We start from the raw sequence: 72,089 nt of genomic DNA on the forward strand, positions 1-72,089 counted from the left end.
CATAGACTGTAAGAAAGATGGAAAATCGATGTCGCTTCCTTCCATTGTAATGAACTAAACATAAAATATGCGACGATGGGCGCTGACATATTATGCAAAAACGTCAATTTGGAGCCAGGTTATGCGCGGAAGGCATCGTTTAAGAAGCCTGTAGACGGAGCCGCAGTATGAAAAATAATAGTTAGTTATATCTTCATTTTTTTTTCCTAAAGCTCCGACAGTCCAGCTCAAAGAAGCTGAGGACCAAAACCATCTTTCTGAAAATTGTATTGGAAGTTTAATTTAATTTTTTATTTTGACCCAAAGTCCCGGTCGTTTGCATGAAGAGGGTGGGGTTTATGACTTTTATGACTTTATGACTGCATCCAGCCACCAGTGGGCGATCAAAAAACCAGCAGCTTCACTTTTCAGGATGTATGAGGCACACCCGGTTCAAATTCATGATCTTTCTAATAATGCAATGCTCTACCACTGTGCTATCCAGGAGCACATTTGGTATTGTGAAGTACGAATGTTTGACAAATCTGAGCATAGTTTGAGGCATTGCTGAGTTTTCTCTACAAAAAATAAATTATATATATTAGGGATGCACCGATAGGATTTTTTTGGGCCAATACAGATACAGATTTAAACAGACAACTTCTGTCCGATACTGATATTAAACACTTGTATACAATACTATACAGTTGGTCTATTAGCTAGTTTATTTCTGCATCAAATTATTTTACTGAACATGGATTTTATCTAATTAACATTCAACTGACCAACCTAATAAGAGAGGCACAAAATAAGCTAAAACAAATATAACAAGACAGCATGACAACCTTCAAAGGTGGTTTTTGCTATTCAGCATTTATTTTATTAACAATATTAACTCTTTTTTTTTGTTTTTACATATAATGGCTTTCTTTATGCAGTTAATTAATAAACAATCGGTATCGGCCTTTCTCGTGCTATTGCCGATATGCCGATGGTTTAAAATTCATCAAAAATTGGCAGATACATTGGTGCATCACTAATATATATGATTACTATGATATACTCAATACTAAATACTCAGATGAGACTTCTAAGTGAGTTAAAACTTTTTATCCATTGCGGTCTAAAAGTAACAATTAACAAGATCTGATTTGCAAATTTTCTTGTGGATGGTAATGACAGACCCCTGTAGAGTGTCTGAAGAGAGTTCAGCTGCACCCTCATCTCTTATGTCTTTATCTCACCTCACTCCTGGTGTTGATTTACTTATAATAGGCTCTTTCCCTTCATGCCACTGTCATTGCAAGCAGATAATATTAGGTGTTATATCAAGAAGTCTGGTCTTGTGGGGGCTATTGCTATCAATTGAACATGTCTGTTTTTCCGTATTTTTCTACAACCTTTTGTCCTTGTCATTAATAGTTCATTTATTTCTGTATATTCATGGGCCACTCACAAAACTGTATGTGCAACATTTTTATTTCATTGTGCTGTCAGAAAAAAATGGTCCCAAGATGTCACTAGGGTAGTACCCTGAATGGTTGCTAATATGTACCATTTAGGTACAGATATATATATACATTTGGTACCAATGTGTACCTTTGAGGTACTAATATGCACTCTTTGGTACCAATATTGTATGTACTTCTGAGTAGAGCTCTCCAGGGGTCGCTTACTTTAGATCCAAAAATCAGAGGTCACACCCAAAACCCAAAGGTGTTTGTGTCTAAAGGTTTTGCGCATGCCTCGGAGACGGGTTGGGTATGGCACTTTTCCATTGCATAGCACCCCACAGTTTGGTTTAGTTTGGGTCGGGTCAGCTTACTTATGGGAGCTTTTCCATTGGGTGCAGTATGTAGTACCCAATACTTTTTTTAGTACCATCTCAGTTGGGTTTCCAAGCGATCTGAGCTGATACCAAACGTGACGTGAAACCACAGTAGATCACTGATTGGTCTGAGAGAATCGTCACTACCAGCGTCTTCGCTGTAATGTAAAGATTAGCTTTACCTTCATGCTAGCTTGCGCTGTCTTGAGCAAAAATGTTGTCATCTGTGCTCTGCTATAAGTTCCCAAACTCCCTTGTAGTGATGCAAAACATCCACAGGTTGAGAACCAGGAACACCATACCAGTTTTTTTCCGGACTTGCAGTTTGTAGTGGCACATTTGCAACGCACATGCGCATAATATGTGTATATGCAACTTAAATGAGGCTAAGCCGAGTGTGTCGGCTGACGCCACCGGCTTTTGTACAGAAACTGTCATGTGACACAGAGGTAGTGTTAAACACAATGCGCAAACATCTTTCTGGTGGTCAATTTTGGACTGAGAAATAAATGAATGTATGGAGATGTTTAGCATTCTAAAACACTCTCACTTGTATGATACAGCAGCAGGCAGAGCAAATATAACGACACGCCTATAATCCCTCCCACTGCTAAGTGTTACTAAACTCGATGGAAAAGCTAACCAAGCCAAAGTGAGGTGAGCTGACCCAAACCAAACCGTGGGGTTCTATGCAATGGTAAAGCACCATTAGTGGCCTCAGGTCTCTGGTACTTAAAAATTAATGTGTTTTGTTGAAAGGACCCGAGAAGACCCAAACTATCTAACTCCTTTTCCAACCCCTCTGTTTGCCCAAAGCGCTTGCAACATCACCTGGCAAGTACATTTCCGTTACATTTTAGTGGTTACCTTGGGTCTTTCTTAAAAAAAATAAAGATTTATGCACATCGGGTTTGGGTAAAAAGTGATTTGGGTAATTTCGGATCATGTATATTTCTTTGAACCCAAGAAGACCTCTACTTCTGAGGAACTATTATAAAACCCTTTTAGGTGTACGTTTGGAAAGGGAAAGGTTTCATCGCCCCAGTGACAGCTAGGGACAATTTTTTGTTAATTTTTTCTGACAGTGTGTCTTTAAGTCTATGGCTTTTATTAAGTAAACCCATGTGGTAAATACATTGGTCCTGTTAGGTAAACTTTGAGTAGATGTGTTCTTTAGCTCAACTGGTAGAGCATTGTGTTAGCAACCCAAAGGTCAATGGTGTTTATTCCCAGGGAACATACAGTATATACTGATAAAGACATGATGTATTATAGATTGCATGCACTGTTTGGATCAAAGCTGAATTGTTTATATTAATACTGAGTTGAGTTTATTAATCCCTGTAGGGATAAGCCAAAGGGTCATGGGATGGCAGATGTATATTTCTTCTCACTGTATCTTGTTCATATATAACATTTTAGTTGGCAAATCACTAAGGGCCATTGCATCTTTCCTAGAAGAGCTGTTTATCTGACACACTAAATCAGCTCAGTTTTATTTGTATAGCGCTTTTCAAAACAAATATAGTTTCAAAGCAGCTTTACAGAAAATAGCACCTTAATATCTCCCGTAGGAAAACGTGTGTAGAAAAACCTCCACATGAGAGAGAATGTGAAATAAATTGGGATGAGATTGACTGGGGAAGATTTTTCTCCTCTACAATAAATCTATATGCCAATATTGTCTACTTGCATAGTATTTGTCATAAAGGTCATGTTCATTGAATTAATGACTTGACTCAACTGACCCACTGATTCCAAAGTACATTTTGAATTGCCAGAGCATTTTTGCCCTATGACAGCATTGGTTTGCTGGCCTTTGTGATCAGTTCCTGGAGACTTTTTCCATGTTCCCATGGGCCATACGCCATAAGTTAAGTGTGACTCAGCATCTGCAAACAGATTATTTCTAGATGAATCAATACAGCTGCATGTTTGTGCCAAACCACTGTTCTAGTGAAGATAGGAGCGGTCCAGTCACGACATACACAATTAATGATTTTGTGGTGAATCATCGCTTGATGCAGATGATGTACTCAGTGCCTGTCCTGCTATTGTCTCAAGTTATTTTCTCTTTTACTGTACATACTGCAGTCCTATTCAAACCCTTGTCTTTCTCCCTACCCCAAGTTCACTTCTAGTGGCAGTCAGAAAGAAAAAGAGAATATGGATGTGGATGGATGTGGATGTGAGTCCTTTTTATGTCTTTGTTGGCTGTTTGGCTCTGTCTCTCTCTCCTTTCCACAAGTTTTGTTGAAAACTCGCAGTCCTAGAGGTGACAGAGTATGTGAAACTGTTTTACTAAGAAACAGCATTGAAACAGAAATTACCTTAAGTTAACGTTAGGTGAGCTAAATCATTGCATTTATTTTATTAATCTTTATTAATCTTTTATTAATCTTGCTCACAGGCAACAGAAAGAAGTTTCCAACAAATGTACAAACTCTGTTCTGCCCATGCTAAATATCGAGATTATCAATGTTGAGAAAATAAATCATGTTACACCAGAAGAAATATTTTATTAAATTTGCCAGAGATGCTTTTGAAGAAATTGATTTGGTTGTGCTTTACCGATGGGAGTGAGAACGCACAACATGCATTTGACAAATGAGTTCCCTTTGCTTTAGTCTCAAGAGGAAGATCTTAGAAACACTAGCGTGATTTCACAATATTGTTGATACTGAGCTGTGCAGTTTTCTATACAAAAAACTCAGCAATAATAATTGACCGCAATCCTTTACATCTTGTATCAAAAAGGTTCTGGGCTCTATCTTACACCCACACAATGCCCGACGCAAGTGTCTCTTGCTAGTTTCCACCCTGCGCAATTATCATTTTCACGTTTAGCGCCACGTTGTTTAAATAGCAAATGCATTTGAGCCCCCTTTTGCGCCCATGGGCGTTTTGACGCATTGCTATTTTGAGGCAACTAAAATAGACTACGCCATTGACCAACAAAAACGCAATATTTTTTTGTTATTTAAAGAGTGCATTAGTAATATGTGCCTATAAACGGGACGACAACGCGGCACATTACATGATTGCGCAGCAGCACAAAAAAAAAACGCTTTTATATATGAAAGATTAAAGGATTGAATGTAAAAGATTATTATTGAGTCTCTTGGACATAAATGAGGTCTAATTATGAAACGTTAGAAGGGGCAAAGCAACCCAGTCTCACCCCATGTCGTCAATATTTGACGACACTTGACCATTCGTCAATATGTGACGTGGAGGGTATACCTTTCGCGTCATTTTTTGACGAACTGGGGACTTCAATACTATTACGTCCGTTGCATTCTCTTCTCCTATTTTCTTACCAATTTCGCGTCGGTTTAGGGTTAGATTTACATAATGACATCCCTACCCAAACCTAACTCTAACCCCAACGCCAGGTGACAACTGTTTCTAACCCCAACGCCAGGTGACAACTGTTTAATTTCGCGTACACTGTTTAATTTCGCGTACACTGTTTAATTTTGCGTAATCTAACCCTAAACCGACGCGAAAATGGTAAGAAAATAGGAGAAGAGAATGCAACGGACGTAATAGTATTGAAGTCCCCAGTTCGTCAAAAATTGACGCGAAAGGTATACCCTCCGCGTCACATATTGACGAATGGTCAAGTGTCGTCAAATATTGACGACATGGGGTGAGACTGTGTTAGGCAAAGAGCTGCTTCACCTGCAGCCTGGTAAGTAAATAAATGCTTTGCTTTAAAGAAATGCATCTGTTTTTAAATGTTTTTTTTTATGCTACCTCATGGATTTATTGTATATGATGACTCTGTGGATATGGTAAGATGAGAAACATTTTTAAGTAATGCTTAAAAGAACTGACGCTGTCCAAGTGCTGAAACGTGCGGATAGCCGTTTGTAAATTCTTTATCTCCTGTTTGTTACAAATAAAGTATTTTTACAGTACAAACCTTTTCTTACATACTTGTAAATTATTTTTTGATGATATTGGATAGCCATACATTTAAAGCAATTAAAAGCCTGCTTTTTTACTTCCATGACTAAAAGAAAACGGGTTTTAAAGGTTTTAATAAAAAAATAACAATTTCAATACAAGTGAAACACAACACAATTATTAAACATTAATCTTAATCGGGGATCTTCTTCCTCAGCTTAGTTTTTCAGTTTACAAAGTCTGTCATCTAAATAGGGATTAGACATAACGCCAGCGCAACTGGCTTTTAAAGGGGATTAGAGCTGAGACTCTCATTGGTTTATTGCACGTTACGCACAAAATACTCCCATTAATCATTAAAAAAAGGATCAACCCTTTTCGACCATGCGCTCGGCGCACAAACCATTTTTTCCGTTGTTAAATTAGCAAAACTGGATTCAGACACGCCCATTTAGGCTGTGAGCTTTAGACAATTCGCTTAGATTGTTAAAATAGGGCCCTCTGTCTTGAGGTTGTATTATGTAACAGATAATGATACTAACATTTCATATATATTTTGTGCTTGGATTTGACAAAACACCTGCCATCAAAGTCAGAGAGTCACAATAGCAATTATACTTGGTTTGACCTTTACAGTTACTTATGTTGTTGTAACGCAGATGTTCTTAAACTTTTTTGTCAGTCGTCCCCCTTGAGATTTTAGGTAAATATTTCAATAATGAATTAGCACATTTGCATGTTTAACTTAAAAAAAAAAAAATAAAAAAAAAAATATATATATAGGGTTTTGCTTCTGAGCTCTTCAATTATCTATTTACATTTGTTTGCTGCTTTACTTCACCAACTACTTAATCAATTTCGACCTCTTCTCTGCTTTTTTTACCACTTTTTCTTTTTAAAGGGGACATATCATGAAAATCTGCCTTTTCCATGTTTAAGTGCTATAGTTGGGTCCCCAATGCTTCTATCAACCTAGACAATGTGAAAAAGATCAACCCAGTAATTTAGTTTTGGTAAACCATTCTCTGCAAGCATGTGAAAAATAGGTCATTGAAATTTGGCTCCCCTCGTGATGTCAGAAGGGGATCATACCGAACCTAATCTGCACTATCCAACCACGGCACTGCCATTTAGTGCAGAGATCAGCTCATTTGCATGTTAAAGGACACACCCCAAAACCTCAAATTTTTGCTCACCCCTACAAAGCAGCAATTTTAACATGCTATAATAAATTTTCTATATGGTATCTTGAGCTAAAACTTAACATACATACTTTGGAAACACCAAAGATTTATTTTACATCTTAAAAAAGTCTTGTGAAATGTCCCCCTTTAATATTATTCATATTTATCATTCGTTTTACTTGTGTGTTAATAAAGTCGCACGTCTGTAGTTTGTAATACCATGCAGTTTTTGCTATATTCTAAGACAATTCTCAATTACACTTAACATGGTGCCTGCAGAGTTGAGAAGCTTGGGAAAGAAGAAGAGGGAGGAAAAGAGAGAGTAAATCTAGTTTTGTACATTACAAGACTGCATAGTGTTGGGCTACCACAGAGAAACTAAAAGTACAGCAGAAATATCAGTTGGAAGCTAAAAGAGCCACACATTTTTCTCGCTGTATTGTCTTTGATTGCTGTGAATCTCTTCTTGCTTCAGACTTCATTATCTCAGCTCTGACTGATGCAATGAGCTTCTGCTGGAGCGTCACTGCCACAAAGCATTGAATGACTCTGTAACCACTTACCCATAATGCACTTCACAGCACTGTCATTGTACTGAAAAGGGTCTTGTTTTGTTGGAAGATAGGTTGGAAGGGAGTGAAAATTAAACAACCTGTTGTTCATTACTAATTAGAATTCAGACAATCGAAAAATTTTGACTTGTTGTTGAACTGAGGATCCAGAATTTACTCTTTATTTGCTTTCTTCTATTTTTTTTATACTGTAAGTAAAGGGAATACATTTAAAGCACTTATTTAAATATAATATAAAAAACTATAGTAGTCTCAATTAAGGTGGTTCTTCGGGGAGCATCTAATACCGCCTTATCTACACTCCAAAAAAAAAAAAAAATTTCAAGAAAATAAATTATTAGTATTTTGTCTTGTTTTCAGTAAACATATCCAAAAATTAAGATGGTTTTTCTTGATGAGCAAAACGGCCCAAGAAAATAAGTCTAGTTTTTAGACCAAAATTTTGTGCATAAAAAAGCAAAAAAATCTGCCAATGGGGTAAGCAAAAAAATCTAGAATTTTTTTCTTAAACAATAAATTCAAGAAAAATGCAAGAAAAATGTGCTTACCCTATTGGCAGATTTTTTGCTTGTTTTATGCACAAAATCACTTTAATTTGATATTTTTGGTCTAAAAACTAGACTTATTTTCTTGGGTCGTTTTGCTCATCAAGAAAAAGCATCTTAATGTAAGATTTTTTTAGATGCTTTTACTTAAAACAAGGCAAAAATACTAAGAATTTATTTTCTTGAAAATAATTTTTTGCAGTGTGTACACTGCCAAAATAATAATAATAATAATATCTTTCTTACTTAGTATTTTTGCCTTGTTTTCAGTATAAATATCTAAAACATGTTAAATCTAAATTTATTTTCTTTATGAGCAAATGACCTAAGAAAATAGGTCTAGTTTTCAGACAAGGTTACACTTTATTTTGATAGTCCACTTTAGACATTCTACTAACTATAAACAACTTTGCAACTACATGTAAGCTAACTTTCAATAATTTGCAACTATACGTCAACTAACCGTCATTAGTGCATTAGACTGTGAGGGTTGGGATTAGGGAAGAGGTTTGGGTTAGTTGAATAAGTTGACATGCACCTGCAAAGATACTTAAAGACAGTTGAATGTCTGTTGAGATATCATCACAATAAAGTGTTAGTAGATATTAAGCAGACAGTCTACTAATTCTCTAAAGATTGGTAGTTGATAAGTAGTTGCAAAGTTACTTATAATTAGTAAAATGTCTAAAGTGGACTATCTAAATAAAGTGTTACCTCAGACAAAACATGTCTTAAAACAAGCAAAATATCTGCCAAGGGAATAAGACATTTTTTGCTGAATTTTTCTTATATTAAGTAAATTCAAGAAAACATTTCTTATTCCATTGGCAAATTTATTTGCTTGTTTTAAGCAAAAATTTCACTTAAATTTGATATGTTTTGTCATAAAAGCTAGACTTATTTTCATTGCTCATTTGCTTATCAAGAAAATACATCTTGATAAGGCATGCACAGATAGGATTTTTTGGGGGCGATACCGATATTAAACACTTCTATACAATACTATACAGTTGGTCTATTAGCTTGTTTATTTCTGCATCAAATAATTTTTACTGAACATGGATTTTATCTGATTAACATTCAACTGACCAACATAATAAGAGAGGCACAAAATAAGCTAAAACAAATATAATAAGACAGCATGACAACCTTCAAAGGTGGTTTTTGCTATTCAGCAATTATTTTATTAACAATATTAACTCATTTTTTTTTACATATAATGGATTTCTTTATGCAGTTAATTAATAAATAATCGGTATCAGCCTTTCTCCTGCTATTGGCAATATGCCGATGGTTTCAAATTCATCAAAAATCGGAAGATAAATATCGGCGGGCGATAAATATCGGCGGACGATGAATATCGGCGCACGATAAATATCGGTGGCCGATACATCGGTGCATCACTAATCTTGATTTAAGAATTTTTAGATATTTCTACTGAAAACAACACAAAAATACTAAGTAAGAAAGTCATTTTTTTGTAGTAAAATCCATGGATTCTTTTAAATTATTGCGGTCACAAAATATGTTTTTTTTTTAAATGATAAATAAGATATTAACACCAAAGCTAACACTAAGCATGTGTGCTAGCCATAAAGCCACGTGTATATGTCAAGAAATTTTATTTTATTACTATCTTTTGCATTTAAAGACAAAAATGGCTTTATCGAAGCCTTTAAAAAGCTACAAAAAGAACGCAGCAGCTCAGCTCATTTTCCAGAAGCCCAAAAGACCTCATGTGGTGCCGCTCTTCATCACTCTCCACTGGCTACAGATTAAAGCCTGTGTCAGGTATAAGTCACTTCTTGTTACTTACAGGACTATCACTGAAACTGCACCGGATACTTTCACAACTTCTTACATTAATACATCCCGTCCAGAACCTTGGATTCAACAAATGAGCAGTGCTTTGTGATAACTTCACACAAGGGCACTAAATCTCTTTCCTGTTCATTCTCCTTTACTATTCCCTGCTGGTGGAATGGTTTCCAAATGCAATCCGGTTAGCCACATTTCTTGCTACTTTCAAAAAATTATTAAAAACTCATATTTTTCCAAGGATACTTGACAAGTAGATCTTCAATTAAAAATACTGAACTTTCTCTAAGCAGGTATTGTTTCGAAATTGTGAAAACTAACTTGGTATAAGCACTTCTTGAATTGTTGTCTCCATATGGCAAATCATTTTATTGTAGGAGAGTTTTTGTTAAGTTACAGATTGAGCCACACAATACATTAAGATGAGACTTTTCTCAGAAGACTTGACTCGAGGTGATGTGTGGTTGTTGTAGTTTGAGTGGCAGGGCTGCTCACGGCTTATCCCTTACTTTGAACTCTTGCTTATTTATTCCGAAACATAAGCATCAACTTGGTGAGTCATTGCTTTGCTTTCGTATGCGGAAAAACAATGGTAATTGGTCGTTACCACGCGTGCATCCGACACTCACTGACAGTTTTAGCATCAGTTTCCTAGGAGTAAAATGCTTCTTGCAGTCTTCTAAAATGCACAATGACCTTTCCAAAGACTGTCAATTACAGGAAACCAATTAACATATTGTACTCAGTCCAGTTATTTTCTCCTCACTTTCTCTCTTTCTTCCGTTTTTGTCTCTCGGGTAACTGCTAGGGAGACTTGAGCTTCACAAATTAGTGGTGTGAGCTAGAGGACTCAATTACCTGGAAAAGGTCTTATCCATGACACCACTGTTCACAGCCTGCAGAGGAACGGAGAGCACGGTTTGGGACCGATCCTGGGAGGGAATAATAGTAAGCTAAAGAGATAGAAAGGAAATGGACAGATAAAGGGTAAGAGAGGAAAGAGAGATGGAAAAGGTGATTTTATCTGGAGTGGTTTGCTTTTCAGATCTGCCAAAAAATAAGTGGAACTTATTGGTCGCTGTCCATGGTGCTGAACTGCTTAACAAACAACTGGCTGCTGTCCATGGTGCTGAAACCCTTGTGTCTAGCATTTGCCAATGTCTGCAATGATTAAAGGGCCATCTGCTCAGGCCTGGATGAATTATGACTGAAGGGAAAGTCTCCTATATAATGTTTGATGTGCATAATTGGTTGCGCTGTAGCTCATCTCTGCATTTTGAATGTTGATTGCAGTGGATTTTGGGAGTCACTTAGGCTTCCGTGAACGTATGAGTTCATTGGTGATGTTTATCTTTGATCACTAATCTCTCTTTCATGCACGCATTTTATTTATTGCCATCCATTATTCCGTTGCGGTGTCCTGCTCTTCTGTACTGTCTAGTGTTTTGCTCTGTCTCACCGGACCTATTCAGAAGTGTCATCCTGTATTATTGAAATAATTGTTTTAGCCCTGAGTGCACCCAGTGCAATAACAATGTTAATGACCTTTTCAGTACGAGCTGATCCTGTGTGTGCACGTGCTGAGATTATGGGGCAGAATGTTTTATGTGTGGAAATAAATAGGTCTCATTGTTAAAGAGATCTCTATTCACGTGAACGTGTATACTGTATTAATCAATGTCAGCTGCATAACCTTACAGTACATGATTATTATGACAGCGATAATAGATGGAAACGGCTAGTCATTTGAGAACATAAACTACTGCTATAATCAGTAGGCAGCCTTTTCAAATGAGTTGCCAATATAGACTGTAAACAGCACAAACATCGACCCTAACCCTTAACACACTACAGTAACTCTCCAGTAGATTCATCATATCAGAAGGGCAAAAAATGGACAACCAAACCACATTTCAAATCCAGTTACTAAATGACGTCCTGTGTTTTAGTAGGCCAGTTCCCTGCAGATTGGTGTAGAGTCTGTCCGCCCTCTTCATGCACTCTTCTTCTAAGTGCTTTCCATTCTATGACACTGATCGATGAAGAAGAGTCGTAAACTCTCCCGCTGGAGTTCTTCACTCATAATGGGAGACACCAGAACACAGTTTTCCTGTCATTTTGTCAAACATAAATCTTGTGTTTGTAGATCAGTAATGTGGCATGTCACAGCTGATGGAAAAATAGTGGATGAGGTCAAACATTGTCCTTGCTATTTTAATTAATTATCGCCAAGCTGCTGGCAGGTGGACAGACCCGATGAAAAACTGAGACCTGTTTAGGTTCTGTTCTTTAATCTCCAGTTTACCTAACCTGCCTGCCCTGTGGACTGTGTGAGTACCCCATAGTAAACCCACTCATGCAAACATGCAAAGCACTCCTGACCCAGCCAAAGCTTGAATCTGGGATCTTCTTGCTGTAAAGGAGTGTTTTTCAAAGTGTGGGGCGGGCCTAACTCGTGGGAAATATGAACATAACAAGTGGGGCGTGACAAAATGGAGGAAATTTGGTAATTGTTTTGCTCCCTATTAAAGGGACATTCCACTTAAAAAAAAAAAAAATAGGCTCATTTTCCAGCTCCCCTAGAGTTAAACATTTGAATCTTACCGTTTTAGAATCCATTCAGCTGATCTCCGGGACTTGCACTAGCACTTTTAGCATAGCTTTGCACAATCCATTGAATCTGATTAGACCATTAGCATTGCGCTAACAAATAACCAAAGAGTTTTGATAGTTTTTCTATTTAAAACTTGACTCTTCTGTAGTTACATCGTGTACTAATGCTGCGTTCCAGAGCCCATCCAAACCAGTGGGACGTGGGACTTATCCTTCCTGAAGTGTCCTAGCTCTTACTTCAAAGCGTTCCAGGCATTTGAAGTGGAACGTAAACAGAAAACATGGACGATCGACTGGTCTTCTTAAGGCTCGTACAGACTACATGACTTTTAAATGTCGGTCCGAACTGTGCAGTTCACACTACACTAAAACATCAAGTTAAACATCTTTACAAAGTGTTCTGGAGCAATTATATAAAAGCGCTGCATGTCGCTTAAGTAACTTGGTATACTTTTACCGTATCTTCATGCTAACAGATAATAACGACATAATTTCACGCCATAATATAAAAAAGTTGTGTTAACATTACAGTAAAACAACCCTACAAGCAGAGAAGTACAATTTATAGTCTATTACTTGAAGTTTTCCTCTCACGACGCGAGACTCTATGGGCGCCGCCACAGCATTAGACTGACATAAAATTAAAAGGTGTGATTTTCTAGGCAGATATGCTAGGAACTATACTCTCTATTTTTAGCGCAATGCTAATGGTCTAATCAGATTCAATGGATTTCGCTAAGCTATGCTAAAAGAGCTGGACATCAGCTGAATGGATTCCAAAACGGTAAGATTCAAATGTTTAACTCTAGGAGAACTGGAAAATGAGCATATTTTCAAAAAAAAAAGTGAAGTGTCCCTTTAATTCCTTTATTTATTGACCATACACTTAAAACGACACATTTAAATATAAGCTTAACTTAAAACAACGTCAGACTGAAGAAAATGTCATTTGGAACCGTAGTCTGCAAGAATGAATTGATGTCGAAATGTTAATTGAAGCGAAACAAAACTTTAATGTGGAGAGGCTATATACTGTAAACAATGAAAGTGGCATCTACTTAAAAATTACTTCAATTGATAACACTTTTATTAACATACATTTTCTTTAAGTGAAAATGTTAAGGTTACTTTTTATTACTTCAATTGGTAACACCCAAAATATTTAAGCTTTATTAACTTATAAAGTGTGAAAATTTAAGTTAAAAAAAATCAATTTTTAGGTGTTACCATTAAAGTATTTTTTTTAAGTTAATCCACCTTTCACTTTTTACAGTGTAGCAGGTATAAAAGTTATCATGGATAAGTTTGAGACACAGAATGAAAATAACTGGAGATTCGGCAGCAGCAAAAAAAACCAAGACAACAGTGAACCCAATCTGATGTATGATGACTTTTGTCAGAGACAAAATGTAAACAAAGTTGCATTATTATTATTCACTTTTGAACAAAGTCTTATTTTATGCAAAGTGATAGTACATTTGCATGTTTATTTTCTGTATTGAAAGTGTTTAAAGGATTAGTCAATTTTCTAAAAAAAAAAAAAATCCAGATAATTTACTCACCACCATGTCATCCAAAATGTTGATGTCTTTCTTTGTTCAGTCAAGAAATTTTTTTTATTTATTTATTTTTTTTTTTTGAGGAAAACATTCCAGGATTTTTCTCGTTTTAATGGAATTCAATAGAGCTCAATACATAGCAGTTTTAATGCAGTTTGAAATTGTAGTTTCAAAGGACTTTAAACGGTTTCAAACGAGGCATAAGGGTCTTCTCTAGCGAAGCGATTGTCATTTTTGGCAAGAAAAATAAAAAATGCACTTTTAAACCACAACTTCTCATCTTCCTCTGGTCATGTGACGCACCAGCGCAACCTTACGTAATACGTCATCACGCCAAGAGGTCACGGATGACATATCGAAACTACGCCCCAGTGTTTACAAGTGTTGAGAAGGAGGACCGTTCCGACGTTGTTGTATGTCCAATGATACTAATTAATGTATTTGTGTCAGTTTATTGTTTAAAATGGTCCACAAATGTGCGTTTCATTTATGTAACACGTTACCTTTCCACATCATTACGCAATTATGTGAGGTCGAGCTGGCTCGTCACACAGCCAGAGGAAGAAGAGAAGTTGTCGGTTAAAAGTGCATATTTTTTATTTTTCCTGCCAAAAATGACAATCGGTTTCACTAGATAAGACCCTTAGCTCGTTTGGGACCGTTTAGAGCCCTTTGAAGCTGCGTTGAAAGTGCAATTTTAAACTGCAACGTATTGGGGTCCATTAAAGTCCATTAAAATTAGAAAAATCCTGGAATGTTTTCCTTATAAACCATAATTTCTTCTCGACTGCACAAAGAAAGACATCAACATTTTGGATGACATGGTGGTGAGTAAATTATTTGGATTTTTTTTTTTTTTTTTAAGAAAATGGACTGATCCTTTAATGTTGTTATGTGATTAAATAAATTTTAACAGTTATACTTAAAGCCTAATTGATTACCATTTTGGGTTACACTTTATTTTGATAGTCCACTTTAGACATTCTACTAACTATAAACAACTTTGCTACTACATGTCAACTAACTTTCAATAATTTGCAACTATTCATCAACTAACTGTCATTAGTGTATTAGTAGACTGTAACGGTTGGGGTTAGGGAAGAGGTTTGGGTTAGTGGAATAAGTTGACATGCTCCTGCAAAGATACTTATAGTCAGTTGAATGTCTGTTGACATATCATCACAATAAAGTGTTAGTAGATATTAAGCAGACAGTCTACAAATTCTCTAAAGATTGGTAGTTGATAATTAGTTGCAAAGTTACTTATAATTAGTAAAATGTCTAAAGTGGACTATCGAAATAAAGTGTTACCCCATTTTATTGGGGCGATTGGGGACAGGTGGGGCTCGGAACCCTTCCCTACTTCTAAAGTGGGAAATGGCAGAAAATGTTGTAAAGCAACAGTGCTATCCACTGAGCCACTGTTCCACCCCACCTTTCATTCAAAGGTCTTCGAAAGAACCATTTCTTTGTTACCTTTTAAAAGCCATTTTCACTTCAAAGAACCTTTAATGCCACAGAAAGAATCTGTGAATGTTAAAGGTTCAACAACAAATTAAACAACACAACAACAAATCTTTCAGACCCATTTTTTTTAAATAGTGTGCTAAGGGAAGTTAATGATCAGAGTGAAGTGAAGAAAGTTTAAAAAACATTTAATGAACAAGTTACAAGGGAAGGTCTTTGGGGACTTAGTTTAGCGCTAAAACAAACATCAGTATTATCCCCCAAAGTCTCCAAATATTAACCAAACATTTACTAATGACACTAAAAATCACACACTAGGTCATCCAAGGTCATTTAAAACCATATTTTTTTGCAATTAACAGTGGCAAACTCTTAGCTCCTCTCAAAATAAATAAAAATAGACCAAGGGCCCTTGAAACCCCCAAAGCAAGTCCCAGGGGAAATTTTGTGTACGAGTTACCCAATGTGCTCAAATCTCAGGACAGCCAGTGCATCCAGCAGTAATTAACTCTGAAGCAGTTCGTGAGTACAGCCTTGTATTTCCACCCTCCTTATTTCTCCTGCTAGAATCCTGCTGATGGGTGATTATAACTCTAAAGATCTGCAGGAGGTCTCACTCTCCCATTTACTCAGCCTGCCGCAGAGAGCAAAACACTCTCTAATCACAGCTCAAGTGTGGAGAGCTTTATCAATGTGTGTGTGACTTTGTGTATTTCTACATTCATGCGCACTCAAATTCTTACTTTTTGGTTTTAAAAGTCAGGTCAGCTGGAGGATAGTTGATATTTGTATTGGGGTGAAGCACGAGCAACGGAAAGAACAGATAGTTTTGCTTTGTATTCTCTGAGTTCTTTCCGATCCTTATATGGGTCACCTGACAGAGGAAGGGAACAGTTCGTCTTGACTCATCACTTTTCAGGTTAAACACTTTAGTTTTTCTGTAAGAGTATAATGCTGAAGAAAGAAAGTTTGAAATTGGTTGCAGAGGAAAGGTGAAAAGTTCTCTCTACTTTTTTGTATTTTGGGTAACACTTTATTTCAATGGTCCACTTTAGACATTATGGGGCAGTTTCCCAGACAAGGTTTTTCCTAGGCCCAAACTAAAAGGCATGTTTGATCTTGCCCTGCCTTATCTTAAAGGGGGACAACTAAGATGTCAAATACATTTTTGGTGTCCCCAGAGCACATATGTAAAGTTTTTGCTCAAAATACTATATTGATAATTTATTATAGCATGTTAAATTTGCCACTTTGAAGGTGTGTGTAAAAGTATTCCATTTTGGGTGTGTCCTTTAAAATGCAAATGAGCGGATGAAGCGCAAACACTGATCGCAATGATGGTGGTTTGATGCAATTCAAACTCAATAGTGTTATGAATTATTCTCTCTCTCTCTCTCTCTCTCTCTCTCTCTCTCTCTCTCTCTCTCTCTGCACTAAATGGCAGTGCTTTGGTTGGATAGTGCAGATTAAGGGGTGGTATTATTATAATAAGAGCTCCTTATGACATCATAAGGAGAGACAAATTTCAATTACCTATTTTTTCATGTGCTTGTAGAGAATGGTTTACCTAAAGTTACTGGGTTGATCTTTTTCACATTTTCTAGGTTGATAGAAGCACTGGGAACCCAATTATAGCACTTAACTCTTTAAACATACAATATATGAAATAAAACAACAGACCCTCTGCTTTCAAACAAAAAAAAAAACAACATCCTTTCAACATCCTACCTTCATGTGTTCTGTTTTTATCACCTCTCAAATATGTGTAGGTTTCATCAAAAACACCAAGTTTTGAGCAAAAAGCTGAGACAATTTCATTTTTGTGAAGGACTTTTGATAGAGATCAGATGCAGAGCAATCTTTAAAACATTCACAGATATACAGCTGTTTGCCCTAGGGCAATACTTCCGGAAGTTGCGGAAGAGCGATAATAGCGGTATTGCAGATTGACGAGATATCTCGTCAATGGCGGGGAAAGAGTTAAACATTGAAAAAGTCAGTTTTTTTTTTTCAACTAAGGCCTAGTCCTGGATTAACTTAAATCCTGTCCGGGAAACTGCCCCTTACTAACTATAAGTAATTTTGCAACTTCATGTCAAAAATCGGTCATTAAAGCAATAGATGACTGCTTTATATATCTGCAACACTTTATTGTGATAATCCCTCAACAGACATTCAACTGACTGAAAGTATATTTGCAACCTCATGTCAGCTTATTCTACTAACCTTACACTTAACAGTCTACTAATACAGTATGTACTTTTAATGAAAGTTTATTAAATAAAACATTTTATTTACAATGACTTGAAATCAATTACTTTTGAATAATAAAGAAACAGCAGCCACAGAACCCAAAAAAGAAGAAAGCACTGTTTATAAAATCAGTAAGCTGGTAATAAGTAATAATAAGTATCGTATTTTCCGATCTATAAGTCGCTCCGGAGTATAAGTCGCATCAGTCAAAAATGCATTTTGAAGAGGAAAAAAATTATAAGTTGTACTGGACTATACGTAGAAAATTATTTTACAAAATTCAAGCCAAAGAACAGACATTTAATCTTGAAAGGCAAGTTATTCAACTAAACAATAGCACAGAACAGCAGGCTGAATAGGTGTCTGACATGTAAAAGTAACATTAACAATAGCATATAACAGATAACTAGGAGGCTAAATAGGCTAAATTAACACGACAACCCAAATTAAGTTAAAAAAGGTCCCGAAGTCATTCCGCATCACTGAATCCATTGAATTACATAAATACAAGAGCAGGATAGAGCGGACTGTAGACAGTAATGGTTTCTCTTGGTTCATATGAAATAATTTTGACATATAAGTCGCACCTGACTATAAGTTCCAGGACCCACCAAACTATGAAAAAAGTGTGACTTATAGTCCAGAAAATACGGTACATTTCTTCCCATTTTAGGCAAAGGGTAACTACACTGAATATGTGTAAATAAAAGTTTGGATTTATTTTGGAGTGTTTTTAGTCACAACATAAAAGTCTCTCTCTTTTTTTTGAAAACCTAAACATTTTAATTTCCTTAAATTCTTATAATGATTTATTGTAAATCACAGTATTTCAAATGTGGCTTACAATCACTAGACTGATCTGGGCCACATACATCTCACTCACAACTGGCCCAAATGTTGTCTGCCATCATAGATCCAGTGCCATTATTGCCACACCTGGCCCATACTTGGCTTACATGTTGCATGCCAGTGCCGGCAACACGCCAGCAGTGCCATCATAAGGCTACATTCGACCCAAGTCTGTTTGCTATATGGGATGTTGTACATTCATATATGCACTCTTGGGTACCAGGATGTACCTCTGAGGTACTATGAACTCTTTAGGTACAAATGGTACTTTTTGAAAGGGTACTGCCACAGTGACAACTAAGGACCATTTTTGACCATTTTCGAACTTCTGCTTCTAGTTTATTGCCAACTAAAACATAAAGCTCTTCAACAGCAGATACGTTTGGCAGCATTTGGGTTGAATTCTCAAAGCCCCACAGTTGCTTCTGCTTTGATCAACCAACCAAGAGAAACAACAGCACTCTTCAACGGAGCAGAACGTCTGCACAAAACAACAAATTAAAACATTAACAGCTAAAAGCTAATGAGTGTTACTAAGTTTAAACTAAAAATACATCCCAGTGCATTCTCTCTCATTCTTCTTCAGATACAACTGATTAAACATAGAAAAGTATTAATTAAAAATAATAATTATACAAATCAGATTTCGTGAAGTGTGGACAGATTGAAGATAATGGAAACATAAGAGACTAATTTCTGTATGACAAAATTTAATTGGCTTTCGTATGAGTGTATCGATTGCAAAGGCATCAGTGATTATCAGCCACACCGGTGAAATGACATCCTTGGCATCTACATAGTGATGGATGGGACTTCTGCCCAAGCAGCAATATTTGATGGCTTGGGACTAAAAATGGTTTGCATTTTCAATATTTGATTCAATTTTATTTAAAATAGGCTACTCTGTGGTGATGTGTCTGTCAGGGGTTGGTTGAATGTAATAATGCAAACGCACCCAAAGCCATATAGCTCATTAAATATTCTTAATCATTATAAGATGGCACTCCAGATGGTCTGTGATGCAGTTCATTTTCCCAGGTCATTCTTACAGATGTGCTCGCACGTTAAATCATTCATGTCACGGAGACTGAACCCTCCTCCCAAAAAATACATTTTTGCTAAACATTTCGGTTTCATTACACGCTTGAAGCTAAGAGCCGAGGTGCGTCTCTAGGTGTGGGGATATAAATACAAAAGTACAAACTTTCACAGTTACCAGCTTAAAAATATAACACAAAGCTAGATGGAACAGATTTCCTTTTCCGAAAAGCCCTTCTGGGCTTTTAGATGGTTTTCATCACAGCAGCAGAAGAGAAAAGATATGTCAGATATCTCAATCTGAGACAAAGTTAAGAGAGACATGTGGCATAGCTTAGAGTAAGAGAACAGGTGAAACAGTGTAAGAACGAAGAAAAAAGGAGTTTGAAGTCGTTGACGTATATTTCTCTCCCTTGTGTGTCCATATGATATGTGTTTCACCCGTTCATTAATCACCCGCACAGATAAACTCTTCCTCCCTCTTGTCTTTCACTTGCTCACAAATGACTGTTTGTAGTTCCACCGCATGGCCTCTGTGAGATGAGTCGGGGGAGTCATGTATCACGTTGGCTAACATACTCAAGGCTGTTTCACAAGACAAACAAGGATGATGGGTAAACGCCACAGAGACTTTCACATGATGCACGACTCCATCACTCCACTTTGCTATGATATATTAGCTACGTTCAAACAGACAGTGTCAGTATTCAAGGAATGTGAAAATTTGATGTTAATACTTTGTCCTATGCCATATTAAAGTTGCAATCCATAACTTTGGCCTCTCTATCGCCATCTCTGTCTGAAACGTAAAATTGCAGGTTACATATTTATGTAACAACTGACAAAAACGATCCAAAAACTAAACTTAAAAATCATTAGTAAAGGGTTACTCTTGTGAATCGTGGTAAGGTGAAGAGACAGTTTTGAATGTTTATGTATTTGGTCAATAACTGATTTATGTTCATTTAAAACTAAATAAAAGTTATGAATCGTAGCTTTAAAGGCAGAATGTCTGATTTGATCCAGAAACATTTTTAGTTATGCTGGTTGAAAGGCTCCTCACATCCTGAAAGCAATTAAGTTGTCTAAATGTATTTGTATAAATATATGTCATCTGTGAAAGGCGTAGGACCAAAAAATATTTAACAAATCAATGAACTTGGACTGAATGAAATAATTGGCCGCATGTCATTTTTGCTTCTCTTCTGAGAGCGTGTTTTGGTCTGTGCATGTCCATAGGTTTGGAGGAGCCGTGACTTTGGATGGTCATTTCGATCGGGATTTCGGTGCTAGTAGGCTAAAGTTAGCATTTTTTAAAAGTCTTTAGGTGTGAAGGTAATAATAAGTAAACCATTTATAGGTCAACTTCTCTAAACATGCTCCATTGATTGTAGACATATGACTCTTAAAAATGATACATTTGTAAAAAAATACTGATTTACAATTTTTTTTTATTAATAAATTGTAATTTTATGTAAACAATCCTTTAAAGGCACACCGCGGAACTTTTTGGCCACTAGGGGGTGCTAGACATTTATTTTTTCACGTCTAGCGCCCCTAGAGGCCACAAGCAAAGAAAAAGAAGACAAATCTTTAGGTCACAAAGTGCCTTCCAGCATGTCATATGAATATAATTTCATGGGTTTTATTTTTTTTTAAACACCAAAAGATTGTGTAGCTCACGTTCACAAGCCAGTTGTAACGGTGGTCGCTTGGTTAAAGTTTATATAAAAAAAAAATTGCCTTGAAGGGGAATCAAACCCAGATCGCCCATGTCATAACGTACTGACTGAAACTGAACATAGTCACGTAGAATTACACACTTTATGCATGCTCGCCTGAATGGAAACAGAAAGTCAGAAAGGAGATGCCAGGCCAGTGATTGACATTTTTGTGATGGTAATATGCAATTTCTGAATGCAGAACTTCTCAGTCATTAAAAACACCTGCAAGGTCTGAAAGAGATCAAGCCTTAGCGCCAAGTACAGTAAAACTAATGCAAAAGTAACTAAGCAATGCAATTAGTTAGTTTTTTGGAAAGTAACTTAATATTGTAATGCATTACTTTTAAAAGAAACTTTCTCCAACACTGGTCATACACTGTATTGTTTCAACCCAAAGTTGGGTAAAATATCGACAAACCCAACTGCTAGTTTGAAATAACCTAGAAAATATCCATATTTTACCCACAACAATGGGTTGAAACAACCCATCATACACTTTAAAAAAGTTAGGTTATTTTCAACAAAGGATTGTGTAAAAAAGGGACAAACCCAGCCTTTGGGTTAATTATAAAAAATGCAGCATTATGCGTTAAGACAACCAAGCTTAGGTTCAGTTATTACCCAACGGATTGGGTTTGTCTCTTTCTGACCCAATGCTGGGTTTAAATTAACCTATGATTCTTTAGTGTGCACCTTATGTTATTTTTAACCCAACAGTTAAGTTTGCACATATTTTACCTGACCATGGGTTGAAACGACCAAACGTTTTTGTTTAATTTAACTAATTAATTTAACTGTTGTCACATTAGGTACATTTTTAGGTTTCCTGACAACACATGTTTACATCTCATCATATGGATTAATGCAGTTTTTGGTCAGACCTGCAGTATCTTAACTTTTAAAGTGACTGAATACCCTTGAGTGTTGAAATGTGTTATTTGAGCAGGCTAATGAGAGATTTCCATTGCCGCGATGGTGTTGGATAATTCCAAATCAAAATACTCTATTTGAATGTCAAATGCATTAATTAAGACGTGGCTCTATAATGAATCACTTTACATGCAGTTTTATCCTGTTGACTACACAGCTGCCATAGATTCTTATCAGCCGTGAGAGTCTGTTAATTAATATACTGTACGCTTACATAATCACTCACCAATCAAATCTGATATAAAAACAGTTTTTCTTCAAAGTTATGCTTCCAGCACCTGTACCAGACCTTTATATTACTTCAATAAATTTGAGCTCAGGGGTCTTAAACTGCCGGTCCGCGGGCTATTTGCGGCCCACCCTCCCACTCTATGTGGCACGCATCTACTGTCAAAAATATAAGATAATACGGCTTGCAGAAATATTATTATTTACTTGGTTTCATATTTGTTTCAGAATTTATTTAAACTTTTACGGGGCCGGTCACATGTCGCATCTAAAACACGCCAGGACTGGAATGTTTGTCCGAAAAAGAGCTGTCACTCAGAATAACGAAAAGTAGGGGTTGGGTCAGATCTTGGTGACACCTAATAGAGGGAGATAACACTACCTGGTGACAAAAATGTATAATAGTTCATAAACGTATTCATTAATTTAACTCTTTCCCCGCCATTGACGAGTTATGTCGTCAATTAGAAAAATTTGCATAAAAACAAACGTGTTGCTAATAAGGTTTTAAGTTAATCTGTAATACCGCAAATATTTACTAGATGGCACACTTACCCAATTTATACAAAACTGAAGCAAAAAAATTATTTACTAATTTTAAACACTGTGTATGTTTTGATAATTGTTCTGAATCTGATCTCATCTAACAAAATTCCTGCACAAAAATGCAATTATTTTTTTTCTGAAAAATGTATATTTTTTAAAGAAAAATACCCATATTTAGGAGTTTATAAACAGAGAAAAAAATATAGATAGAATGAAAGTTTGTTTCCCCCATTTTATTTCTTTGTTTGAAAGCAAAGGGTCTGTTCTTTAATTTGATACTTATTTATGCTTATTTATTTTTAGAAGAAAAAATTTGTGAAAAATACAAAAAATGCTGGCGGGCAACTTTTAAAAAAATTGCTAGCGGGGAATGAGTTAATGTGTTAGTTTAGGTTTTAATAAGTTATTTAGGATAATTTTAAAGGCACACCATGGAACTTTTTGGCCACTAGGGGGTGCTAGACATGTATTTTTCACGTCTAGCGCCCCTAGAGGCCACAAGTGCCGCAGCACTGTCGCAAAGGAAAAGAAGACTCTTTAGGTCACAAAGCATGCCTTCCAGCATGTCATGTGTCATATAATATAATTTCATAGGTTTTATTTTCATTAAACGCCAAAAAAGTTGCTTAGCTCATGTTTACAAGTTGTAACGGTGGTCTTCTTTTTATTCTGTCACTCTCCCCTTTTCTCTTTCTGGTCTCCTCCAACAAAACCTTGGGTTTCTTTTTCTTAGTTGCTGCTTCGGCTATGACAAAAACATCAGGAAAACAGATAGTTGCGCTCTCACGTCCGAATTTGAGGAAGTGACGTATGCCGTAAAGCAAATTTTCGAAACAGACCCCGTCAGGCTATGGTGGACATGTCATTCAACCTATTTTAAGTCGATGTACCATCACAAGGGTCTTGAAAATATATAATGAAGGTTGAAAAACTACAAAGTGTCACTTTAAGAAAATATAAAAAAATTATAAATTCTAAAATAATGTTTTTATTTTTAAGTGTTATTATATGATAAAAACAATTATATGAATAGCATATTTGCAGAAATGTTGTGCCTTTTGAATTATAAATTAGCTCTGCAGACCTGTTATACAGTAATATGGGGCATTTCACAATGTCAGAAATAGCCCAATGCCAATTTGAGTTTGAGACCCCTGCTGTAAATCAAATGGTAGAGCATTAACAGCACAAAAGGTCATGGGTTTGATCTCCAGTGAACAAACATACCACTACTGACAAAATGTATAGACTAAATGCACTGTAAGTCACTTTGGATAAAAGCGTATGGCAAATGTGTAAATGTTAGAGTCAGTAACCAATTTACACTAAGTAATTATAATTAAACCGTATCCATTATGTGAAGTGAATGAGCTCGTTTCTTCATAGTGTACTTCATCAGATTTTACCTCTAGTTGGACAGAAACACCTGCATATACCAGCTGAATATACAGAGCAGGTTCTCTCCATCAGCCTAGTTAATTGAAATCATCAAATTATAAATCAAGGGCCTGCTCGGTAATGAATCGATTTCTATGCAGTTTTATTCCTCTGCCATTTAGGTTGTGAAAATGTCTAATTAAGTTTATTATGGTAAGTTAATAAATTGTTTTCCGTTCAACTAAAGGTAATCTCTGAGCAATCAGTCCAGGGGTCAGGCTCACGCGACATGGGTGAATTTATTCAGCAGAATTGGAGATTATGATTCAGAGAATCTATGACAAACCTTTCCGCCGGTGATTTTATTCCTTGACATTTAGTAATTCAAATTAACCAAAGTGACTGACCTGTTGAGGCCAAAATGATTTTGAATACAACCTCACCTCCCAAAAAACCCTTTTGGTTGGTAGACCATTGCATTAGCAGAGCCAAAGTTGGTGGGTTCGACCCCAAAGAGACGGCGATCAAATCATGACCTAGTTTATAACAAATATAACTATTTACAATGAATAAAGGTCAGGATTTAAACTGCAGTTTCTTTGCTTGCTAAACAAAAACTGAACCACTACAAAAACAAATGGAAAAATTAAATCAACACATTTTTATGTTTATTTTTTGTGTGTGTTTTCTGTTTTCTTTTGTAGTCAAGTCTTATCACGTCTACGGCAGGAAAAGAATTGGATGACAGGCATATAAATTAACTATTGTAACAGAACACATATTATTTTCTCACTCACAAAATTAACAGTACAACAGTCCAATTTTGTCACAACATCCAAAGTCACACCTGGGTTGGATTTTACACAGCCGAAAAAAAAAATGGGTATTGGACACAATTCATTTGAATGACCTTAATGCTTTGATGAACACTGCTGTTTGCTGGCTGCGAGAAGCGTTTGCTTCCTGTATTCAGGTTTAATTATATTCAGCAAAACAAGCAGTAACATTCATTATCATACACACTTTTTTCCTGAACTTGTGAAGAGATAAATCAGATGGGGAGAGCATTGCACCTTGGGTACCACGTCTATTTGATGTACATGATAGGTTTTGTAACAAAACATTATGTTGACGAGAGCGTTCAAACTTTTTCTCCAATTAGCAATTCATCAAGAAACTTGAGTAATAGTTGAGTCATAGTTAATATCCGTACGTTCAACTTCTCTGTAATGTTGACGTTCTCTCGAACACCATTGTGACATTCTGAGTCATAGCTAATTTCTTGGATGGTCTTATAAATAGACTATGAGAAATGTTTTTGCAGGACAACAACATCTACTGTGAGAAGGTTTGTGCTGTTAATAATAACAATAATGTGACTTTTTCAACATGATTTCATTACTGTTTGTAATTAAAGTGTGCACTGTGAAAATCTGTGAAATGAAGAACTAAAAGACGCTAAACGCCACTTCTGTAAAAATGAGACAATGCTATTGACCAAGTATATTTTTCTTCAAATCTGCTTAATCCCAGCCTCAGGCCATTCAGAAATACCTCTTCGTTACCTCTATTAAACGCTACAAGGATTTTTCAGTAAAGTCCTTTAAGTGCACAGGAGAAGATTTGATTGAGCGACAACAGACATAGGATTTCAAGTATTTTTTATCTGGTTAAAGGAGTTTTACTGAATATATTAGGACATTAGCTGAATTTTTGAGCCCTTTCCGTCATTCAGAAAGGACGGTGAAGAGTAACTTATTTGAAAAGTAGAGATTTTTCCATGTATTTAGAGGGTTTTGCAACAAAAGACAATCAAATTTGTTAGGGGTGTGTTGATACCACTTTTTCCATACTGATCCAATTTCGAAATTCTGAGTATCGACCGATACCAATCTTCATTCCGATCCTAGTATTTATCTTGATTCATTTTGAATTTAGAAGACTTTGAATATAATGTATAAAAACGTATATAATAGTCTGACTTTTCTATAGCCTGACAGTAACAGTACATTCATGAGACAGAAGCGTTAACGCTTGACGGAAGGCTTGTCTGAAGCGTGGCCAACAATCAATCACAGTGGCAAGTGCTCCGGTCTTCCATAAATGTAATTGGCTGGGTCTGAATAGGTTATTTGCATAAGGCAATCAGATTGGCTGACGCACACATTGCCGTTTTAAAAGTTGAGAAATGTTCAACTACTGCAACAAGCAACGGCAGTGACGTGGCGCCGATGGATCCACAATTCACTTCAGTAATGCATGACGTCACCCATTAAAAGTGAATGGGAAGTGTCAACGCTTACGTCCCGTGTGAATGTACCATAACAACCACGAGTAACGCACAGTATCATATTTAACTCTTTCGCCACCAGCGTTTTTTTTTTAAAGTTGCCAGCCAACGCCAGCGTTTTATATGAATTTCACAAAAGTTTAATGCCTTGTAGAAAATGTTCTTCTTTAAATATATAAACATACAATATACCAAATGAAAGAACAGACCCTCTGCTTTCAAAAAAAAAAAAAAAAAAACCGTTTCATCCTACCTTCAGTAGTTCTTTTGTAATCAGCTTTTAAATATTGGGTTTCTGCAAAGGTTTCTGCAAAAACACCACATTTTGAACAAAAAGCAGAGATAATTCCATTTTTGTGACGAACTTTTCATAGAGATCCCATTCAGAGCGATCTTTAAAACAAACACGGACATGCAGCCGCTTGCCATAGGGCAATACTTCCGGGTTTAAAAAATTGCAGAAGGGCGCCACCTGGTGGATAATAGCGGTGTTGCGGAAAGACGGAAATACTCGTCATTGGCAGGGAAGCGTTTTCTCTTGATTGAGGACATATCTCATCATTGGCGGCGGAAGAGTTAAATCAGAGTTCATCCGATACCCGATCCAGAAAAAAGGTTTGGATCAGCTCGATACCATTCCCAATTATTGGATCGGCCCACCCCTAATACCAATGAAATGAGTAAAGTGAATAGTTATTTTTATTTGTAAATATATGGCATTTCAATAACCTTTTCATTCCCATTAAAGTGAAATTACTGAATCGAAACATAAGAGCCTAATAAAAAAAAAAGGTAATTTACAAGAATTACAATTTTGCATCTGAGCTCATCAAATGTAAAATGTGTGGTACAATATTTGCAAACAACTTAAAAAAAAAAAATCCTTTGTGTTTTAGTAAAATATTTCCTTATTTTAACTGTTTAATAAATACGATTATTGTGACGTAATTACACATTTAACATGGGTAACACATTTCTCAAATCTGATATTATTAATGTTGTTTCACTTATTTTTCATACTGTTGACATTTGATGATAATTAAATTCAGCCATGCAAAGATTACAAATGACTTTACTTGTATTAGTCCCATCTGGATTTCATTTATAAATGAATTAAAAATGTATTTCTCTGAGATTATCCACATCATTTACTGATAAATGAGAGTCCTTCTATGGGATTGTCTAAATATTGAACTGCTACATTACTGCATGGATGTCTTCAAATAATTAGTAAAGACATTAAGGAAAGATACCATCAATACATTTACATTGATTTTTTTTACCTTTTATTGTCTATGAGTATTTATTATTCAAAGCTTTAAATCAAAAGCTGATGACAAGCAGACTCAGGTTTGTGTATTTCAGCTGGTAGCAACTCTTGAAAATTGATCAAATACCTTATATATCTTTAATGCTCTATATATTGCTTTGGATTAAAGTGTCTGTAAAATGAAAAGGTATAAAAGCACCTGAAGTCTCCAGCTTACCTGCTGACTTTAAGTTTTAAAAGCATATGAATTAGTCTGCTTTCCCCTTTGTCTTGTTGCCTCACAGTCATGTAGACGGGTAAATGTCTTTGAGAGGAGAGGGCAGTGAGATGAACTGGCTTGTGAACGGTGGCAGTCGTCTGCGTCCAGGGGGTCACGCTGAAAAACAGAGGAGGAAGAGCTATTATTTTCTGCCTCATTTCTGCTGATGGACAACAAGAAAAATGTGCCAAAACAGAGGAACTCAGGAAGTCATTTTAAACTCGATTTGCTAACGCTTCCTCTCGTAGGTCATTCAGCGGTGAGAGATCGAGGGAGAGGGGTTTCATTAGTAGATGACAGAATGTTCGGGGGGTTAAAGCCTGTATCGAGCAGAATTACACATCCTTACTGTCTTCTTAGTTCTGCTTAGCTCTTCCTCTCTTCAAGTTCAGCTCGGTCATGCTCTTGGGAATGGAATAAAAATGAGTGCGACAGATATTATCCTTTAAATTAGAAAGTTTTCAGTTTTCTGTGTTTGAATATCACCACAGAAAGTAAACTGCAAAAAAATGATTTTCAAGAAAATCTTTTCCTAGGATTTTTGTCTTATTTTCAGTAAAAATATCTAAAAATGCTTAAATTAAGATGCTTTTTCTTCATGAGCAAAACGACCCAAGAAAATAAGTCTAGTTTTTAGACCAAAAATATCAAATTTAAGTGATTTTGTGCATTTAACAAGCAAGCAAGCATTTAATTGCTTACCCTATTGGCAGTTTTTTTTTTTTTTTTTTTGCTTTTTTTTATGCACAAAATCACTTAAATTTGATATTTTTGGTCTAAAAACTAGACTTATTTTCTTGGGCAATTTTTGCTCATCCAGAAAAAGCATTTTAATTTAAGAATTTTTAGATATTTTTACTGAAAACAAGACAAAAATACTAAGATTTTTTTTTCTTGAAAATATTTTTCTGCAATATTTTCTTACTTAGTATTTTGGTCTTGTTTTCAGTAGAAATATAAAAAAAATCTTAAATTAAGATGTATTTTCTTGATGAGCAAAATGACCTAAGAAAATAATTTTTAAATAAATTATTTTAAATAAGTCTAGTTTTTAGACAAAAAATATATATATATATATATATATATATATATATATATATATATATATATATATACACAATTTAAGTGAATTTGTGCTTAAAACATGCAAATTATCTGCCAATGGGGTGAGAAAATGTTACAAATTGTAAGCAAAAATTCACTTAAATTGTATATTTTTGTTTGTAAATCAATTGTATTTATTTGTCTAAAAAATAGACTTATTTTCTTAGTGTTTAAGAAAAAAGAAAACTTTTTAAAGATTTTTTTTTTCCTCACCACATTGGCATAATTTTGTTTGTATAAAAATAGACTTATTTTCTTAGATCATTTTGTTCATGAAGAAAAAGCATCTTAATTTAAGAATTTTTAGATATTTATACTGAAAACAAGACAAAAATACTAAGTTAGAAAGTCATTTTTTGCAGTGTATGATACATGTGACACTTATAGATAATAAATGGATGTCCCGCATTAACTTAAAATAGCAAATCAGAACATAAATGCATAGTTTCACAACTACCTAGTGTTATAAACACATCTCAACACATCGTTTTGGCAATTTATGTCTTTCCAAATCAGGTAGAATCCAAAGTGAATTACAATGCATTCAAATACATTTTATCAGCATGCATTACATGGGATTGAACCCACAACCTTTTTAATGCTATTGCAATGCTCTGAGTACACTATGGACATGAACAAATACATATTAACTGTTTTCAGGAGAAATATAATATTGTTTTCAGCAAATGAAGAGCTGCATCTTACATGTTTTCTTGTAAATTAGCATTGTTTTATAGATTCTGCCAAAAAAAACATGTAGTAGAGGAAGTTGAGGCCATGTGTTAAGAAGATTTGAAGCAAAAGTATGTGATGAACACTTAATTTTTGCCGAGAGCTATCGGTTAATATCATAATCTCAATGGTTGCATTTAGCGTGTTTTGAAACTGAGCTCTTCAATGACACCCCCCCCCCCCCTCCAATATTTATACAATGATTCATGAAAACATATAAACAACCCCCATTGTTCAAACCAAATCTACGCCCTTGCTTATGTGTCTAGCTTACTTGGGCACCCACTGAATGGACAACCCTTTGATCACATGCAATATTTTGTTTTCCTAAATGGATTGTTATACAACCTGTCCTTGTACTTAAACCATGAAAACTGCCAGGATTAATAGGGGGAAGCCAACAGATTTTTGTCATATGTATAGCTGTCAATGCCACAGATTGTTTCTCGTTTTTGAATGCAAATGCCCAATGGAACCGATTAATGTTAATGATGTATAGCCCACCAACACAAAAGATTTAATGTTGTAAAACTGGGTAATGACTAATTTCACACACCCCCTATGGACATGAATTTCATGAAACATATACAACCAAGGCATGTATAATTTAATACGTCTCATAAGGCCGAATTATGAAAGGCATAATGTAACCTACATGGCTCAAACTTGAAATGCATAGATGACATGAAGCACTTTAGCGCTATGGTCTGTCATATTACTTTGGTGATGTAGTGGGCAAGATATTTGGTAAGCTGTATGCAACTTTGAAAGGAACAGTGGGGATAAACAAACCTTCTTATTGAAAACTCAAAATTGGTCATCATATATACATTATTATGTTATAGCAAGACATATTTATTTACATAAGCTATGTTTGAATGACTGTACTCGTAAGTTCACTGGTTTGGGAAGGAGTGAATGAAATAAGAATATGCGAATTTGGACACAAATGTAATTACCATGCAGCAGAAGCGTCAAGTGATCTTAATATGACAAAGTGTTTTGATATAATCAAAGTGTTTTGATGAATGCCATTAATGTTTATTTTTTAATCAGTGTATACCAGTAGTCAACTTAATGATTTTAACATGGCAAAGATGAATGCACATTTATTGATTCAATAGATTTATAGCATTTAAATAAAAACTTTTGTATTCATGTGGAAAAAAATCAGTTCTTATAATAAATCTTTGAAAATCAAATTATGGATTTGAAATTTTAATGTTATTATAACCTAAATATGCTATGTGACAGTTTGTAACAGAACATAAGGGTTTTAATTTTGTCACTTTCTTGGTATAGAAAACACATTTTTACCCAAATGGATTTATTGCGTTTTGGAACCAAAATCTTCAAATATAGGGAATTAATAATTCACTCAGAATTCGGACAACACAATGCCCAACACTCTGTACTGTTCACTATAAATGAGATAGGTGAATAATTCAGACACCGCTATAGTCCCACATAAGCTTTTATTACCTTTCTAATCCTAAAGTAGTTTATAAGTGTATAATTGTAGTGTTTTAAAACGAGTATTGTATTCATATTGACACTACAATCTTGGTACAAATGATTCTCCATTGTGATTGGAGCAATTATTGTTGGGCCATTCTGCACATCCTTTATAACAAATCTATTCCTGGCCAAATATGGAATACAATTATGTTTTCTATCCTTGGTCTTTGGCGTTTCTGGGAGACTTTCATAAGCATTTTAAAATGTATTAAATTTGAGATTAAATTATCTAAGTCATATTTTAGAGATTGCATGCAATGACCTAATGGATCCGTACAGTTTCACAGTGCACATCAACACACAGGTATTTACGAAAGGGTTCCCAGTTGCTCTATTTAGCCAAGACTACATAAAATGTAACCTGTATGTGAATCTAATGACGTGATTGGGAGCATCAAATTTTGATTCAATCTTTGACATGGCAGTACTCAGTCAATGTTGAAGATATCAAGGTTATATTTTCACAGAATGTTCTTTACATTATATAGGATTATTTTATGTAGAAAACAGTAAATCACACTTTAGCTGGGTTTTCGCAGACGAGGTAAGACTTACTACATGATTTGACACGTGTTTAAAGTTGCTCTGCCAACAAGTAATCAATTAAACCGAAAGAGTTATTATTTGTTGTTTTATTTAGCAGGATATTCATTTCCTCTGCATTTTGCCAGCTTTCTCTGACAGGCCAAGAAGGATTATGGATGTGATCATAGTTTGGAGCGTTTCACAAACATTTGTCATTCAGTTATCAAACTGCAATTCTCTTCTTCGGGAGGTGGAGAGGTGGTGATAGTGGGTTTGAAATGAGCGTGAGCCAGCAGAGAGATTTACACTAATCCAAATCTTTGATTGATGTTTAGAATATCAAGACTGTGTGCATGCATGCACACGTGTGTATGTGTGTATCTTGCAATCTCACAGTACAAAATCACCCATTAATTGCCAGAAAATACCACCGGCGAGCTGCACAGTTCATCTGTCACTTTCCCTTGGGTGTCTTTTTGGAAGTGTCAGGTTTTATATTTTAAACACCTAATCTCATTCCCTTGCATTATTCTTGTAAGCGTATACAAGGCAATGAAATGACTGCTTGGTGATTATTAGAATAAAGCATAGGTAGTCGCACGTTTACAGTAGAGGACCGTTGAAGGCAAGAAACTCCATTTGGAATGCATCATGCTTTCTGCCTCTCAGTATTAATCTCAATGACAATTTATTGATGAAATCTAAGGAGCTTTGACATCACATATTAATCATTGTTTGTGCAAGCAGTGCTAGTTCATCTCTGCGGGTTTGAAATGCAAAAGGCTCCACATTAAGACATGAAACAGACCAAGACCAGCTGAAGTTGCAGCTGGCCCTGCTAATTAATAATGGTTTAAATCCGTACCATGAGATTTTGTTTGGAAGAGGCACAACCAGAGCGACAAACAATGGGGGGGTTTGAAATGCATATTTTGTTGAACTTCACAGCTAAAGGCGAACGCTTTGGTGGATAATAAAAGTCTTTGACGTTAACTGTTTTAGTCTTTTTCAATGCACACACACATGGATCTCCCACGTTGCACCTGGTAATAACAAGATAAAATTTAGAGACAACAAACGGTTTCTGGTGGCTCATTGCCTGTGATGTTTATATTCTTCTAAGCGTTGTTTCAGATCTGCGCTCCGAGAATTACGGACCATTATGTGCTTTCCAAAAACAAACACACTGTTTTAATCTGCTCTACTGTATTGTGTATTAGCATGGCTTTGAATTCTTTTCCCTTCATTTAGTCCCTTTGAAGGTCATTGGAAGGCTCTTTGATGCACATCTCCCCCATTCTTTGTAATGTGATGTAAAACAAGATTTAGTCCTCCTCATTATTTTTAATAAAAGGCAAAACAAACCAGAAGAAAATAATGCGCGGAGGTGCACAAACAAAGCCGCGGTAATTAAAAAAAGAAAAAAAAACTTTCAACAGAAAAGGCATTGAAAAAGTTTGTGCAAACAGTTACTGAACTTCACAACTGTATATACACAGATCATTAACATGCGCGTTTTTTGCCAGTATACGCGTCATTTGTATAATTTGTCAAGAGTAACTAAAAATAAACCCATTAGTTAAAGCATTTATCTTGTTGGACGTCATACAGTCATATGTACCATGACGTTTTGTGCATGCACGTTAAAGAGATGAAGACACATCTGTTATTTACTGTAATCATTTACTACTTTAATCATTCGCACGTATGTGTTTAAAAGCATATGGTTCCTATGTAATTGTCTTTCAATCATCCAAGAAGGCTGGAATTCCTTATAAAGGTTTAAGAAATACATGTGCACACGAATATTTCGAAACTTAACGTAACTCTCCTATCTTAATTCAGGAGAAGGATGGGGAATAAAATCTTGTCCTGACAGCCTGATCCAGATATAACGTAAAATCTCTCTCATTCCGGACTCTTACAGCGGCAGACACACACACACACAGGTGTCCCTGCTGCATAATTCATGTGACTTTCACTCTCACACTGGCCTGGTTTCCTGTGAAGACCGAGTCGATGAAATTACTCCAGTGTTTCTGATTGGTGGAAGTGCAGACAGAAGGTCCAGGGTTCATGTGTGTCTGTGGGAGACTAGACGAAAGAGCGGCATTTATTTTCCCTTTCTCCTTTTCTCTTTAGCAGCCTGGCATTTAATGTCATTTCTGCAGCAAAGTTTTGAAGAAAAAGTACCGGCGTAATAGTGTTTTGAATGTATAAAGACTGCCAAAGTGTTATATAACAGCTTAATATGGAAAAAATAACTCATTTCTCTTGTGAACAGAGGCACAACACCTAACCTCAATCCATCATTTTGCTAAAGTTCAGGTTCCTCTAATGCAGGTAAACATTCTTCTGTTTTTGGAAAGTTTTGCTTTTATATGCAATAAATCCACTTGGAGATCTATCTATTTACCTTTCTATCTATTTATATTTCAATGTATGCATTTGGCAGACACATTGTTTCTTATAATCCATTACAAGGTATACACTTTATCACACTGGGATTGAACCTTTAACCTTACGAAATGCTCCATAACTGAGCTACAAGAGCTACAGCTATCTATCTGTCTGTCTGTCTGTCTGTCTGTCTGTCTGTCCGCCCGTCCATCTGTACGTCCATAGGTACATCCTTAGGTACAACCATCCATCCATAGGTACATCCATCCATCCATGGGTACATCCATCCATTCATAGGTACATCCATTCATCCATAGGTACATCCATCCATCCATCCACCCATAGGTACATCCATCCATCCGTAGGTACATCCATCCATCCATAGGAACATCCATCCATCCATCCATAGGTACATCAATTAATCCATCCATAGGTACAATCATCCATCTGTAGGTACATTCATCCATCTATAGGTACATCCATGCATAGGTATATCCATCTATAGGTAAATCCATCCATGCATAGGTACATTCATCCATCCATAGGTACATCCATCCATAGGTACAAACATCCACCCATAGGTACATCCATCCATCCGTAGGTACATCCATCCATAGGTATATCCATCCATCCACCCATAGGTACATCCATTCATCCATAGGTACATCCATCCATCCGTAGGTACATCCATCCATCCGTAGGTACATCCATCCATAGGTATATCCATCCATCCATCCACCCATAGGTACATCCATTCATCCATAGGTATATCCATCCATCCACCCATAGGTACATCCATTCATCCATAGGTACATCCATCCATCCGTAGGTACATTCATCCATCCATAGGTACATACATCCACCCATAGGTACATCCATCCATCCGTAGGTACATCCATCCATATGTATATCCATCCATCCACCCATAGGTACATCCATTCATCCATAGGTACATCCATCCATCCGTAGGTACATCCATCCATCCATCCATAGGTACATCAATTAATCCATCCATCCATCCATCCATCCATATGTACTTCAATCAATCAATCCATCCATCCATGCATAAGTACATCCACCCATAGGTACATCCATCCATACATCCATCCATAGGTATATCCATCCATCCATCCATAGGTACATCCATCAATCCATAGGAACATCCATCCATGGGTACATCAATCAATCCATCCATCCATCCATAGGTACATCCATCCACCCATAGGTACATCCATCCATCCAGAGGAATATCCATCCATCAATTAATCCATCCATAGATCCATAGGTACATCAATCAATCAATCCATCCATCCATCCATGCATAGGTACATCCATCCATAGGCACATTCATCCATCCATCCATGGGTAAATCCATCCATCCATAGGTATATCCATCCATAGGTACATCCATCCATCTATAGGTACATCCATTCATCCATCAATCCATAGGTACATCCATCCATCCATAGGTACATCCATTCATCTATAGGTACATCCATCCATCCACCTACCTACCTACCTATATATAGGTTAGGGTTACATTAGGCTTCAGTTTATATTTCCTTTAAAGGCCTTGATCTTGTTCAAGCAGATTAATCCTTGGCATTATAACCAAACACAATGCACCCAAATATGGTTTTAATTGTTGCAAATCATTTGAGACAGACCATCTACTGTTTGTCAGTGCTGTAAGTTTTGCCCTGCACAAAATGAGTTAGTCTCTGACCTTTGCTGACACAGGCTTCTTCAAACCGGTCTCTGCATTTCCAGCCAATTGTTTATGACAGTATATCATAACTTCAGATGCATTCAGTAATTCCAGTAATAGTGTCGCATCAGTGAGTTTGCTGATGGTCTTTTGATCATCAGACAGAGAGCCTCTGAAGAGCATTAATGAGGTTCTGTGTCGGGCGGGTTGGAGTTTCCCCATTAGATTCGGTGCTTATTATTCTATCTATTGCATTATATTTACACAATAGCCTTCACAAAACACCTGATGCAGTGATGTTTTATATTTATTAGTTCAGATAAAAAGACTTCCTTTAGGAATTAAGCTGGAATAGATGCTCCTTGCTCTCATTTCCATAATCTAATAGTGTGTTTATGAAGCACAGTGTTTATGTTGCAGGCTGAATAGAAATTATGCCAGCATACAACAAATGTTTGGGGAGAGAGAGAGAGAGAGTAAGAGTGAGTTAGTGTCTTGCCAGATGCTGAAACATACACATGCTTAAACCCAGGCAAACACTGCCATGTATCAATAATTTAGTGGCAATGTCTCACTGGGGTTCCCATATGAAATATTATTTCCTTCATTAATAGAGTTTATAAGAGGACAGAGTGCAGCTGCTTCCCTGTAATTGTGTATCTCTCATCTGAACTCCAAATCACAACTCCGGTTAAACAAGAATAGTCCACGTAATGAAATATTCATTAAAACAATTGAGAGCAGTAATTGTATTGACAGTGGGTAAGCTGTGTGCGCGCGTTCGTGTGTGCGCGTGCGTGCGTGTGTGTGTGTGTTGCTTCGGGGTATGTATGTGTATGTGCATTTGTTAGTGCATATGCAGGAATTGCCTCTAGCTGTTTGACAATAATAGATTAAGATAGTCTGGGTAAACAAAAAGTACATTCATAGTCATTCTGAATAATTTTTTGTGAACTTAGTATAACAAACTTACAGAACCATGATAGACTGGAGTCCAGATATCGACCAGAACAAACCTTAATTACTGGCAATGATTTTCAGAATGTGTAAATAATGTTTCTTGGCCTTTGTGGTTTTTCTAAATATTTATGAATAATTTTTTGTACAATGAGGTCTTGGAAAAGCCGACAGCACCAGTTGATCCACAGTCAGTCTTTACGAAACACTATTATGTCTTTATTATACATTAAGTTGTAAAAGCTTGCTATTGCCTTTGAATCAAGCACAGAGATTTGATAAGTGACGCAACAGGGGATGACTTCTGCAATGCTAGAATTCATCATCAAACCTGAAGATGTAGTGAGCTAATCGATGAAACAAATGAGGAGGGTGGCTACTTAAAAAGTTGTGTCACCTCTAAACCAAAGCAATTTAAAGGGAGCACTTACCACACATCCGCAGGGTTCTTAAAGAGCACCTATTTCATTGCTAAAAAAATCAACTTTATTTTGTGTATTTGGTATAATACAATGTGTTTGCATGTTTTATGGTTTAAAAAACATATTTTTTCCACATTCCAAACATTTTTGTAGCTCCAGATTTCACTCTCTTCCTGAAACGCAAGGATTTGAAAAGCTCTGTGTCCCTGATTGGCCAGCTAATCTGTAGGTTGTGAGTGGCCTGAATACCTTTGACGTTAGTCGGAAATGTGATGCTCCTAACCATGTTTGAAAGATTCGCTCACAATGGAATGCTAACTGGAGTTAACTTACAGGCTGAGTCTGAAGCAGGAAGAACTATATTAACATCTACAACCTATAAGTTATTTTTATTCTAAGCCCGTGTGCGGCTGCCCTCTAAATGCAAATAGATTTGAAATGGCTGTTTTATCAAAAAAAACAAAAAAAATCCAGCATTGTTCCTCTGCATCTTTATTGTTATAGGTGTGATGTGGACTCCCCTATTCTTAGAAATTATTTTTTAAAATGTACCTTCATTTTTATGGATGTCGTCCTTGGAGTGAACAGTTCAAAAGATCTATTTCAGATAATTCTGTAAAATGTTCACACAAAGAATTAGGAGAAAAAAGTATACACACCCAACCAAGGCCATCTGTTGAGTTAATCTGTGTGAAGTAACAGTGCAAAATTTATTATAAAATGAATAACAGCTGTAGTGCAAACGAAATAATACAAACACTGTTACCATCTATTTACCATATACATGTAGAAAACTTTTAAACAAAGCGTAAAGGTCATTTTCACCTATGGAATTTGCTGAGAAACAATGCCGTGCTCCCACACACTCTTAAAAATAAATGTGCTTTGCGATCCCATAAAAGAGCCATTTCTGGAACCATCTCACAAAAGGTTTATTGTAATGAAGATGGTATTATAAAATGAATCTTTTGACGAAATGGTTCTTTGAGGAACCAAAAATGTATCTTCTATGGCACTGCTTCCCATTCCCGGTACTTGCATACTCCTTTCCAGAAAGTTTTAGATGTCTCCTCACTTAAAACACCGTATTTATCTCATTACCCTCCTTTCAGAATGGTTAACATGTCATCCGAAATCGATATCACTTTGTTTATGTAAATGAGGAAGAGTCCTATCACTCCCCCGTTAAATGCGGCGTACCTCAGGGATCAGTTCTAGGCCCTATCCTATTCTCGCTATATGTTACCTCTAGGAGACATTATCAGGAAACATAACATAAGTTTTCACTGCTATGCGGATGATACCCAGCTTTACATCTCGTCACATCCGAGCGAAACACACCAGTTTGCTAAACTAACAGACTGCATTAGTGATATTAGGGACTGGATGGCACATAACTTTCTTATGCTAAACTCCAATAAGACTGAGATACTTATTATTGAACCAAATCGCTCCAAACATAATATGTCAGATTACAAGTTGCCCATAGATGGCTGCACGGTGGTGCCATCTTCCACGGTTAAGAATTTAGGCATAATGTTTGACAGCAATCTATCTTTCGATAGTCATATCTCCAACGTCTGCCGCACAGCATTCTTCCATCTTAGAAATATCTCAAAAATACGCCATATGCTGTCTGCATCAGATGCAGAAAAGCTTATCCATGCTTTTATGACCTCTAGAATAGACTATTGTAATTCGTTACTCGGGGGATGCAATGCAAATCAGGTAAACAAGCTACAGCTGGTTCAAAACGCCGCCGCAAGAGTGCTTACTCGATCTAAAAAGTATGATCACATTAGTCCAATTCTGGCATCTTTACACTGGCTACCAGTTAAATATCGCATAAAATTTAAAATATTACTAATCACCTACAAAGCATTAAATGGCCGAGCGCCCTCGTATATTAAAGAATTACTATCAGAATACAATCCACCACGTAAACTGCGATCACAAAATTCTGGTTACTTAATTATCCCTAGAATATCAAAAGTGTCTAAAGGTGGTAGATCCTTTTCCTACTTGGCCCCTAAGCTCTGGAATGATTTACCAAATAATGTTCGAGCATCAGACACAGTCGAGCAATTTAAATCTAAACTTAAGACATTCTTCTTTAACAAAGCATTCACATAGAATGTCCAATAAATGTACTTTTTCCCGCATTAGTTATTTTGTCTAGAACAAAGCACTCACATACCCTTATATGGGTAATTTACTCTTGCTGCAATAGTTAGCCTGTCTGGAACCGAGCTGAATTAAACCACTATAATGTATGACACTTGCATTACATGCGAACGGCCCCTACGCTAATAGAATTCTGTTTTTGTCTCCCTGTCTCGTCCTCGACCCCGAGGACATTGAGACAAATAGACCCAGTTCCTGTTGCTGTGAAGGTCATCGCACCACTGATCTGTCCTTCAACGTGATGCCCAGCCGATGAGCGACCAACGACCACCGGCTGAACCAGTTTAATCCACTTACCCGCTTCCTATCCCTACCGTGTCTATATATATATGTATATATATATATATATATATATATATATATATATATATATATATATATATATATATATATATATATATATATTAATCTCTCCCTAGGGTTTTTTGTCCTTCTAGGAGTTTTTCCCACCGGGTTTTCTCCTAAGGGGGTTTTTTAGTCCCAGGGAGAGTCAGCCAACTTTGGCTTAACTTAGCACTTTACTGTGTACGTTACATTATTAATACGCTCGCTTACACGGTTTATCCATAGCCGCTTTATTCTACTTCTTATACTATGTATTGATTTTCAGTGTTCTACTCTACATCTACTCATGTAAAGCTGCTTTGCAACAATTGACAATTGTGAAAAGCGCTATATAAATAAAATTGAATTGAAAATTGAATTGAATCCTAAAGCCACGGTCACACTAGACTTAGAACATGCAAGTATTTGTCAGACGTTGCTGTGGGAAGTGGCTCATCAGCACTAGCGGCTCGTGACTGCTCATCCCATGTGAACCATGTGCATCACGTGTTTGTCAAAATAAGTGCCTACTGCACATGCATCAAAACCGTTTTATGATAAAAGAGACGCTCACATTCACAATATACACGCAAGACACTCCCTTAACAATAAACTCTGATTACGCATGAGATTATGCGAGTATCTGCCAAACGCGAGCATCTCTTTTATCATAAACCCTTCAGACGCGTCTGCAGCAGGCACTTATTTTGACAAGACACATGATGCACACAGGTTCACTTGACGCGCCAAACACATATTTTGTAATTACGAACCACACACATGACGGGCTACATACATGTTGTGATGAACTTGCATCGAGCACCCTCGAAAAAAAGAAGTCACCGGCCGCCACTGCTCATCAGTATGATCTTTGGCTTCTTCCATTTGTGCTTTTCAGTAGAGAGAAAGGTCACACAGTGACATACTGGTTTTGTACTGGTCACAACGTTCCACGTAATCCGAATTCGTAGGTCAGAGTTCAACAGACTTGAACTGTGCACTGTAACAAATTTCTGTAGTTTTCACAGCATTATTACTGTAAAATGAGCAAATGCTTACTGTAGAACTTGTATACAGCAAGTTGCTGTAGATCTGCAAAGCATCATGGTCTTTTTTCAATGACGGGTAAATTCTACAGTAAAAATATTTTTTCTGTGAATCACAATACAGCAATTTCTAGAGGATTTTTTTCTTCAGCCAAGGAAAGCTACGAAATTCCACACTTTCATCAGAATTTTTACTTCAGAAAGGTAAATTTGCTAATTTAATTTCAAAGTTTACTCTTGTAAAGTCACCTGTTTGTTCAACTTTAAGAGTGCACTGAGAGAGAGGAGTAATGAGCGGCACACTTCCTAGTAAACCCGTCTCGTGTGTGCATTTTGCAATTTTATTACCACAAATATATATTTCTGCATGATTTCGATATATTTTCTAGTCTGGCAACATTTTATAACGTCATTAGTTTAGAGAAGGATAATAATTTAATAATAATAGTAATTGGCCGTGTTTCAATGCGAAGGCTGCAGCCTCCGGAGGTCGCATTTCTCGGCTGCATACGTCATCAAAACTGTCTTGTTTCAGAATATTAACAATTATAAAGTTGACTGTTATTCTAAGTTAATAGTAAATTGTTTAATATGCTTATGACTTGCGAATCTAATGGTCAGTTAACTTAAATAACCCAGGGTTGATGACGTATGGACCCTGCATATGCGAGTGCGACGACCTCCGCAGGCTGAAACCAGTCTCTCGAGCTGAAAGAAAACGCAGCTGAGGAGATATGAGGTAAGACTTATCCGGCAACATTACATTTATAACGTCTTTAATTTAATTATAGCGTTAGCATTGTGAACCAAAATTAATTTAAAAGTGTGTATTTTTGTATTTATTGGCGCGATATTCGTTTAAATCTCTCGTTTTTTTCTCTTTCTCGCTTCTGCCTGAGGAAACGGACATAAAGTTAAGCGGGCCGATTCGAAAGAAAACACAGTAACACACATTTTTCATAATTTCACGATTTTTCTGAACTTCATTGGAGGTCAAACTGCAGAAACTATAACGTTAGATTGTTAATAGCCTAATTTGAAGTGTTATACCCGACTTTGGGGAGCATATTGTATAAATATTTGTCTTATCTGGCGACATTACATTTATAACCATAGCTGCCAACTTCTGAGTTCAGCTTGGAGTGAGATTTTTTTTTTTTTGAGGGGGGGGGGGGTTGTGGTAATAATTTTTAAGTCCTTAACCAATTGATAATAGTGTGGATTTGAGCTATTTCTGTATAAAATTATTGGAAAAACTGCATAAAAATTGATTACAATACAAATCTAATCATATTTTACAAATTAAATTGAAATAAAAGCTTTTACTGAGTTTAAATGACTGAAATTAGAGTCTTTATTATTATTTCATACACTTCTATTATGCTTTCCTTCTGATAAAAGTGCCAAAAAAGTTCTTAAAATCTAATGAATAGGCTACTGGTCTCTGTAAAATGTATAACTGCAGATAACAGCAGCTTTGATTCAGTTTATCCACTGAGAAAGAAAAGCATAAAGTGATGATTTGTGATTGATTGGTGATAGAGGGACTGTCACAATCAAATAAACCAAATGAGTAGTTTATATTAAACTAAAGCAACAGATAATGTGCATGTCAAGACCATATAATTATATTTCGTATATATTATGTTTATAGATGTCAAATATCAATTGACTTTTTTCTCTTTTATTAAAAACTGTCACAGCAAACATCACACAGGCTTGTACTGATTACAGGCATGCACACGCGGGTGAGGGTTGATTAAAATAGCTGTTTTCTGAGGGTATCTGTGTGCGTGGAATCCGGGCAGGTCTCTGCTTCTCACCCAGACCTTGACGCTTTGTGTGTTCGACTGGTGCGGCGCTGACTGATCGGCTTATGACATCAGAGTAACGCGAGAGCAAAGGTAAAGGCGGACCCTTTTGTAACATTTCGAATTGCTCTCGCGGTACTCTGATGTCCTCGCTGCCGAACTTCCTGCGCAGCGCCACATAAAGTGAAATGCTCTTTGACTTTTTGCAGCAAAGTACCAGCAACATGAGAAGTGGTGGGACGCAAAAGACAGTGAAGGTACGCTTAAATATAAAAGTGTCAGTACTGCGAGCACTGGTTTAGCTACTTACATCGTGCGTTGCTCTTTCACCATCGCGCGTTGCTCTTTCACCATCGCGCAGCCGCGCACTCGCTCTGTAGTTTGTAGCTGGCGCTCCGGCATCTGTAAACAATAACTCCACCTTCTTTGATTTGATTGGCCTTCGCATCATTTTGACTTTGACGAGCGCTTTATGTTGATTGAGGCAGGCCAGATAGAGATAGCTAGGCGTTTTACAGTAAGTACAATTAGGTATATTAGGCAATTATTTCATGACTTTTATTAAACTCAATGGGAATGTCAATGGTGGGCACGAGCCTGCGTGAGAAAATGGATGTGTGGCGTGAGAGCGTGAGAATGGGGTCAATTGCGGGTGTCTCACGGTGAATGCGTGAGAGTTGGCAGCTATGTTATAACGTCTTTTTTATTTGATTAAAGAGTACCTAACGTTAGCATTGCTGAATTCAAAATAGTTTGAAATTGTGTATATATATTATACTATTATAATATTCTCGCACTGTATTAAGATATTTCGAGATCTTACCTCTTTCACCTCTTTTTTTTCCTTTCAGACTGCAGACAAGAGCCATCGACCATCGTTCCAGGTACATAAGTTACATGAACTGGCATGCATGATGATTTTCAAATGCAAGCAATGTTGTTTATTCTATGATTTATATATATATTAATATATCAAACATGTTAAAGTGCACAGAAACCATGCAACAGGAAGAAGCTGTTTTTCTCTTGGTTGATGCAAGTTATTTTTGTACAGTATTGACACACTTTTTCTCTTATGAATATTGTACTTGTGATTTCTAATCGTTTTTATTTGTTTGTTTATTTTGTGTTACAGGAAACTTCCACCTAAACAGATGCTGAGGCCCAGATTTCCCTGCCAAGCACTCCAAGGCTCATCATGCTCGGTAAGATCCCAGCACTCGACATACACAATAGATGTCAATTTTAAGGGTTACTTCATCTATAAAGCATATTTGTATCGAGTCACTGTGTGGTGTGAACAAAGTTTTATGTCATCTTGCACATACATTCCAAAAATCTCTAGTGGTTATTGATCTAATAGGTAGTTATGTAGGGCTAGTGTTTTCAATAAATTTTGCTTATGTAAAATAGTAAACCATATCAGATTGAATACAGTGCAATGGCAACTTTTATTTAATATTTTTTAGGAGAGTCCATTCTGGGGGCAAAAAATGGATGCTTTCCATCGAGGGCAGAGTTCTCCTCCAATTGAGTGACCGTTGTGATTTCACTTCTGCTCTAGCCATGTATGATGCAGCCACTACATTGGAATTTATCCAGAGGTAAGCACTTTTATATATAGTGTTTTTTATATAGTTTTGACTAGGAATGGGAACAAATATTTGAGTAGTCATTCTTTAACCAACTACCCGATAAGTAAAATACTTTTTAAAGTGTTTATTTTTGTTTATCAACTGTTGTGCTATTGTTAAACATCAAACGTTTAATTTAACTCACCATGCAAATGGTAGAAAAGCAGCACAGCTAGTCTAATGCAGTGGCGGCCGGTGACTTCTTTTTTCGAGGGCGCACGATGCAATGTTTGTCACAACATGTATGTAGCCCGTCATGTGTGTGGTTCGTCATTTCAAAATATGTGTTTGGCGCGTCGAGTGAAACAATACTTTTCCATTCACAAATCAACAAATATTTACCATAAATTTCACTGTTGTATCACTAACTGTAAACATGGTATTGTGGCAGAAATGTGGGATATTTATGTATAATTTTATAATAGTATTAAAGGCGGAGTGCACAATGTTTGAAAGCCATTGTTGATATTTGAAATCACCTAAACAAACACGCCCCTACCCCAATAGAATCTGGACCTTCTTTTAAAAGACCCGCCTCACACATACGCAACCCAGCAAGGATGTCGGTTAGTAGACATGCTCCTTACTGCTGATTGGCTTTAAGTGTGTTTTGGTAGTCGGCCCGTCTCCTTTTCCAAAGCGTTTTTCAAACATTATGCACTCCGCCTTTAATGTAGACAGTTATTAAATAATAAATATTAGATTTTACTCCACAAACCACCAACAGAGCATATAAAAAATAAAAATTGTTTATTTAAAGGTGCAGTGTGTAAATTTTAGCGGCATCTAGTGGTGAAGTTGTGAATTGCAACCAACTGCTCAGTCCACTGCTCACCTCTTGCTTTTGAAACACATAGAGAAGCTACGGTAGCTGCCACCGGACAAACATGTCATAGTTGGAGACAACTTAGTAAAAAAGTTTGCCGTTAAGGGCTTCTGTAGAAACATGGCTGCACAAAATGGCGGCTTCCATGTAAGGGGACCCTCTGTGTATGTAGTTAAAACGTCTCATTCTAAGGCAATAAACACATAACGGTTTATTATGAAAGGTCTTTATACACCCCTGATAATTAAGTTTTGTATATTATTTTGCATTTTTGTCAAGAGATCCTTCTTGAAATTACACACCGCACCTTTAAAACACTGTGAAGTAAACTTTTATGTATATGTCATCAACCCATCTGTCTTGCTTATAAACTTTTACATTAATAGTCAATTTCTTTCACTACAGGGTAGAGTCCAGCCCAGGAAGTCAACTAGTTCAGGTCCAATTTTAAAAGAATAATAGTTCTGAAAAAAAAAAACGTCTTGGAGAAAAACAATATTCAGGTTTGAAATCCTGCTGTAAATGTAAATCATTTAATTTTTATGCATTTGTAATTTACCAGAAACATTTTAATACATATTGATTGTTTTGTGTGTTCAGAAAAGTGTTTTTGTATGAAGTGTTGAAATTAAATGAAATATTCACAGAAAAATGTTAACATATTAAAAAAAATGTATGTGTTCAAAATAGTTTTGCGATGTTCACAGAAAAAATTTAACATGTTGAAAAAAATGTATGCTATGCTATTTTTAATTTATGAATTTTTGTAATTTAAAGTGAGAAAATAAATGGCATTTTTGTGACAAACAGTGTCTTCATTTTACAGTACACAAAATAAATGCAGTAATCCCTATTACAGTAGTAGTTATGAAATACAGTACTGTGATTATTACTGTAAAAGAGTTCACAGTAATTTTAATTTTACTGCAGTTACATTTACAGTAAGAATACTGTGAAATGAAATACAGCAACTTACTAGCTAATTGCTGCCAGCAAGTTACTGTATTTTTCACAGTATTCTTTTTACAGTGTGCTATTCAACGGCCTGCGAAATATTGTCACACTAACTTGCGTTTTCAGTCTGTTGCACTTTGGAGACGTTTTTAAAACCCTTTGTTAATGGCATGGCCCTAATGTCCTCAAGGAATTATTAGTCTTGTTTAAAATACCACAAGTTTAAATAATTCAGACTCATTTAGCTGAAACAGAGTGGGTGTGCAAACACGGGACAGGTCCTGCATTACAAGGACCATTAATATTCCGTAAGGCATGTTTATCCATCACGTCATGATGGAGGACTAACACCTGGTCGCCTCCATGAAACAGCCTGATGTCAGATGACTGTATTAGTGCTGCGGTGTGAGGTATGTATAAGCGGTACTCATCAGATCACATTACTTCCAAATCCCCAAAAGAGTAACCCACCCAAATTGCTTCTTTCTTAATTCCGCTCTGCCACCTAAACAGATGTTGACACTCTCTATCCATCTAAGAGTCATGGACGACGCCCTGTGGAGGAGGAACTGGGGAATTGTCTCTGATACACATATTGCACCGTTCACGGTCGCTGTAGGCACAGTTTGAAGTCAATATCCATCATTTGAATTGCAAATAGGTACATACACCACTATTACCTTGCTGTTGCAGGTAATGAATGAGAGGAAGAGGTCACTGGTAGAAGATCAGAGAGCCTGACTGGGTCTTTGTCATCTGTCACAGCCATTAGCTTTACTGGTATTGTAATTAAAACTTTACCACATTCACACTGGACGAGACCACAATGGTTCGAGGCGGTCCACACTGGTGTTCTTAAAGCATTCACTAACACAGATCAATGGAGATGTAAGCTCAGTTTATTGTTAAAAAAAATGTTAATAGGTGAATATGCATGACTTAACAGAAATCCATTGATTAAAAAAATGACGTTATTAAAATGTTAGTGTAAAGTTTGTACTGCCTATTTAGGAACTGAGATTGGCAACAGCTAATTTGAACCACTATTGCCATGCAAAGATTAAAAGTTATTTTAATATATCACAAAAAAAAATGCATTGCAGTAAATGATTTAAAGGCGGAGATCATTAAAACCATCATATTTCCAAACACGTTCAATCTCTGCATAGTTTGTTTGATTTGTTTAGTCCACTGCATAACCAGCATTCAGCATTGCTCTGCAATCGCACAATTCAAATTGCGTTTAACACCAATTTTGTGGGCGCTACTTGATTTACATAATTGCATAATGGCCATAATGAAAACATCACATACAGTGTATGCAAATAAATGCTGAGTATTAGCAGACTTCATTCATTCCTCCTAAAATCCCCAAGTAAATCTGTGCTTAGAATAGACAAATGAGGCCTTTCTTTAAATGTCTTAATTTTGTGGATTAATCTGCAATAATAAATAAATAACATTATAATATTATGTTTCGTGATTCATTACATTTTGTAAATCCGTCTGAAAGTACATTTTCTGTCGTGTACTCGGCAGACTGTTTGCAGAAGATTAAGCACATATCCCTTTCGTCTGAACCACCCACCTGTTTTCTGAGTAAAGCTGAATCTTATGGGATGAATCTATTTCACTTTGCCCCCCCCCCCACACACACACAACAGGAAAAACTTCCTTGCACTCTTAATTACTGTGAGCGGAATGCGTTTGTTTGGATCACTTTTCATTATGTCACTCATCTGAAAACATTTAGAGACGATCTGATGCCACAGTATAGCAATGAAAATCTAATTACAGTCGCACGCATGTGGAGTGCATCCAGTTTGTCAACTTGCATTTGTGGAAATCGTGTATTTTGAGTTGGATGTCATCCAGCTCCTCATCAATTCTCATGTTAATCAAGATAATCACAATTTAATCTTGCGAAAATTACTATGCATTGCAAGAAGTAAATGCAAATTTGTGCCATAACCATATCAGAACTATACAGCTTTTTGTTTCATTAAAGGATGCTATAGCATTTAAAGTGCATAGAGAAAAAAGAAAGAAAGAAACTACATTTCATAATTTCATATATGGTTATAGTTTTACTATTAAGCATGCTACAATACTGTAGGCCTATATAGTATACAGTATGAAAAAGAAAAAAAGAGAGAAACCCTATACCAGATTTTTATTAATAAATTTAACTATAAAGAATGTTAACTTACCAGATACCACAATATATAAATGCATACGGTATGAAAAAAGAAAGAAAGAATGAATGAAAGAAAGAAATGCTATACATATTAGTAAGGACCGAAAAGTGTGCTACAGTGTTTACAGTAAATACAGAAAGAAAGAAACTACATTTCATGTTATACCAGAATTTCATGAATATATTTGTACTATAAAGGTTACTTCTATATATAAATGCTTATAGTATAAAGAAAGAAAAAAATAAGATAAAGGAAACCACATTTCAGAATTTCATATATAGTTTTTATTATAAATAATGCTTCAGTATGTCTATATAGATGCATAAAGTATGAAAAAGAAAGAAGGAAAGAAAGGCAATAAATATCAGAACTTATTTTAGTTATAAGTTTTATGTACCGTAAAGTTTGCTACAGAATTTTTATATATAGTTTTTATTATAAATGATGCTACAGTATGTCTATATACACTCACCTAAAGGATTATTAGGAACCCCTGTTTAATTTCTCATTAATGCAATTATCTAATCAACCAATCACATGGCGGTTGCTTCAATGCATTTAGGGCTGTGGTGCTGGTCAAGATTTTGAGCGTGGGATGGTTGTTGGTGCCAGACAGGCTGGTCTGAGTATTTCACAATCTGCTCAGTTACTGGGATTTTCAAGCACAACCATTTCTGGGGTTTACAAAGAATGGTGTGAAAAGGGAAAAACATCCAGTATGCGGCAGTAATGTGGGCAAAAATGCCTTGTTGTTGCTAGAGGTCAGAGGAGAATGGGCCGACTGATTCAAGCTGATAGAAGAGCAACTTTGACTGAAATAATCACTCGTTACAACCGAGGTATGCAGCAAAGCATTTGTGAAGCCACAACACACACAACCTTGAGGCGGATGGGCTACAACAGCAGAAGACCCTACCGGGTACCACTCATCTCCACTACAAATAGGAAAAAGAGGCTACAATTTGCACAAGCTCACCAAAATTGGACAGTTGAAGACTGGAAAAATGTTTCCTGATTTAATGAGTCTTGATTTCTGTTGAGACATTCAGATGGTAGAGTCAGATTTTGGCGTAAACAGGATGAAAACATGGATCCATTATGCCTTGTTACCACTGTGCAGGTTGGTGGTGGTGGTGTAATGGTGTGGGGGGATGTTTTCTTGGCACACTTTAGGCGCCTTAGTGCCAATTGGGCATCGTTTTAATGCCACAGCCTATCTGAGCATTGTTTCTGACCATGTCCATCCCTTTATGACCACCATGTACCCATCCTCTGATGGAAATTATATTACGTGTTTGTTTAAAGTGTGGTACGCTGTTCAAATACAGGAAGAAAGAAAGAAAGAAAGAAAGAAAGAAAAGGTGTACAGTTATGCAGTACAGTAGCTTTAGGCTGTATTTTGTTATATATATACTGCTTGGCTCTATGGCGTGATGTGGACTGTAATAGTGAATTTCATTGAGTATTAAAGCTCTGCACACACACACTACATCCCTCATATGAACGGTTTTACACATTTAAATGTAATTTCCTACAGTAATTTTCCGTGACTAAAGCACACACAGAACTCATCACCCTTTTTTACAACATCTTAATAAAAGCTCTCCAAACACAGGCACAGTGGGACATGTATACACACACACAAGCTACTGTAATATCATTTTAATAGTTTCTCTTACACCTCAAGCACAGAGAGCTTTTCATCGTATATTGTACGGGACTAAAGCATCTTCATACAGAAGTAGTCAACCAGAGGTCAAATTTACACCAATAAGCTTTCAGCAACACTGAACTTTAGACCTCCTGTAGCACGGCATATGATGAGAGACGTTTAAAAATAGCAAATAATATTAAATAAATATTGAATTTCTTTGAAAATTAAATGGGAGGGACAATTACTTTGGTTGTCTGCAGGTTAGATGGAATGGAGCTCTGTAGTAGTCTGTAGATGAAACTACATTTTTTGTTCTGTTTGTTTATTATATTAACAGATGTTGGGTTGGTGATTGGAGATATTTACACATTGTTAATTGTCAAGGTTATTTTAGAAAAAATCAAGGAGAGATCATCTAAAGGCGTAGTTATCTGGCACAAATATAATAAGCTACTACAACTTTTATCGATCAAATAAATGTTGATCTCTATATCAGCCTCCCCGGACAAATCTCGGATGGACCACCAACGGCTCTCCTTTGTGCAAAAGGTCAGATTTTTTGAGGCGCACAAGATGCTCTTTGCAACATTCTCAGATCATGCTGAGATAACATGCATCATCAGGTTTTGTACAAACATGTGGACTCTTGAGTACATGCTGTCATTAAAGCAAAAGATGACCATGAAAATATTCAAATAATTCTGACATTTATGTTATCAGTTCACCTGATTCTCAAACTGTTATGGTGACAATACGAATAAAAATATGTACCCCAGCTGTCACTGGTGCAGAACCCCTTTTAAAGGTCGTAATATGTACCATACAGATATGTGTACATTTGGAACCAATATGTACTTTTGAGATACCAATATTTACATGTGAGGTACTAATATGAAATCTTTAGGTCCAAAGTGCATGAGTGAAAGCTGGGGCACATATTTTGACACATTTTTCTGATGGTGTACAAGAAATCTCTTGTGCAACATAAAGGTTCTTTGGATGTTAAAGGTTCTTTATGGAACCATACAGATGGACATAAACGCTTTTAGGAACCTTATTTTCGAACCCTTGTGCATTGTTCAAATTTACTACCTTTCGTGTTGTTTGTGGATGAAAACATCCACTTAATTAAATGGCTGTAAAAATTTATCAGATGAAAATATATTTTTTAAATTTTTGCATAAATCTGTTAATCAACCTCAGTAATGGTCAAAAATACCAAATCTTTACAAAAACTCCATGATTTTAACTCTTTAATTACCAAGTTCATAAATTATGTCACTGATTTGGGGGAAACAAACACAAAATGACAGTTTATCAATATAAAAATGGTTGTGGACTGGATTTTTTTTAACCTTTTTCACAGTCTTGGGCATGTCAAAGATGAGTAAAAACATTGGCTTTGATGCATTTTTGTGCAGCATTGGATTTTGCTCTCTCATTTATTGTTCATGTTTTTGCCCCATTGACTTCCATTAAACAACATTTTTTGATTGCAGAGCCATGACACCTTTTTATTATGCATTCTTGTGTTTTTTTTCTTTTACAAAGAGGTAAAATTTGTCATTTTTACTGTTGATCACCATGTGGCACCATTAACCCTTAGGTTGTGCAAAAACAGAGCTTAATTTCTGCCTTTTGCATTGAGTTATATGGGGTATAACTCCATAATAAAAGCATATTGTGTGTTTGAACAACACAAAAGGGTAGTAAATATGCCCACAGTGTATTTTTGAGTTTTTGAAAATTTTTAAAGCATTTTCTCAAAATATGTGTAAATATAAGATTTGTCACAAAAAGCATTCCATTTGCTAATGTGGCCAAATTAAGACAACAACAAAAAATCCCAAGTGGATGAAAACATCTCGAACAACACATAAGGGTTAAGAGTGTACGCTCCATATCTGAGACGCTCATTCCTGACAATTTCCTGTGTTCCTCTAGCTTAGTTGGTAGAGCATTGTGTTAGCAACACAACGGCTGTGGGGTTGATTCCAAGGAAATACATATTCTAATTAAAAAAACATATACCTTGAGTGTAAAAAAGCATATATGAAGAGCTCCGATGAAAAAGTCGCTAAACATCACCTCCGTCAGACATGAGATAATGATATTGACCAAATGCCCTTGGCCATATACGTTAAACAAATAAAATATTCAAATCTGCTTATTCCCAGCCTCAGGCCAATTAGAAATACCAGTTTGTTGGCAGAATCATTTAAACGTCACTGCGATTTTTCAACAAAGTCCTCTAAGTGCACTGGAGAAAATTTGGAGGTTCAAGGTGCAAGAGTTTAAAAAGGGTTTACCGAATATCTAAGGATATTTATTGCATTTTTTTGCCTTTTACCTTTATTCAAAAAGGACAGTGAATTGAAGTTTTGTGAAATTAATCTAATACTGTATAAATGCAATGACTAAAATGACGTGTGATGGGATTTCAAGTACTGAGTAATAACTTTTTCATTAAAATTACTCAACCTAAACATAAGAGCCTGATACATAATGCTCATATATAAGAAAACATGTCAAATGCGCATTGAGGTTTTTGAATCTGAACCTGTCATATGTAAATACATTGCCAATCTCACTTCTGTATTTTTTCATGGTTACATGCTCGCACATGCAATATTTCATTGCACCAGAACGGCGCTTTAAAGAAATGCTTCGACCTCTGGCGCTGTCATTTTATCTTGCGTATGTGTTGCTTTAGACCGTAGCTCTAGGTTTAGATAGATTCATCAGGACTGATCTCTGGCCCCTGGTGACTGCTATATCACAGATGCTGAAGGTCACCGATGCTGCTTATCAAAAAAACGAGGTCACCAGGGAACGAAAGGAGGGAAATGATAAATGGAGAACAGTTAGCGATGATAGGGTAATTTGAGGTGACAAATATGTGTGTATGAGCTTTTAAAGTCATGGGTATGTTAAGTATGTAATTAACTAGCAGTAATTGGCTGCCATTTAAAAAAAGGTCTATTGATCCTCTTTAATTCGAGGATTTATGGCCTCTGATGAAATCTTAAAGTGGGATACGTGATTGCCCTTCTTTCTAAATGAAGCCTTTATAAGTTTTCTTCATAAATATTACATAGCGCTGCTCGGAGATCGTGAAACAAAGTGCTGATTCAGTGATACTTTTCAAACTTTCAGCAAGAATTCTGTATGTTTCATGTTTTTGAAATTACATTTGGGATTTGAGCATATTCAATTTCTCTTCTGATTAATCAAACGCATTCAAGTTCAGTTTGGGAATATTTTTCATTGGCATTATTTGCGGTAGATAAAGGCAAAACACGTCCATTCATCACAAGGGCTGTGTGTATTTCCCCAGAGAAATCTGAACAACATAACCGTTAGGCTGTGTAAGAGAAAAACTGTATGCCATGGTAAAGATAAGTTACGTTAAATGGGTGGCAAACGGCAGTAAGCTAACATCAGCATTTACTAAAAGCTGAAAATGCATTTGATTATCATTGTTATCTTTATGTTATCATTATGGTATCTTACAGTGGTTCTCAAACTGGGGCCGTGTCCCCCTGAAGGCAGTGGGATGGTGCCAGGGGTATTATGAAATACATTATTATTTATCATACATTAGAAAAATAAGGCATTATAACCACTACATTGTAAAATGTTATATGTTTTGTTTAATTAAACTTTTTAGTCTCAAAATTTTTAATTTCATGAATTTTCTGGGAGGGTGCGAAGGGGTGCACCCTACACAATCATCAAAAACTGTCAAGGTATAAAATGCTGAGTTATTTTCAACCAAGCATTGGGTCAAAAAGGGACGAACCCAGCTTTTGGGTAAAAACCCATTCGGGGTAAAACAAACCAGTGGTTAAATTATAGTCTATTGGGTTGTGCTCGGCTCTTTTTGACCCAGCGCTGGATTGAAAAGAACCCAGCATTGTGTGTAGCAGTGGCCCCCGGTGACTTTTTTTTCCAGGGCGCATGATGGGAAGTACGTCACAACATGTATGTAGCCCATCATGTGTGTGGTTCGTAATTTCAAAATATGTTTTTGGCATGCGAGTGAGCCCATGTGCATCACGTGTCTTGTCAAAATAAGTGCCTGCTACAGACGCGTCTAAATGGTTTATATAAAAGAGACGCTCACGTTTGCCAGATACTCACATAATCTCATGCTTAATCAAAATTTACTGTTAAGGGAGTGTCTTGTGTGTATTTTGTGAACGTGAGCGTCTCTTTGATCATAAACGGTTTTGATACGTGTGCAGGAGGCACTAATTTTGACAAAACATGTGATGCACATGGTTCACATGACGCAACAAACACTTATTTTGTAAACACGAGCAACACACATGACACTCCGAACACTTATTTTGAATTTGCGCTCCTCGGAAGAACAGTCACGAGCCGCCACTGGTGTGTAGTAAAGAAATGGTTTATTTTATTTATATAGTTAGAAACAAAATGAGCTTAACCTAAAGCAATATTACTCAAACAAGAGTGTGAGGGCATATATTAGTGAAAAACGTCTCCAAAAGAACCATATAGCTAACAAAAGAAACATTTCGGCTTGGAGTTAAAATAGTTTTTCTTTGAACCTACGGCACTGCTATTGAAGAACTATTATTTTTAAGAGTAACGTTGATTATGCAAACCTACATTAATTATAGAAACCCCATTCCTTCCAAATATTAAAGAATATGTCTTCTATAATGTAAAAAAAAACCTGAAAATGATCTGAAAGATTTTCCCAACCCTTGAAGTCACATCAGCATATCAGGAGCTCAGACCTCTTCAATTAATTGATAGATGGAGTTGTGGGAAGAACTGAAGGAAGGAGACCGTAGCCTACATCTGATAGGACGAAAGAGTCTTAAAACGCTGACACGATCATTAAAGTGGAGATCAGAAAAGGAGAACATGGCGGAGAGGCGCTGCCCTATCAGCATCTGAATACATCACACGATGTCTTTGATTCAACATGCTGCTTCTGCAATTTTTCTTTTTGAGTGTTACGGCCTTTTGATCACGGTTTGCCAATGCAATCGATCCGACCTTTAAACACTGCTGTGGTTTTACTGTACAGGGTCATTCGAGGATCTCGCCCTCTTATTGACACCCTGAAATAACAGGACATTATTTTAATCAAAACTTCACATAGAGAGGCACAGACTTGTGGAGCCTTGCAGGTTACGTGAAACCTTTTATGTTTTTATGTGATGTTCTGGTTATTTTCAACCCAGTATTGGTTCAAAAAATTGATGAATCCAGCATACTTAGTTTAAATTAAACCTATGCAGGGGTTTTAACCCATTGTTGGGTAAAATATAAACATTTCCTAAGTTAATTTAACCCTACAATTGGGTTTGTCCCTTTTTGACACAACAGTGGGTTAAAATTAACCCATTATTTTTGTAGTGTGTACCAGTGATGCGCGGGACAATGTATAAACAACCCGCACCCGACCAACGTTTTCAACTTACCTGCCTGTAACTCGGACCACAAAAAAATATTAAATAAATAAAAATATATATTTTTTCTTTAACTTTTTCACCGGCATTAACGAGATATCTCGTCAATTAAGAGAAAACGCTTCCCCGCCAATGACGAGATTTTTCGTCTTTCCGCAATACCGCTATTATACACCAAGTGGTGCCCTTCCGCAACTTTTTAAACCCGGAAGTATTGCCCTATGGCAAGCGGCTGCATGTTCGTGTCTGTTTTAAAGATCGCTCTGAATGGGATCTCTATGAAAAGTCCGTCACAAAAATGGAATTATCTCTGCTTTTTGCTCAAAATGTGGTGTTTTTGCAGAAACCTACCCATATTCAAAAGCAGATTACAAGAGAACCACTGAAGGTAGCATGAAACGTTTTTTTTTTTTTTTTTTTTGAAAGCAGAGGGTCTGTTCTTTCATTTGGTATATTGTATGTTTATATATTTAAAGAAGTACATTTTCTGGAAGACATTAAACTTTGGTGAAAATCATGAAAAACGCTGGCGCTGGCTGGCAACTTTTTTTTAAAAACGCTGGCGGTGAAAGAGTTAAAAGTAGTAATTGTTTAAAATAGTAAATTGGCATCTTTATTTCAAACCACCTGACTGACCGCAACTGAATATCATAAAAAATATTTTTGACTCGTGACCGCAGGCACCCGCTCATTTTGGATCAACCCGCACATCAGTGTTGGGGAAAAATTTACTTTTAAAAGTAATGCATTACAATATAAAGTTACTATCCCAAAAAAGTAACTAATTGCGTTACTTAGTTACTTTTCATGAAAAGTAATGCTTACGTTACTTTTAAGTTACTTTTGCTTTACTTTTTCTTACTTGGCTGAGGCTTGATCTCTTTCAGGCCTTGCAGGTATTTTTATGATCGCAAAAATGTCTGCCATCTCCGTTTCTGACTCAAACTGTTCCCGCTAAGGCGCTCAAAGTGCATAATTCTACGTTAATATGTTCAGTTAAATTCAGTAAATTATTTTTAAATTTAATTAATTAAACTGAAAAGTAACTCGCATATTTTTTTTAAAAAGTAACTCAAATATTAATGCGTTACCCCCAACACAACATCACTGGTGTGTGCACGCTCAAAAAAATGCTAGGTTTTTTTCAATCCATAGTTGGGTCAAATATTTACAAACCCAACTGTTGGTTTATAAATAACCATATGCTGGGTTGTTTTAACCCAACTATGTGTTGAAACATCCAGCTTTTAGGTTGAAGCAACCCATAGTTTGTGGTAAAATTATCCGAACTGTTGCGTTTGTCCAAAAACAACCCAACATCTGTGTAGTCACCACTGAGTCTATTACTTTCATAATTTGCATCATTCACAGAAAATGTCAGATATAATTTATTTATACTGATGTTGCATAATTATATAACATTAAAAAAACACCCTCGACCTATATATCTGTGTAACTGCTGGATACAACAATCCAGAGGCCTTCCATGAGAAAAACTGCTGTTTTTTCCTTTCCCCTCCTTGTGAAAACTAGCATTAGCCTTTCACCTGTAGCTCACAGCATCGTCTGAATAGGTCCATTCTTCTCATCCACAGTCAGCCTTTACTTACAGTCTCCCTCTCTTTCTGTTTCTCTCTTTCAATCTATCTGTAGCGCCCTGAATGTCTTTCAATCACCGTGGCAGAAATGGGAAGGAGAGAGAGAAAGAGAGAGAGACACAGGCTCAGGCCGCTCGGATGTCGATCTATCACCAGTAGGACAGGGCTCGACTGAGCTCAGTCACACTGTAATTCCTCCCTTTCTATTGAGTCACTCAATGCCCCCCTCTCTCTTCTATTGACAACCTCAAATGGCTTTGCCAACCTGACTGACAACTTTGTCTAGCTGACAAACGCATAAAGCAGAAGCACAGAGATTAGACCAATAGGGTTGTGGAGATTGCACTCTCCTATAAAGCCCTATTGTATTAGGAAAGCCTTTGTGGTGGTCTGTCTGCGTTTGTGGTATTGTGCACTGTTTGTGTTGGGTTATTTGCTATTGTACAGTGTGTGTGTGTGTGTGTGTGTGTGTGTGTGTGCAAGCTTTCACTGTATATTAGACCTGTTTGAAAAATATTTTTTCTTCCTTTCTTGACCCTCGCAGAAGCTCAAATTTGTGGTCTGTGAAAACTCATTTCACCTTCTAGATGGAGGTATGAATGGATTGAAAGATGCAGTTTCCTTTAAATTGCTCAAATCTTTCTTATTGTAACGCTATTGTACTGCACCTATCCAAAATAAGGAAGGGTGCACCACTGTGCATATATTTTTATATAAAATTATAACACTGAAATATTTTAATCAGACTGGTCCATCATGGCATTTGATGGTTAATATTTGTATTTTTGTTTATATTATTGTTATTATTGTATTATTATTATTTTAAACAGAAGCAGCAAAAAATGACCAAAAACTGAATAAATGGTACATACTTGTCTCTTATCATTGTGCTTCCAGTGTTGTGACTGTTTTCTAGGCTGGAAATTTAAGATGATCTATGATATAATTCATAATATAATGCTAACTGAAACATAAATCACTATATCAGTCTTATTTATAAAAAGTTCAGATGCAAAAGCAGCTAAATGGCTCTTCCATCAAAAATGAGATAATGATATTGACTGGGATTGACCAGATTGAGGATGAAGGGGTGTTCATAAAACTGACATGATACCTTCATAATCCTGACATGACACGTGTCATGAACATGAAGCAGATTTTATGAATATTTATGACAACTGTCATCAAGTGTCATTAGTTCAATTGTATCATTTTTAATGCAAGATGACATTTGTTTAAGATGTCTTTGTTATGACAACTTGATATCTTTTTTAGTTAAGTCCTTTGAAGGGACATTCTACTTTTTTGAAAATATGCTAATTTTCCAGCTCCCCCCAGAGTGAAACATTTGATTTTTATCGTTTTGGAATCCATTCAGCTAATCTCCGGGTCTGGCTGTAGGCTACCACTTTTAGCATATAGCTTAGCATAATCCATTGAATCTGATTAGACCATTAGCATCATGCTAAAAAACCAAAGAGTTTCGATATTATTCCTATTTAAATTGACTCTTCTGTACTTACATCGTGTTCTAAGACCGACGGAAAATTAAAAGTTGTGATTTTCTAGGCCAATATGGCTAGCAACTATACTCTCATTCTGATGCAATAATCAAGGACTTTGCTGCTGTAACATGGCTGCAGCAGGCGTAGTGATATTACGCACTGCCCGAAAATAGTCCCCTGGTTACTTTTAATAGCAAGGGACTATTTTTTTAAAAAGTGGAGTGTCCCTTTAAGTGCATGGAAGAAGAATTAATAAACAGTCTATGGGACACATATGAGACAGCTTTAAATGTCCAGATTCAAAAGTACCCTGTTAAAGGAGGTTTACAGATATATTTTTTATATATTGTTGAGCCTTTTACCGTTATTCAGAAAGGACAGTTAAGAGCAGTGGCGCCTGGTGCTAAATTGTTTTGAGGTGGGGCAACAGAATACATACATTTTCATTGCGATAACATTTTTTTGCCAGACGTTCAGTGTCGTGAAGCAAATCAACGCTCCGAGGTTGACTGACAGGCTATAAAATTATACATCATAATGTAGAAATGCTTTAAATTTCAATGGTTTTGTTATAGTGAAAGTGTAGTAACATTGAGATTTATTAAAACCACAGTTTTACTACAAATACCATGTTTACGCTATGGTTTCTGTAGCAAAAATTCCTACAGAAATTCCTGGAAGACAACTTTGACATTCTCACAGGGTTTCCAGTTAAGTGTACGATATACATCAGACGTTTAGCCAACATTCTGTGGCTGAGACTAATCTGGACCCAGCTCTAACTTTATGTTTTTCTGCCAAGTTATCTTCTCAAATGGACATTGAAGGAGTTTGCCTTGAATAAGTGGGTGAATAAATGAAGACTGTGACCACCAGTGTCACGGGGTAAAAATTGTGCCCCCATCTTTCAGTCCTGAATTTAGCAGTTTTTAGGGTAACAGAAAAGTTGCCCATTTTAGATCAGATTGATGATGCTGATTGGCTAAATTTTAGGTCATATCATAATATGTCTTAATTTCCTAAATTAGCAATTGGCCTAACTTCTACAAAGACGTGCCTCCTGTGGGCAATTTCTCGATTGCCCCACAGCTGAACTTGAGATGAGCTGACAGGCAGAGGGGACATACAGGGCAAGAATATATTTTCCACATACAATTTTCCATTATTTCACATTACATAAAAATCAATTTATATAATTGACAAAATTTTTAATTTTTAACAATTAATTTGATTATTTTGTGTGTGTGGCCCAGGAAGGGCGGCACCATAGCGCCTTCTATTGACCAGCCGCCACTGGTTAAGAGTGACAAGGGAGAGATTTGGAAATAAGGTCGGATAACATTCAAACTTAGGTCCCTTGTGAGTACTGTGAGGACCTGAAAACAACCCGAATGTGGCAGCCACATGCATCCCCCTAATGTGTGGTTCAGTTTCTTCTTTTTTACATTTTGAATTCTGAATTCATCATGGCATAATTTCCCATCTATTCACACAACGTCAATCATTCAAAAAACGTACAGTATGATTCTTTAATAAAGCACAAATGAAATCCTGGTATAAGCGCATCATACTAAAACCTACAAATGAGATTCATATGAATTAGCCCCCTTTATAGTTACAAATTGCCATGAGATTGTTTGTTAAAACTAGGGATGCACCGATACCAATACTGGTACCGGGTATCGGCCCTGATACCACATTTTCTAAAGTACTCGTACTCGTTAAAAGTCCCCCGATACCTGGAATCGATACCACGGTCTGAGATATGTCTATATTTGAGCGGCGTGTAAGGGGTTAATGGCTCTTGTGTTGCCCAAAGAGGCAGAGTTTACAACAAATTGGAAAACTTTGTTTTTTTGTTAAATTATATGACTAAAGCTGTTACCTGTAAATTTAAATCATGTTTTTTTTATTAAGTACTCGGTATCGGTATCGGCAAGTACTGAAATGCAAGTACTCGTACTCGTATTCCAAAAAAGTGATATCGATGCATCCCTAGTTAAAACTATGCTTGATCCAGATCACCATATCAGTATTAGCCTATTCCTTTTAATGCATTGTTTTCTTCAAAAAAAAAAAAGGGGGGGGGGCTCTTCATCATCTTTCAAGCCATATAGCAACTGTGACTAAGACGGTTTGCCATATGGATTCATGTTGCTGCACTGTCAGTCAACCGTGATGACAAACTGATGCTTTTCATCTCTCTGGTGAAAATCACATTCATTATGTCTCGCTGCAGAGCCTGATGTTCACGCTAACAATGCTCAAGCACAGAAAAGAGAAATGGACAGATGATTTTACCCTGCAGTTCCCCGACAAATTATACCCTCCTCCAATTTTTATCACCTCTTCCACATTTGTATTTTTGTTCTAATGGCCCAGAATCTTCCTCTCTTTGGCCTAGATGTGTTTCATCCCACGAGAGTAATTAAGTTACCTGTAAATATCCACTTTCTGTCCATCCATCCTTGCAACATGAGCATGTTTCATACGGTAATTACATTATGGTTGCTCTTCCTTGAAGCGCTTTAAAAACAAATTAATTTGCTTCGGTGTCAGGGACGCAGTTAGGTAGAAAGTAACGTATGGATTATTGTAACATAAAGTGTCAATTTGAAAGGCTATGGTTTACAGTGCTCAAACTAATGTGCAAGTCTAATTTTCAATGACTGTGTTTTTTATTATTATTTCAGTTTATATATCTACTTCATGGTAAAATGTTAAGAAGCAAATGTTAACATTCATTATGAAATAAACAATCAAAGAGCAATAAAATGTTCCTTGTGGGAATCTGCATATTGGCAACTAGGACCTGGGTTATTTTAGCATTAAGCAAAGCACTTCACCCTTATTATCACCAGGAAACTGTCCGTTTAATAACTGTAAAGAGAAATAACTATGTTTATTACACGGCTCTCTGGAATGCTTGATTCTGATTGGTCAGTTGAGACATTTGCAGGTTCGTTCTTTTCAAATAATAACCGCTCCAAAGTAATAACGCATAGCCGGTACTACTTGTACAATTAAAATCGCTCCGCGCCAATAAAGATTACTGTTTGCCGCCATCTTGTGACAAACACTGGACAACCACAATTAAGAATGGATTTTGACATTAATTTTAACATGTACGGAAAAAACAAAACATTTAAACAGTGGATAGAAGAACGAACAACGACAAGACACAGAGAGCTTACTGAGACTGAACTTGACAAAATAGAGCATGACAGCTACGAAGCCAACACACAAAAAAATACAGAATGGGCATTAAAACTTCTCAAAGACTGGCTAAAAGAGAAAAAAATGGAGACAGACAAGTATGAAGCAGAGGATCTTAATAAGGTATTACGATCATTTTATGCATCTGTGCAAAGTTTCGCGGAAGGATAAAAATGTTAATTTAAAACAGATATGCCAATAAAATGTTCAAATTCATATTCATGTCCAGTTTTTTTTCTTATGTGGCAAGTAGCCATGTAATAAGCGGGATAATGTAGAGGCAGCCGGTAGTTATCTGGAAATAAGCCCCTTCAGTGTGATATAAGACCCTCCGCTTCGCGTCGGGTCCTGATCACACTGTGGGGGCTTATTTCCCGATAACTACCGGCTGCCTCTACATTATCCCTTACTTATAAACATCTCTTAAATAACCAGTCAAGCTATTGATTTACACATTTAGATCAATGAACATAAAATGGCTACATGCTGTGTGGTCAAAGGCTTCATGGATTTATTTACGGCTTATACTGATACCTGTGCTGACCATAAACAAGTTAAATCTAGTCAATACAAATATGTAAACAGCTAGACACCCACAAATATCACACTGTAAAAAAATGGGCTATTTCAACCCAGGATTGGGTCATAAAGTGAAATACCCAGGCATTGGGTTAAATTAACCAATATTTTTTTTTTTATATATTTTTTACCCGACTCGAGTACTACATCACTACATATTCTGACCTTTTTAAAGGGTAAATAAAAACCATAAATTCATTCAGTTGTTGATTTAAATGTGTGCATTTTTCTCAGGTATTGCTATTGTATGCTTAAGAATAATAAGACTTGAGAATAGTGCGTCAGGGTAGTTATTCACCTCATGTTGTTTTCGTTTTGAGGAGCAGGACAGCTGTGTTGACTATGAACTGCATTAAAATTCCTTATCATATTATTTTTGTCCCCCATGAAAAGTAACAGTAGCCTATGACAGGTTTACAATGACACAAACATGAATAAAAAATGAAAGAATTGAAATTTCCAAGCAGGCTGTTCCTTTTAAACCTTGGCGTCATGGAGCAAGAGGCACGCATTTATTAGAAACTGTTTTACGATGAGCTTCATAGATTAGACACAGTGCCGAATTCCCCTGGTGGTCATAGTTCAGGAAAAGCAGGTGATTGGATATGCACCAGTAGAGCGGACACGTAGATAACTTATGTGCGAGGTTGTTCTTATTTTCTACCTCTGTCATCCTCCGGGGAAGCGAGAGGAATCGAGCTCTCTTCGCTTTCTGCCTCTCTCGGTCTACCCTGCTTCCCTCTCATCCTCTTGTTCACGCTCGCTCTCATTTTCTCTTTATTCTCTAACTATAACCTAAGACTGATGAAAGTCAAATCCGGGTCCAGGTAGAGCGAGATCTCCCATATGTCATAAAAAAGTACAAGACAATGTGTCGGGTCAAAGGTGAAGGTGTTTAAAGAATTCACATGTATTATTTTTGGGTGAGATTCCAGGACATCTCTTTGTATTCTCTGTGATGTGTGATCAGAGAGAAAGGCTTACATAAATTAATAAACAAGCACATGAAAAGCGTAGCATCAACCCAAATGATGCAATAAGAAAGCAACAAAGAGCATGTGTCTGTGAAAGAAAAGCTTTTTGTTAGGCCGAGCTAATTAAGGCTTAATCTGAAGGAGAGAAAGACACACGGAGACCAACTTATCACTCGGTGAGGGATTTCAGAGCAGTCTCACCTCTAACAAGACCTAAGATTTTTCCAAGATGGGTTCCAACAGGGTCTTCGAAATGGCATTTGCAACTGAAAAGACACTTTCTAGCCAGAAAGACTTGGTTTCTGGTGAGTCATTTTGAATGCTCCCAGGGAACTTTAGCGAAGATAACACATTATAAGACAATTTGGTTATATAGAAGAAATTTGAAATGCAGAATCCTGCTTGAAAAGAAAGCTTTTGATGGGTGAAATTGGAATGATACAATCATAGAAATGAGTGCTATATACACTGTCTATAACATTGTCACAAAAGGTCCTAATATGTACCATTAGGTACAGCCATGTAAGAATTTGGTACCAATTTGCCTTTGAGGTACTAATATGAACTCTTAAAGTCCAAAGCTGTACTTTTTGCTATTTTTTCTGACCGTGTACTTTGCATCTGTTTACAAAAATAAGGAGACAGTTTGAGTTTGACATAGATCAACTTACCAGACTGTCCGACCTCCTCACTCACTTTCTTCCAAGCAAGATCCTTTTTATTCCTATTTCTATAAAAGTATGAAGATACGCCACGTCATTCACACAAATCGTGTCATTGCAATGGTACCTCACAAGAATTCGTACATATTTTACGAGGTTGGCTAATTCATATCAATTCATGCTACCACATTCATAAGTTTTGGTACGATTTGCCTTGACCCCTGTGACGTTGGGGTTAGGTGTGTGGTTAGGGGTTTGGTTTCATGAGAATCTTACGATTGTGCATGATTAACTTTGTATGAATTGATACAAATAAGCCAACTAGTAAAATATGTATGATTTCTCAAGAGATGTCTATCGCGTCTTTTAATATCACTCACGCTTAATGTTTATTCACGTCTGGTGTGAACGCACCGTTAGAGTATTAGTAGACTGTTTATATTTAACATCTGCTTTCACTTTATTGTGATGATCCCACAACAGATATATTTCTTAATACTGTATGAGTAACTTTGCAATGACATGCTAACGTATTTGATCAACCCTACCCTTACCTAATAAAACAGATTAATTGTGTGGACATGGAAAACATACAGTAAAATCACATGGATAACATACCATCCATGCATGTGATCCATAAGTGTTCCAAACCGCACGTTTCACATGGGATTGCGTGTTTTTTGCATATGTTAATTTTATGTGGCTACTGTGGCAAAGGTAACCTCACCCTACACTCCCAATCCAGATGTTAATATGTATATTCATGGATCAACCCAGATATAATTGATCGGATATTTGCTTATTCCAAACAAACAACCAGTAAGACCATAGACTGTAAAAAATATGGACGACGCACGTTCGGTCTCCTCCATTGGTGAAAAGTGAAGCCCCAGTGTCCTGATACGCCGCTGACATCCTGGGTCTTGAGTCTGCGCAATAGCGATTTCAGGACCAGTCTTGCACAGTAGTGAGCAGGAAGTAAAGCCGCGGAATCAAGGTCCCGCCCTCGCTCTCGCAGAATGCACATATCACAGCTGTCAATCATGACATGACACCAGCGTTTTATAGCATTAAATAACTAACTAAAAACAAACTTAATTTAAAAATAAACTCTTGAATTTACATCAGCGTGATTAAAACTACAGTAAATGACAGAAACCAGCTTTGGAATTGAAGTGTAATTAAATTGTTTAGTTGGTCTCAAGTCCCATTGAATAACATGGGGGAGGCGGAGTTTATGACCTATACTAGGACCAGTCACTGGGGGGGGGGGGGGCGATCGAGACGTTTTGGGGCTTGACTTTTCAGGGCTTTTGTGGCACGCTTGGGTAAGACAGGTCATTCAGTTTGCCCATTGCTAACCTGCCAGGTTCAATAGTGTGGGAGAACAGGGTAATTAAGATTGCAAGAGAGTTCAGAGTTCCAGTCCAGAGCGAATTGTGTTTGGAAAAAGTGAACCACTTCATGGTGTAATATAGACTTTTTAGGTGGCTTTTATTGGTGTTTGCTGCATTTCACTTTGTACTTCACTAACCTCGAGTGAAACCTTTAGGTGTAGCTCCATTAGTAATAGATGTGCAAAGCCAAGTTCTTGGGTTCTATTCCCAGATATAAAACAAAATTTGTGTACACTGTCGCTTTGGATTAAAGCGTCTGTCAAATGCATAAATGTAAGGAAACAGGCAATGCATGACATTTCCAGACAGGGCTGTAATGTTTAACCTAATTAAATCCCTACACAATCCTATCACACCTAACACAAGCCTCAATGTCTTTGCAATCATCAAAAACACAGTCCTTGACTATTAAGTGCGTGCAAATTTCCCCGTTTCACTTTATTCAGCTCCAGTGGGATTTATCCCCAAGGGTCAACAGCGAACGGAACACAGCCAATTGTAAGTAAACAACACCGGGAATTTTTCTGTCCTGGCAGGTTTGTCCTCTTCTATCACAACAGGGGCCGTGTTAAGAGCAGGTTAGCGATGTGAGATTTGCTAGAGTCGCATGCGAAAAGCAATCAGTCAGCAGCTGCTGAGTAATGCGGCGTGCCTGTCACACCAGCTCCGCCTTTCCTCTCCTTGCCGCTTTTTTCCGCCGAGAGCTTGGTGAGAATATCAACAACTGCTCTCATCAAAAGAGGATGTTGACATGCATCAGGCGAACGGCACTGACGGCTCTGACAGAATGTTAAACACTCGCGTTCCATGCAGCATTCTGGGATCTATTCGTAGTTTTTGCCATTTTCGTTATCAACAGTTCGCTAATTAGAGAAGAAATCCCAGTGCTGTGGTTTCCTATGCTCTCACAGAAAGAAAAGAGTACTTTATGTTCACAAAGAGATTTCTTGAATGCATCTAACATTTTAGAAAAACAAAAGTCTTAGAAATAGAAAGATTCACAGGAAAAGTGTAACAGGCACTAATGCAGTATGATTCAAATATAATAAGTGTCTATCTATAGCACAGTCATCACAGTAAAAAGATGTTAAAGTACAATAAATGAGTCATAATGTTCAAATGTCATTTTATTTTTTGAGGTGCAAAGCGCGGGATTTCATTATGATGGTAATATGATCATTGGCCGCCATTACAGAAACATTTCCATAAGAAAGCATTGAACGTCCGTCTTTTTTATAACCCATACAGATACCATTTTAAAAAATTCTGTAAACAGGCCTTGACAACACAATCTCATGGCAATTTGTACATATTTTACAAGGTGGCTAATTCATTCATTCGTACAACCACATTTGTATGATTTTCTAGGATTTGCTTTAACCCTGTGAAGTTGGGGTTAGGGGTGGGGTTTTTATTACTGATTTTTTGTACGATTCAGTTTATACAAATTTGCCAACTCATAAAATACGTATGAATCAGTTGCATGTGGTGACTTCATAATTTGTGGAGGCACGAATGTGAAACTTGTCAAAACATGTACGTAGCCTATCGTGTGTGGCTCATTATGTCAAAATATGTGTTTGCCGTGTCATGAGAACCTATGTGCATCCCCCGTCATGTCAAAATATGTGCCTGCTGCCGACGCTTTAAAGGTTTTATGATAAAAGAGATGCTTGTGTTTGCAAGATACTTGCTTAACTCTTTCCCCGCCAGCAAAAACGTTGCCAGCCAGCACCAGCATTATTTATGATTTTCACAAAAGTTTTAATGCCTTCCAGAAAATGTTCTTCTTTTAATATATAAACATACAATATATCAAATGAAAAAACAGACCCTCTGCTTTCAACCAAAAACTTTTTCATCCTACCTTCATTTGTTCTCTTTTTATCACCTCTCAAATATGGGTAGGTTTCATCAAAAATACCAAATTTTGAGCAAAAAGCTGAGATAGCTGCATTTTTGTGAATGACTTTTGATAAAGATAAGATTCAGAGCAATCATCAAAACATACACAGAGTTTGAACTGTTTGTCCTAAGGGAATACTTCTGGGTTTTATAAGTTGGGTGAGAGCACCACCTGGTGGAAAATAGGGAAAATACAGATTGCCCGAAAAACTTGTCATTGGCAGGAAAGTGTTTTCTCTTAACTCTTTCCCCGCCATTGACGAGATATCTCGTCAATCAAGAGAAAACGCTTCCCCGCCAATGACGAGTTTTTCCGTCTTTCCGCAATACCGATATTATCCACTAGGTGGCACCCTTCCGTAACTTTTTAAACCCGGAAGTATTGCCCTATGGCAAGCGGCTGCATGTCCGTGTCTGTTTTAAATATCGCTCTGAATGGGATCTCTATGAAAAGTCTGTCATAAAAATTGAATTATCTCAGCTTTTTGCTCAAAATGTGGTGTTTTTGCAGAAACCTGCCCATATTCAAAAGCTGATTACAAAAGAACTACTGAAGGTATGATGAAACGTTTTTTTTTTTGTTGTTTTTTTTTTGAAAGCAGAGGGTCTGTTCTTTCATTTGGTATATTGTATGTTTATATATCTGAAGAAGAACATTTTCTGGAAGACATTAAACTTTGGTGAAAATCATGAAAAACCTTTAGGTGAAAGAGTTAATTGACGAGTTAACTCGTCAATGGCGGGGAAAGAGTTAAAAGGACATGTCATCGATAGAAACCTTAATCTTTATTGAAAATGGGTCATATTTGTAGTCGAAATGTAACATAAATTTAGAATTTTGTGCCTATTTGAACGAGAAAAGACAGAACGTGACTTTAGCGCACATTTGTATGGAAAACTACAACTCCCACAATGCACAGCTCTGCAAGCCACTCCCATTAATCGAAACATCGCTCAGATATGCTATTGTGTACATACAGTAAATGCCACGTTAGTATAACAAAGAAAATAGAAACCCTCACTTTATAGTCAGATGTCCGTTTATCCCTGCGGGCTTTGGCTGTCGCTTCCAGTTTAGGATTTTAAAATATGTATCCAGGACGCCGCTGTCCATATAAGGTAAGAAGCTTGGGCAGGAGAAAGTCTTATTCAGTTTCTGATATATTTTTTTGAGAGTGCTTGGCCAAACATGTACATTCCCAAAGAAGAAAATTGCGCATCCTGCACACAAACGCGTCCACCGCACAATATGTATCCTCAACAGACGCGCTGGCTCACTGTTGTGCACTTAAACCGAAACACGTCTTTGAAATAAACACGCGCAAAGTACCTCTTCTTGCCCAGGAACATTCACCAAACAAACGTCTATATCCTGATCTGATCCTGAAATGTTATACAGAAAGCACACAGCGAGAGTACAGGCACTACTAGTCCATCCAAGCTCTAGCCAGTCCGGGCTTCTCTACGCAGCAGAGGCCGAGGGTTGCGGCGTCTTCCCCGGCCTGTCTACGCGGCCGAAGCCCAGGCTCTGGCCTACTCCTCGGGCTTCTGTTCCTGCAATGAACAGCGGAATAGAGCATCAAGCTTGCGAAATCACCCTCTTCCATATCATATCGATTACCTTCCATTATTATAGTGACATGAAGTCTAGCTCGCTCCACAACGTCTGTTAGCTTAGCTTAGCATAAAGATGGCGGCTGATTGGTTTTTTCGTCTGTGTTCGTATATTTTCGTAAGTCCCATCAACTTATCTGTAATAGGTCTGTAGCCTGAGTAGGTCCCATCCATAGCCCCCACCTTGGAAAAATGAGTGTCTGTAGTCTTTCACCCTCAACAAAGATACAGGATTTCCTTTTTTCTAACGGTTCTAACGATTCAAAGCTTAATGCAAATCGGCGAAGTGTCCCTTTAATCTCATGTGTAATCAGAGTAAGTGTTAAGGGAGTGTCTTGTGAATGCGACACTCTCTTTTATCATAAACCCTTTCGACGTGTCTGCAGCAGGCACTTATTGTGACATGATGTGCGATGCACATGTTTACGTTATGCACCAAACACATACAGTATTTTGACCTGATGAGCCATACACATGACACGCCAAACACATATTTTGCATTCCTGCCTGTCAGGAAGAGAAGCCACCACATATCATCGGTGTGAATTTCTATTAAATCAGGCTGGCCGAGTCATTTTGGATAAAAGCATCTACGGAATGCGTAGATGTAAATGAGCACCAACATGTCCGTGTACAATCTTCATTAAGCTTGCTAAAGAAGAAGTAAAAAATTTACGATCATGCTCCCTCAGAAGTGATCACACTATACAGAAGTGCCACAAGATTTACAGTGCAATAACCTGGACTGACATCACAATTGATTATGGTTTGTGTGAATGTGTTTACTGGAGAGTGTGAAACAACACCACATACTGCAAAGAACCTGGTGCTACCCCGGTAAACAAAAAAATAATCAAAACGATTTCCTTCAATGCTTTTCTTTCACAGGTAATAGCATCCAGAAGACCCAGAGAGAATTCTTACTCACTTTTTGAAATCCAAAGCAATTATTTGTGAACCTAAGCACATACGGGTGATCAGAAGCCAGTCCGAGTCTCATTAATATAATCTCTGGATGAAACCTTTAGGTTGATCAAAGACAAAAGTAGGTTGATCAAACTGCGTTTGTTGGCGTATATTCTGACTAAACTGTGGGCGTTTCATGCTAACAACATAGGGACAAACACAACAGGTGAAATCAAAGAGTGAAGATCATTTGTGTGCATGCACTTAGAGAAAGAAAATCAGGACTTATAATCACACATGATGAGAATACTAGAAGATGTCATTAAAACTGATCACGGTCTGGTAGTCAGCACTTTAAGGCATATGCATATCCAACTAAAGCAACCTTGATTCAAACGCTTGTTTCACTTTTTCAAGGATGACTACAATCAGTGAAAATCAAGTGAAATTTCATATTCAAAACTGCAGTGCAAGCCAGAAGTATAAAATTTTAATAACTATGATGCTAGTTACAAAGTTAAATGCACCAGAGCCATTTTTTTAATTTACAGTTAATGCCATATGAAAAGGTCATGTGACAATAATGCAACAGTTCTTAAATGAAACATTAAAGGGACACTCCACTTTTTTTGAAAATATGCTCATTTTCCAGCTCCCCTAGAGGTAAACATTAGATTTTTACTAAATACGCAAAAATCCAAGGCACTCAAGTGAGAAAAATATTAAAAAGCCTTTAATTCACTGGGCTACATACAAAATTTAAAATGGCAGATCTACGCGTTTCGGCTTACGCCTTCATCAGTAATATTTTTCTCACTTGAGTGCCTTGGATTTTTGCGTATTTAGTATAATTATTACCTCATCATCGTCCAAAGAGCACCAGTGATTGTCACAAAGAAGACCAGTGTAGCACGCTCTGCTTTCTCTCATATTTGATTTTTACTGTTTGCCGATCTCCGGGTCTGACGGTACGACTTTTAGCATAGCTTAGCATAATCCATTAAATCTGATTAAACCATTAGCATTGTGCTAAAAAAAATAACCAAAGAGTTTCAATATTTTTCCTATTTAAATCTTGACTCTTCTTCGCCTTAAAATAGTCCCCTGCTATTGAAAGTAACCAAGGGGACTATTTTCGGGCAGTGTGTAATATCATTGCCCCTGCTGCAGCCATGTTACAGCAGCAAAGTTCTTGATTATTATGCAAGAATGAGAATATAGTTCATAGCTATATCTCCCTAGAAAATCGCAACTTTTAATTTTCCGTCGGTCTTAGTACACGATGTAACTACAGAAGAGTCATTTTTTTTTTTATAGGAAAAATATCGAAACTATTCGGTTATTTTTGAGCGCAATGCTAATGGTCTAATCAGATTCAATTAATTATGCTAAGCTATGCTAAAAACCGTACCGCCAGACCCAAATATCAGCTGAATGGATTCCAAAACGGTAAAAATCAAATGTTTAATTCTAGGGGAGCATTTTTCTAAATAGTGTCCCTTTAAAGCAAACCCACACTATACGAGACATGCACTGTAAAAAAACTTACTTCGTTTGGTACACCTGAAAATGTGTTGTTTTATAAACGTACATTTTCTCATTTTAGGTAAACCATTTAAGGTTAAAAATATGTAAAAAGAAGATATGACTGTAGACTCGCTCACACTTTCACAAACGTTTTAACCAAAACCATCTTGACCTTACAGCTTGACAAAGGGTTTTGGCCTAAACATAAATGAAATAAAGTATATGCGAGCGTGCGATTATTATTTTTACAATAATACAACACACATTAATTCAATATTTTCCATACTTGGTATTACGATACTCTTTTTTTTTTTTCATTTACTGTCTATTGACCTTTTACTTTTGTGTGATGGTAAGAGAGGGTCAGGAGTATGTTTGCGGCAACAGTTTATTGAAATTAAGTAAAAATTACGTAATGGCCAATATCAAGGTCACCTCAGGGAATCAAACTGGTCACCTTTGGGTCACAAGCACGACCCTCTACCCACTGGGCCATGACTTGTTTGTATACTAAAGCC

This window comes from Paramisgurnus dabryanus, chromosome 1 (genome assembly GCF_030506205.2).
Source record: "Paramisgurnus dabryanus chromosome 1, PD_genome_1.1, whole genome shotgun sequence".
In the NCBI taxonomy this organism is placed as follows: domain Eukaryota; kingdom Metazoa; phylum Chordata; class Actinopteri; order Cypriniformes; family Cobitidae; genus Paramisgurnus; species Paramisgurnus dabryanus.